This window comes from Henckelia pumila, chromosome 3, assembly GCF_033568475.1.
Source record: "Henckelia pumila isolate YLH828 chromosome 3, ASM3356847v2, whole genome shotgun sequence".
In the NCBI taxonomy this organism is placed as follows: Eukaryota; Viridiplantae; Streptophyta; class Magnoliopsida; order Lamiales; family Gesneriaceae; genus Henckelia; species Henckelia pumila.
The window spans coordinates 202,960,346-203,032,434 of NC_133122.1; the positions used below are offsets into that span (position 1 = coordinate 202,960,346).

Sequence of the window (72,089 nt, forward strand, 5' to 3'; positions counted from 1 at the left end):
CATGTGTGTGTATTTCACTCCTTGGGTTAATTTTGTAGGAAAATATATTGTTGAAGAGTGGATTGCGGACCAGCTTTGTTCAAAAAATCAAATTTAATTTTAAAGAGCTCCAAATCCAATCTCCACCGGTCAGATTAAAGTTCACGATGTTTTGAAGCTGCTGTCCAAATTTCAGCTCAATCCGACGACTAGATCTTGAGATATGAATTTTTGAAAATCGTCGCTCGGTGCAGAAAACTTGTACTGCGCGCGCGCGAGAATCAAGCTCGCGCGCGCGCGAGTTTCGTGATCAGATCTCTGTTTTTAACTTCTGCGCGCGCGAGGCCTATGCCGCGCGCGCGCGCGTGTTCGGGGGTCATATGTGCTCCGAAAATTCCTATTTTGTGGAGGAAATTAACTGGTAGGCGTTCCGGACCATATATATAGAAGATATAACATATTTTTGAGGGGTTCGGAAGCTCCAGAGCGCAGACAACGCAAGAGGAGGCGGCTACAAGGCTTGGGAGAGAAGATTTCTTCTTTCTTTTCTTCTTTTTATTTTTATTTTTGAATTATTGTTTTTAATTATTGAGTAGTTTATTTTCAACCAAGACGGCGTGATTGGGCCAAACAAATTCATGTAGAAAACTTGGATGTTTGTTTGGGATTTTTTAGAGTTGATTTTATTTTATTGATTGTCAGATTTATATTTATCTTGTGAATAGTCTGATCAACTGTTTGCTTGCATGTTAATCAATTCCAAATCGACAGAGAAGGTTTTGATTTTGATCACTCTGATAATTAACATATTGTAAAACCGACTAGAAATAGAATTCGGTTTCAGTGTGCGGTTTAGGTGTAAACTGAATTTTCACAAATATTTAATGCATTCAAATTTGATTAGAATTACGAAAGATTAGTTCATCAATATTTGAATAGGTTTGATTGTTCTAGAAATAGTCCTTTGAACAAATTAGGAGAATTCCCGTGAATTAAGATTAAATCTGAGTCCTGAATCGACTACATGTTACAAAATTTGTTCGGTACCTACGTGTGTCTTGGTTGTCTTTGTCTTGATTATTTTTATCTTCAGTTATTTTTATTCTTATTTCTTAATCAGTTTTTATTTTATATTCTTATTTTATTTAATTTAAAATCCTTCTATTATTTTGTCTAGATTAAGTAAAATAATTAATTCTTGAGAATTGACTGCAGTCCCTGTGGGATCGATATTTGGACTCTCTGTCCACTTTACTATTACTTGACCTGGTACGCTTGCCAGTAGATTTATATCACACCGATTTAGCCGGTCATAGATCCTCCCGATGGAATTGTTCCAATAGGGTGTAAATGGATCTACAAGAGAAAGCTTGGGCCTGATGGTAAGGTATTGACCTACAAGGCACGATTGGTGGCGAAAGGTTATACTCAAAGACAAGGAGTTGACTATGATGAAACCTTTTCACCAGTTGCAATGTTCAAGTCCATAAGAATCCTTATTGCCATAGCTGCTTGGTATGACTATGAGATATGGCAAATGGATGTGAAGACTGCATTTCTTAATGGAAACATTAAGGAAGAGATCTATATGACGCAGCCTGAGGGATACACATCCATGGGAAGCGAGCATAAGGTATGCAAGCTTCAGAGATCGATCTATGGTCTCAAACAAGCATCAAGAAGTTGGAACCAGAAATTTGATGAAACAATAAAGGATTTTGGTTTCATCAAGAACCCGGAGGAACCGTGCGTGTACAAGAAAGTAGTTAAAGATGCTGTGACATTCTTAGTACTTTATGTTGATGACATCTTACTCATTGGGAATGACGTAGGGATGTTGCAGTCAACAAAGATATGGTTATCAGGTAGATTCTCGATGAAGGATTTGTGTGAGGCATCCTATATTCTAGGGATACAGATCTATAGAGATAGATCTAAGAGAATGATTGGACTTACTCAAGCTACTTACATCGAAACCATATTGAAAAGGTTTTCAATGGATGGGTCCAAGAGAGGACATCTACCTATGTGTCATGGAGTTTCTCTATCCGAGTCCATGTGTCCCAAGACTGATGAAGAGATAGATAAAATGACACATGTACCATATGCGTCAGCCATAGGTAGTATCATGTATGGGATGATATCTACCAGATCGGATGTAGCATTTGCTCTGAGTGTCACGAGCAGATATCAAGCTAATCCCGGTCAAATGCATTGGAAAGCCGTGAAGGACATTCTTAAGTACTTACGAAGGACTAAGAATATGTTCATGGTATATGGAGGAAGAGAACTGAAATTGGAAGGCTATACCGACTCTAGCTTCCAAAGTGACGTGGATGACTCGAAGTCAACCTCTGGATTTGTGTTCATGCTCAATGGCGGTGCTGTCTCTTGGAAGAGTTCCAAGCAGGACACCACAGCGGATTCCACCACTGAGGCAGAATACATTGCTGCATCAGCTGCTGCTAAAGAGGCCGTTTGGATGAGGAATTTCGTCCAAGAGTTGGGCGTCATTCCTGAAGTTGTTGGTCCAGTCCCGGTGTACTGTGACAACACGGGTGCCATTGCTCAGGCAAAGGAACCAAGGTCTCATCAAAGATCCAAACACGTACTGAGGAAATACCACATCATCCGGGAGATCGTGGAAAGAGGAGACATCACTGTCGAGAGAGTGGTCTCTGCAGACAATATCGCTGATCCACTTACTAAGCCCTTGTCAGGACCATTATTTGACAAACATCGCGAAGCAATGGGTCTACGTAGTATGACTAGTTGGCTTTAGGGCAAGTGGGAGATTGAAAGAGTGGGTTCCCGGTGAGCCAACTTGTGGCTAAGGGCTTTGATGACTCTATGTATAAACAATCTTTTGTTTAATATAATTTACACTTTGATAATGGCGTCTACTTTATCTTTTATCATATTATTATGTTGTGACATACTATAAGATGTTTAGATGAAGACCTTGAATATACTATAGTGTATGTAAGATGTGGTAGCACATGGGGATTGCTATCATGAAACACATCTTATAGTCACTGTATATTCTAAACAGTTCCTAGTCGATTGAGCCGTCCGTTAATAAGGATAAGGATCGCTCGAGATTGAGACTAGCATTTGCGATGCCGAGTACCACGTTTCATTGGTATGGAACATAGAGATGTTCAAAGCATGCAAATGGATATTCATATGATGAATGATCGAACTACCCTATCCGGACTTTCCAAGTGGTTATCACTTATCGAGTGGATAAAGTCCGCGGTTTTGGTTGTACACCATTAGTCCTTACTACTTGAAACATCATTGAGACTCTATATGCTAGTACTGTACTTTGACTCGTTTACCGACTCTATTGGGGTCATCAGGTGTCAGGATTGGGTACAGTTACGACACATATAGGAGTCGATGCTTTGTTGTCAAGGATTCACCACATACTTGCGAGTGTGGATATCCTATGCAATCTGAGAAGATATTAGTGTGACGAATCTCTGGCCAGAGTACATGATGTGTTTTAGGTTAATGGTTATCCTAGTAACACATGCGATGTCACTATTTGATCTTCAAGATGCATTGCATAGTTATCGAATCTCGAACGACTCTCGATTTACCAATGATTGTTGATTTGATCGGAATATATGGATGAAGGGACCGTACTGTACGCTAACCAAAATCTATTGGTTCTTGCAGGCACTATCAGTGATACCTAGGAAATCATGGGGCGATGTTGCTAGGCGCTCTTACCATGATTCGATGGGCAATTCGGAAATTGTTGTTCCGAGTCACAAGGAGTTGTGAGCCCACGGCTAGCTGTATCCCTGAACCATTGAGGGTCACACAAGTAATGGATTTTTAATGCCCGTTGAGATAGTTAAATTTAAAGAGTTAAATTTAATGAACAAAGAAGTAGGACTTCTTATATCAGAGTAGAGGAGTAAGATTTCCTAAAATGACATAGAGATGGGCATTTTTGGAAACCACTGAATTCGGATTCAGAAAATTTATCTTGACTTTAAAAGATGCAGAAATGGTTTCTGTACACATTGGTGAAATTGGTTTATCAATCTGAGTCACGATGAATTTTATATTAATTTCTGAACATGCGGGCTTTGCTTGTCAGGCTTGAACTTATGACTAATGGGCCCTAAGCTGTTAGCAGCCCACATTATAAATAAGTTATTGCAGTACAGAAATTACATAACAGAGGTCACAAAATTTTTGAAAAACCCTAGCTGTGTTTTTTAAGTGGCCGTCGCCCCCTTCTCCTCTCTCTGCTCGTAAAATTCCAGCCTGTGAATTTTGAATTTGCAGTCTGGTTTAACGGATCAAATTCGTTAATTCTCTTCGTAGAAACTTCTGATAGATTTTCTAGTGCAATCTATCAGAGGGATTAAACTTCTGTTCGTGGACCTGATTGAAGAATTGTTCGTCCATCAGTTCCTGAGATATACAACAAGAGCAGAGTTATCTGTTGGTGTCCATAATCTCGTTTCGAGATTCAAGGTAAAAATTTAATTGTTATTTAATTTTTACACGCACAATTTAATCGTAATGTTTTGATACCCATGATATGGAATCGTTCCATATAAAAATTTTAAACTTCCGCTGCACCGGGTATCAATTCTGATTGATTTGATCACAGTTTTCCAACAATTAACTCAATCAAACATAGGAAAATACAATCACATCACTAACCCTGCAATCTTGCCTTGGTCATCACCTAATCTCCAAATCTCCGGGAGAACTACCAGCAATTGTCCCATCAAATGGGGTTTCCAGACAACATAAAATAACTGGACGTTAGCGAACTACGCTCAGTACAAGAGTATGAGTATACAATATTATATGTGCATGAATGCAAGTGTACGGGTTATCAAGACTCGAGGTCAAGAATCTCTAGTCAAGAACAGACTCGGGCCCTTGGTATGTAGCACTCTGCGTCTTCACACTAGGAGGTGGCTCACATACCCGACAATGTATATAGTTGTCCTGATCACGAATCTACGTGTCCAACCATCCACTAACATGATAGGGTGAAAACCCTTCTACATGATATTACAAGGATGCAAGCTCAATATGATCATGCATGTAGCATAATAACGGGACATAATATATGCAGATAAAATAATGCCATATAAATAATGCAACACATAATACATGCATACTCAGTCAGGTTATCTCAAACAGTACTTTTGTACCTTACTAATGGCATTTCCTAGAAGCTCCCATCTAGGTTCCAAGCCTACCATGCAGCACTACAATTCAAAGTAACCATGCATCATCTATCATGCTCTAAAAGCCTTAATTAAACTATAGCATATTCCCTAAATATTCATAGGGAACTTAGGAATATGGTGACGCTAAGTCGTGTCACGCCCAAATTATCCAACTCAATCAGATAAACAAAATATGCAGTAGTGTGAGTAGGGATCGTTCCCACGAGGAAAGGAAAATTTAATGTGTTCTAAAATAAAATAAAGGGGTTTTGAGTTTGGAATTAACTACTAAAAATTTAAAAACAATATTTAATGAATTTCTATCAACTATCATGCAAGATTAAATTATAACAAAGAAATCAATGAAAACAAGCCTTGGTATCGGTCGACTACACCCTTGAAATTATTCATTCAATCATCGTTTACCTAGAAATAATTAATCCTATCAAATATTCATCATTGAAAATTAAATTCATGTTTCACCTTAATCTTAGTTAATTAGACACAAGCATTCTAAGTTAACCCTTACCAATGAATTAACTCAATACAAGCGATTAGATTTAAATCCACGGTATCATGCAAACTAGTGAAACTGACGAATCTAGACAACACATACACAAGCGGATGTATTTAGCCTAGTCAATTGTTGTTCCTACAATTCAATAAATTCACAAGAGGAAAATATCAATCATATTTGCTTCTCAAATTAGTTGATTCAAATAATTACGGATTTGAATTCTAATTTAGCAGTAGATTGTATAGCAAAATCCTAGGGTGATCAATCCGAAAATCTCACATACAAACATGAAATAAATCTGAACAACTTTTGATACTCAATAATAATCAAACACGGAAAATCAAAATCTCATGAATAAACAAAATCAAGGGTTCGTCTTCCTCAACCAAGTTCTAAGTCTAGCCACAACAATTCATGAAAAACAAAAGAAAAATCAAAAGAGAAGAAGAAATCTTAAAAGAAGATAGAACAAAACCTAGCCGCTAAGGAAAACTTGGTGTTCTAAGCCTTCAAAGTCTGATGATAATCTGAACAAAATGGAATAAAGTCCTAATAAAATGCTAGAGTCCAAAATAAAAGAGTTCCCAAAAATAAAAATTCTTCCCGAACAGACCCGCTTGCTTGATTGGTAAAGATTGACCGATCGAGCGAGCTAAAATTCCAACCCCTAATGTTTTCATTCTTAATATGGCCACTCGATCAGTAGAACATTGCGGATCGAGCGGCCAAAGTTCTGTCCGAATCTTCTTCTTTTTTTCTTCGCATGACCGCTCGATTGGTAGACTTTGGCGGATCGAGCGGTCAAAGTACTTTTCTTCAAAATTCATTGCATCATTTCCCTTGCTCCAAGGTTCTGTCCATAGTCCTCAAAAACGCACAACCTTCACAAAAAAATCGAGAAACAAATCATGTAGACACAAAATATGAAATACGAACAAAATACGTAATTAAAACATATAAATGAATGCAAAACAACTACTGAATGACACTAAAATATGCAACACAAACACAACTATCAAATTCTCCCACACTTAATCTTTGCTCGCCCTCGAGCAAGTCATGCAAAAACAGAATGAAAACACAACAAACACATAAACAAGTACGAATCGTGCATAACATATCCTCAGAGAAGTTTTTCCACACAAAAAAAACAAGTTCATACATACTCTCGATTATCAATGATACACCTTCAGTTGAAGGCAAACGTGCGTGTGTGACATGTTACCCCAGTTACATGCAACTTCAAAAGACAAGTTTCAAGACTGTTTGCCGACCTAAAACAATTCAATTCAAGTTTCACAAGCAAGAACTCTCCTCTCAACAATCCATTAACACAACACAACTCTCTTGAGATATAATTACGCACCGTCGGATTTTTCACCCAAAAATTTTAAAGTCCCAATAATTACCCGCATACTTAGCTATAACTAGATAGGATTCGAGTTTCAATCCCCTCATCTATAGCCCGGATGTAACTACAATCCCATTAGATCTGAAAACTTAGCTATGAAATAGTGAATAGAATTTTATTCACATTCCAAGCCCGGATGAAATTGTTATTTTAAAATTTTTCAAATTTTAACCCCATTTTATCCGCAGACTTAGCCACAAACAAGACAAGTAGGATTTCAATCATCTTGCTCGCAACCCGGATGGAGTCAATTTGTCATCAATTCTTTATAAAAAAAAATTCAAAAAAAATGCGCCCAAGAGTGTATATGCCATATCAAAGAAATCATCGAGATTCAAGAACCTATCAAGTTCCACAAACACATATTATCGTACAATGGTCCAACAGACATCCACGATATCTAATACATAACTACAATTCACCGATAAACATGCGTGCTTGAAATATTCAACAATCAACCTACGGTTTCTCATATCGAATCAAGAGTAAAAATTTTCACGAAAAATCCAATTTTTCCACTTCATCGTCATGAGCTAACCAATTCATCCCCAACTCATGCATTCGAACAAACATGAACAACGACATAACAATTCACAAACTAAATGCAACTACGCCACAAAAACAAATGCAATGGTATGAATGCACCCCCCCCCCCACACACACACACACATACTTAAATGAAGCATTGCCCTCAATGCTGCAAACACAAAACACAAACAAATAACAAAATGACAATGCAATTCAAAATGCAAAACGAAACTCCCTTGGTTTATTGGTTGGCGTCATCCTCCTCTTCAGCCTCAGGAGGGGGAACAGGACTAGCGTACTGAAATGGGAAAGGCGGCGAGTATGGTAGAGCAGCAGGGACAGCAGCCGAATCAAGGCCGAGATGCAAGGAGATATTCCAAAGAAGAGCATCCACAGCTTGAGAGTTATGTCCTGCACAAAGTTCTTGACTCGGTAGATTCTCTGGGCCTCAATTGCAGCTGCATCCATGGGTCGCTTGGGGTGAAACCATTCTTCATCAGAATGAGTGGGAACACCGGCGCGGATACACAGGGCTGTGATAATCATCGGGAAGTAGAGACCCAAGGCGGCGGAAGTAATCGGCCGTCGAATCTCGCTGTGAATCACGCGTCCCACATTTATTGGCCAACCCATATCAAGAGCGTAGAGAAGTAGAGCACGCTCAAGATTGACTTCACTTCTGTGAAATATCAGCATCAGACGCCGAGTTTGAAGATATACCAGGTGGCTGGAACCAAGTGCAAATACCGTTACTTAAAATTCAAGGAAGAAATAGGATCAACCCACGAAGCTCTAGGGTAGGCTAGTTGGCCAATTACCTCATCCAAATACGGGTCGAGTTTGAGGCTTTGATACAGTGAATCATCGACATCCGGTGTCTTAAGCAGCGAATTAAGCTCATTGGGCTCAAATGAAATCAATTTTCCTCTAACAACGGCTTTATTATCTGTCCTCTCCGCTGTGTTCGCGTAGAATTCACGCACAATCGGTACGACAGCGGTTGAGGTTGTTTTCAAAATACTTCCCAACCATGTTCTTGAATGAAACGAAACACCTGACTATCACCAAAATCTAATTCAAAGCCACGCTCGGGAATATAAGAGCGGTTTACCTTTGCGTGATCATATCGATCACGAACCGCTTGATTGACAAATTTTTTGGCAAGGTTATGGGAGGAACGGGACGCTGTTGCACCTTGAGAAGAGGATTCGCCGGTGACACAAATACGCTTCGGCCCCAAGTGTGATAAGAAATAGAGACAGACAAAAATCCGGTGAACTAGGAGTGATGGGAGAACAGGGTCGGTGTGTTTGAGAGCAGCCGGTGGCGGAGCAAAGAATCGAACGATTGGAGAAACAGGGGCGAGGTGGGGATGATGACTTCTGTAACAAGGTGAACCAATGGCGTAATAATTAAGGAATCGGCCGGTGAACAGAGGCACGACGGAACAGATATGGTGATGTGCGATTTTTGCAGGAACGGGATGTGAGCGGTGTCCGGCCGAGAAGATGAATGGAGAATATGACGGGGGGCGGCACAACAGAGAGGATGATTGTCGATTGCGTTCCTGCGATTGAAGATGGAGATAATGTGAGAAATTGAGAGTGTATGGATTTGGGGGTTAGGGATTTCAGAAAAAATAGAAGAGAGAATGAGAGAGGGAAGAGGGAAATCGCGATGTTATTCGTGATATAAGGGGCTCGCGATGTTATTCGTGATATAGGGATTTTAACAGGTTTTGCAATAACTTCCTTTAACTTATCCTCATTCACAAATTTCTTGTGCTCTTGTGACAAGTAATCATTGACATCAATCTGATTAACAACACTTTCACAACCAGGAATTTTCAGGGTATCAAAAATATGAAACTTAACAATCTCCCCATCAAACTCCATAGTGAGAGTGCCATTATATTGTTAACATCTATGATAGATTTCGAAGTTTTCAAAAATGGTCTTCCTAACAAAATTGAACTAATCAAATAATTATTTTTCATATCAAGCACATAAAAATCAGCAGGAAAAACCAAGTTACCAACTTGCACAAAAACATCCTATAACGCACCCCTAGGATGAATAGTAGATCGATCAGCCACCTGGATAACAATTTCAGTTGCATTCAAAGGCCCTAGTTTTAAAGAAGCATAAACAAAATATGGCATGACATTGATTGATGCTCCTAAATCTAACATGGTCGTCTCAAGCTGAACATCTCCTATTTTACAAGGAATCGAAAACATACCTGAATCCTTGCATTTTGTGGGTACCTTTCTTTGAATGACAGCAGAGACTTGTTCTCCCAATTCAACTTTCTGGCACCCCTTCATTTTGTGTTTTCTCTTCACAGTACACAACTCTTTTAGAAATTTAGCATAGCGAGGTACTTGTTTAATAACATCTAACAATGGGATATTTAGCTCACATCTACAAAAAATTTCATACAACCCCTTAATTCCTTCAACCTTCATAGGCTGTTTCAATGCTAAGGGAAAATGGGCTACATGTTTATACTCAAAAAGAGGGGGAAACTTACCTCTCGGTGCCTCTTTGTGATTAAGCTCAGTCTCCCTTACCTTGGATTTCTCCTCATCTTCATTCTGTACTGGCTCTTTTACCACTTCTTCATGAACCTTCAACTCTCTTCCACTCCTCAAGGTGATTGCACTCACATTCTCCTTTGGATTCACCACTGTCTGTGATGGTAAGCTGCTAGAATTTTGCGCCACCAACCTGTTTATTGTTGTTGCCAACTTCCCCACCTGAGTGTTCAAGTGTTGGATGAAAGAGTGGGTGCCCAGTGAGCCAACATGTGGCTAAGGGCTTTGATGACTCTTTGTATAAACAATCTTTTGTTTAATATAATTTACACTTTTATTAATGGCAATGACTTTATCTTTCTTCATATTGTTATATTGTGATATACTATTGTTGTTTTGATAAAGACCTTGAATATACTATAGTGTATGTAAGATGTGGTAGAACATGGGGATGTCTATCATGAAACACATCTTATAGTCACTGTATATTCTAAACTGTTCCTAGTCGATTGAGCCGTCCGATAATAAGGATAAGGATCGCTCGAGTGTGAGACTAGCATTTGCGATGCAGAGTACCACGTTTCATTGGTAGGGAACATAGAGATGTTCGAAGCATGCAAATGGATATTCATATGATGAATGATCGAACTACCCTATCCGGACTTTCCAAGTGGTTATCACTTATCGAGTGGATATAGTCCGCGGTTTTGGTTGTACACCATTAGTCCTTACTACTTGAGACATCATTGAGACTCTATATGCTAGTACTGTGCTTTGACTCGTTTACCGACTCTATTGGGGTCATCAGGTGTCGGGATTGGGTACAGTTACAACACATGTAGGAGTCGATGCTTTGTTGTCAAGGATTCACCACATACTTGCGAGTGTGGATATCCTATGCGATCTGAGGAGATATTAGTGTGACGAATCTCTGGCCAGAGTACATGATGTGATTTAAGAAATGGTTTCTTAGTAGCACATGCGATGTCACTATTTGATCTTCAAGATGCATTGCATAGTTATTGAATCTCGAGCGACTCTCGATATACCAATGGTTGTTGATTCGATCGGGATATATGGATGAAGGGATCGTACTGTACGCTAACCAAAATCTACTGTTTCTTGTAGGCACTATCAGTGATACCTAGGGAATCATGGGGCGATGTTGCTAGGCGCTCATACCATGATTCGATGGGCAAGTCGGAAATTGTTGTTCCGAGTCACAAGGAGTTGTGAGCCCACGGCTAGCTGTATCCCTGAACCATTGAGGGTCACACAGTGTAATGGATTTTTAATCCCCGTTGAGATAGTTAAATTTAAAGAGTTAAATTTAATGAACGAAGAAGTTGGACTTCTTATTTAAGAGTAGAGGAGTGAGATTTCCTAAAATGACATAGTGATGGGCATTTTTGGAAATCACTGAATTCGGATTCAGAAAAATTTATCTTGACTTTAAAGGTGCAGAAATGGTTTCTGTGCACATTGGTAAAATCGGTTTATCAATCGGAGTCACGATGAATTTTATATTAATTTCTGAACATGCGGGCTTTGCTTGTCGGGCCTGAACTTATGACTAATGGGCCCTAAGCTGTTAGTGGCCTACATTATAAATAAGTTATTGCAGTACAGAAATTATACATAACAAGGCACAAAATTTTCGAAAACCCTAAGCTATTTTTCTTAAAGTGGCCGCCCCCTCTCCCTCTCTCTACTCGAGAAAAATTCCAGCCTGTGATTTTGAATTACAGTCTGGTTTAACGGATCAAATTCGTTAACTCTCTTCGTAGAAAACTTCTGATAGATTTTCTAGTGCAATCTATCAGAGGGATTAAATCTCTATTCGTGGACCTGATAGAAGAACTGTTCGTCCATCGGTTCCAGGGAGATACAACAAGAGCAGAGAAATCTGTTGGTGTCCAGAATCTCGATTCGAGATTAAAGGTAAAAATTATATAATCGTTATTTGAATTTTTACACACACAATTTAATCGTAAAGATGTGATACCCAATATGGAATCGTTCCATATAATAAAAAATTTTAAACTTCCGCTGCACCGGGTATCAATCTTGTTTGATCTGAACGCCGCGCAGTCCAACATTGGATACTTGCTCACGTTTTCTGTTGAAAAGTTACAGTATTAGTAGCAAGATCATTAACAAGGTTTTCTAGAAACTCACCAGGCGCAGGAATTTGCGAATGCTACTGTTGTGGATGATATGGTGGCCTATAAGCTTGATTTTGCGGTGGTGCCTAAGGCTCAGGTTGATTCGCCTGAGGATTTCTGTATCTAAGATTGGGATGATCCATTCAAATAGGATTGTATGTGTTGGAATATGGATCATACTTCTGCTGTGGTGGTCCAGGAAATTCGCCAGTAGCATTCACCTGTTCAACTGGTTCTTCTTGGAGTGTGGGACACATTTCAGTAGCATGTCCCACTGCAGCACAAATTTCACATGCCTTTGCATCTTGTCCATTCCCTACAGCCATTTGACGCACAAGAGACGTCAATTCAATCAATTGTTGCTCAAGATAAGAGACATTTACCTCATTGTTTCTCTTTGGTGCATGATCAATTCTGTTGGTGCCAAATTGCTGAGAATTGGTAGCCATGTTCTTGATTAAATTCCTTGCTTGTACTGGAGTTTTATCCACAAAAACTCCTCCACTAGCCACATCTAACATACTCCTGTAATGAGGTAACAAACTTTCATAGGTATATTGAATTAACGAATTTGCATTTATCTGATGTTGCGGACAGCTAGCGCAAAGCTTTTTGAACCGCTCCCAGTATTCATGAAGTGATTCCCCTGTCAATTGCTTGATCTCATAGATCTCATTCCTGATTTTGGCTGCTCTAGAAGCTGGGAAGTACTTCTCCAGAAAAATTCTTTTCATCTCAGTCCAAGTCGTGATGGATCCAGAGGATAAATAATACAGCCAATCCTTTGCAGCACTCTTCAAAGAGAAAGAAAAGGCCCTCAGTTGGATCTGCTCCTCTGTCACTCCATGGGGTTTCATACTTGTGCAAAACACATGGAATTTCATTAAGTGCGTGTTAGGGTCCTCACCTGCAAGACCATGAAAAGAAATCAATTAGTGAATTAATCCAGATTTAAACTTAAAAGTAGCATTATTTTCTAGAGTAGGAAAAGTAATGCATAAAGGTTGTTGGTTTGGATCAGGAGTGCCCAATTGTATAAGGCTCAGATTTGCGTTTTCAGCCATTTTGTGCTCAGGAATTTCAGTACAAATCTCGTCCTCTTCCTGTTTCCTACGAACTTCTGTCCTTCGCATGTGCAAAGTTCATTCAATCTCCGGGTCGTATGGGAATTCTTCTTCAGAAGAGTCACCTGAAAGCATGAACGATGGGAGAAGTACAAGAAACAAAGCAAAGAAAATAAAGTGAGATTAAACAAAAATAAAAAAGAAAAAGAACACAATAAATTAAACACCGTTTCCCCGGCAACGGCGCCAAAATTTGGTGATGCTAAGTCATGTCACGCCCAAATTACTTGATCGAGCAAATACTACCACGAAAAATCAACGTAAATATATCTATCAATTAAGCTCGAATAAATCGCAAGTGCACGAGTCAAGCAATAATATAGTGTACAAAGTACGAGTATCGTCCCACAGAGATTGATTTATGACAAGATTACCTCAAATATGATTCTTTAATTAATTAAAACGAGAGAGAGAATAAATTAATAAACTAAAATAAAAAGATAAATTAAAAGCAAAACAATAAATTAAGTTCAGAAAATAAATAAACGATTGTTAGGATCTCGGTTCACCTACCCCTTTTCTCCTCTAATGATTGAATTTTAATTCTCAAGTCATGCTTTTGACGGAATTCTCTAATCTATCAATATACTCTCTCGAGCTATATTAATCTAATTAACGAATTGTAATAACCAAGTCTCCTTGTGTTATTTAACAACTGCAATTGCATTAACGATTTTTGGAATCCTCTAGCTTTCACCCTGGTGGACTATGACTATCAACATGTATCCAACCTCATATCTCTATGTAAGTTGTAGATCCATGGATTATATTACCCTATCATGTTATAAAATCTCCTCTCGGTATCAATTATAACACATAAAATCAATAAGAAGTTGATCAATCTCCAAAATTGCAATAAACACAATAATATAATCAAGAATCCTTAAAAACTAATTTCAATATTCAAGAAGAAATCAAAACATAAGTTTTGGGGGTAGGATCCCCTAAATCCCAACAAATAAAAGAAAAGGAAAAGAGAAAACTAGTTGTGGTTCTTGAGTTCTTCATGTTCTTCTCCCTCTTTTCGTTCTTCTCCTTAGATGGCCGCCTTTCTCTTACGTTTCTGATGTGAGGAACCCTTAAAACGTCAGATTTTTATCTATTTATAGTGCCCAAGAGTTTTTTCCATGGAAAACACCCAGAAATATCTTTTTTTCAACTTACGCACGGGCGCCCGAGCGGTAGAAAAGTGCAGCTCGCGCGCTGGGGCTTCTGTTCTGAACTTTTTTCTCAAACAGGCATGCGCCCGCGCAGTAATAAATAGCAGCCCGCGCGCCCATTGTTTTTTACAGCGTGCAACAATTTTGTAAAATTTATAACTTGAGTTCTAGCCGTCAGATTGAGCTGAAATTTTGACAGTAGCTTTAAAACATCTTAAACTACAATCTGGATGGTGGAGATTTGATTTGGAGCTTCCTAAAATTAAATTTGAATTTTTTACCAAGGCTGCTCCGTAATTCATTCTTCAAAAACCCATTTCCTACAAAATTAACCCGGAGAGTGAAATGCTCATGCATGAGATTAATTACAAATAAAACATATAAAAATACACAAGAAACCATATGAATGCATGCCAAATAGACATAAAATAATGCACACAAAATGCACTTATCATTACTCAACTCAATCAGATAAACAAAATATGCAGTAGTGTGAGTAGAGATCGTTTTCACGAGGAAAGAGAAATTTAATGTGTTCTAAAATAAAATAAAGGGGTTTGAGTTTGGAATTAACTACTAAAAATTTAAAAACAATATTTATTGAATTTCTATCAACTATCATGCAAGATTAAATTATAACGAAGAAATCAATAAGAAACAAGCCTTGGTATCGGTCGACTACACCCTTGAAATTATTCATTCAATCATCGATTACCTAGAAATAATTAATCCTATCAAATATTCATCATTGAAAATTAAATTCTTGTTTCACCTTAATCTTAGTTAACTAGACACAAGCGTTCTAAGTTAACCCTTACCAATGAATTAACCCAATAAAAGCAATTAGATTTAAATCCACGATAGCATGCAAACTAGTGAAACTGACGAATCTACACAACACATACACAAACGGATGTATTTAGCCTAGTCAATTGTTGTTCCTACAATTCAATAAATTCACAAGTGGAAACTATCAATCGTAGTTGCTTCGCAAATAAGTTGATTCAAACAATTACGAATTTGAATTATAATTTAGCAGTAGATTGTATAGAGAAATCCTAGGGTGATCAATCCGAAAATCTCACATACAAGCATGAAATAAATCAGAACAACTTTTGATACTCAATAATAATCAAACACGGAAAATCAAAATCTCATGAATAAACAAAATCAAGGGTTCGTCTTCATCAACCAAGTTCTAAGTCTATCCACAACGATTCATGAAAAACAAAAAAAAAATCAAAAGAGAAGAAGAAATTTTAAGAGAAGATAGAACAAAACCTAGCCGCCAAGGAAAACTTGGTGTTCTAAGCCTTCAAAGTCTGATGATATTCTCAACAAAACGGAATAAAATCCTAATAAAAGGCTAGAGTCCAAAATAAAAGAGTTCCCAAAAATAAAAATTCTTCCCGAACAGACCCGCTCGCTCGATCTGTAAAGATTGACCGATCGAGCGAGCTAAAATTCCAACCCATACTGTTTTCATTCTTCATACGGCCGCTCGATCGGTAGAACATTGCGGATCGAGCGGCCAAAGTTCTGTCCGAATCTTCTTTTTTTTTTCTTCGCATGACCGCTCGATCGGTAGAGGCAGATCGAGCGATCAAAGTAATTTTATTCAAAATTCCTTGCATCAATTCCCTTGCTCCAAGGTTCTATCCATATATCCTCCAAAACGCACAACCTACGCAACAAAACCAGGAAACAAATCATGTAGACACAAAATATGAAATACGAACAAAATATATAATTAAAACATATAAATGAATGCAAAACAACTACTGAATGGCACTAAAATATGCAACAGAAACACAACTATCAAAATACCTCTGTCTGTCGTCAGCCTGCTGATGTTGAATGCCCCAAAGCTTGGGCACAGCTCCGCTACGACCTCTGGACACCTCTCCAAGGCTCTGCTGCTTGGCTAATATTAGGGACACTGTCCGTTATCTATTAAAATATAACTACCTACTCCAGCTCTTTATAAAAAAGAGTCCCAAAGCCATTAATCAAGCTATTATGGGAGAGGAGAGGTTTCTTAGCATTCCAAATGAGCCATTTCCGCCGTTATTTATAGGCAACATTTGGATCATCCAATCTTGGGTTCGGACGATCCGATCCTGCATAGAAGCCACGTAGCATGCATGCGAGTTCGGACGCTCCGAACTCCTCTTCGGATCGTTCGATCTCTTGCGTACAAGACACTTGTACAAATCCTTTGACACTTGTCCTGATGACACTTTGGATGGTCCGATCCTACACATCGGAGCGTCCGATCGTGCCCTAGTGATTTCAGCCATGACGTCATCTGCCTGATCAGATTTGGACACCTGTCCAGTTGAGTTCGGACCGTCCGATCTCCTGCAGCTTCCGAACTCATACCCTTCTTCCGACTCCACTGGTTCGGATGGTCCGATCTAGAGTTCGGATCATCCGATCTATCCTAACACTTGGTCTTCTTTTAGACTATTTTGGACGTTCTGAATCTGATTTCTTGGTCCGTTTAATCATATATAAAAATCCCTTAATCATGTTTTATTAATTCTAACATGATTAGATAAATTAATCTTATAAAATGGAACCGGGGCTATTACATTCTCCCCCACTTAAGAGATTTCATCCTCGAAATCAAGTCTTAAGTACACTGATTTCAATATTGAACAGAAAATTCCTTATCTGAACAATTTACAAGATACAATTATGATGTTCCGAAAGAACCATTCAAAACAATTCCAGATGCTCTGTTTCTTGCAGCTCTTTGATTCTCAAATAACTCCCTCATTGTCCAGGTGCTGCCACCGAACTAGAACGAGATGAATGATCTTATTCCATTATAACAACATCCACTGTTACCGAAGCTGAATACAGTCTATCTGGCATCACTCTACTGTATTCCAAAAGTTGCTACCAGATCTTATCATTTTCCTATGATAAGAATTACAAACACAGATGGCCAAACCACAAAATTCAATCATTGAATCTTCTAATAGCTTGGCTGAATTCAAATGACAGTCTAACAATCCCAATATCTATCAGATATTAGAGATTGAAGTCATTACTGAATCTCAATAAATCATACAAAAGTTTACATCAAACTAGTAACTGAATTTGTGAATCTCACCGAATATTACTGATAACTCACTAAGTGATTTTCCTGAAATAATAACAAATCTCAAAGAACTGCTGAATATCACAATAGTTGTTATCTTCTATTCGAGATTTCTTTGATATCTAATCCATTCTCAACTAACTATGGTTAAATATTGACCTTTAGAAACATCTTTAGATAAAAATGGTAGTTCTTTAAACTACTCAATATCTATTCCCTCATATTGGGAAAATCACTTTGACTTGCATGAATACTCTCGAGCAATTTATCGTTCTACCAACTACTGATCCCATCAAGTAGATAAACTCGATACAACTCCATTGTATCACTTATCTAGTCCGACACTGAACCTTGTAATCCCTGTTGACAATTCACAATTGACATTATCTTCGAAATATTGGAAAGCTATGCCAAATTAAAATCAATTAATCCTCAGAAGAGAAAATCAAAATTTCTCTTATCATTAAAGGTTAAATCCTTATACCCGAAAGGATATTACGAGAACATAATGGCCAAGTCTTTGCCATTCACCATTATTGTAACAACGACGTTGTCCACAATACTTGTCTTCCAGGAACATTCAGGTTAAAACTTGAAAACCAAATTTCCAACCTGCTAAATAATTAAGTTTGACTAATACCACTCTTGGTACAAATAATCTGAATCAAATAATCACATACGTTTCACCTCTTACAACTTGGAATATTGTTACCAATACACCGATTAATGATACGGATTATCATTTCACTGACAACAATAAATCTCCATCGAATCCTGATTAACTGATTCTGAGAATACAAACCGAGTCACTGGATAATTGCAAAGTCCTAAAAACTCGGCTCGAATCGACTCTATCTTATACAATCATATCAATGATCTAGCGCATCCAAAAGACACCTTAGAAAAATAAGTGACAATATTCCTGCCAGACCCAAAAACCATAGGTCTCAGCTATTGTCCTTTCCCAATGTATAATCACTTGATGTTATCTTGCTAGGTAAAAATCTGATAAAATGTCAGTAAAACTGCAAAGATTCTTAAATTCCATATTTTGTATACCATTCATTGAATCTAACATTCTATGATAACTCATATCAATTACCCAATCTAATCTCAGATTACTGGGTTGACAACCTCTGGTACCAAGCTCGGTACACAATCGAGTCAACCTTTTCTGATAAAGAAATACTCACCTTGTATGATAGCGGTTTCCACTATCTATGTCTTGCAACAGATTTCCTTAGAAACACATTCCGACTGAGTCACATTCATGGATAATTAAAACCAAACTATTTGACCTCAAAATCTCCGACCATACTGATCCGTTCATTTTATTACTGACAATTGCCATACTAAGACAAACTAGGATTAACATTGCCATGTCAACAAGAGTTGAATCTCAACTATTCTCCTTAGGTAGAAGACAATTCTGTAATCTCTAGCATAAACATTCCCAATAGATCCCACAGATCTGGATATCAACAATCCATGTGAATCTAAACATCCTTTTGAAGTAACATTAACTGGTTAATTCCCTAAGCATGACAGACTTACAAAACTATCATATTTACCTCATGATCCACAATATCCCATTACCTAACTACAAATTTATACTCATCGAAATTGATGGTATCATCTCCTGATATTGATCCATTACAGGTCACACTTAGCCTGAAAGGATTAATCAATTTTATAAAATCACTAACCAGTTCCCGATCACTTAGAACTTACACTGATGATAAAAAAACTTCCATTACGAAGATCATTTCACCTATCTCTTACATGGTCAGACAATATCCAATAGTAATCACTGGCACCGATTATGTACCAGTCTGGATTCTATTAAAAATCTCTCGAACTACTAGTGGAGAATATTCAAGGGAATCTTCCTTGGTCAAAGCTAGATGGACCATAGCATCTCATGTGCTCTAACCAATCTTGAGAAGTACCTGGAGTTCAAAAATGGATCGTTCCTTCCAGCTCAATCTTGATGGGATCCACATAAGGCGAGTTTTTGATGCAAATCTTGATGATGATGATCTTGGAAAAGCCCAAGTGTCTTGCTATTCCAACTCCTGATACTGTTATCGTCATCTAATCCAATTCGTAATCTACAAGAATAACCAAAATTTCAATATTATGTTCCAAAAAATCCTATTGCATGCTTTGATACCATAAATGTAGTGACCCGAACCGTGATCATCTACTAATCAAAAAAATATTGCATGCAATTAAACCATAATAAAACCATAATCAGAGTAACTGCGGAAATAATACAAAATCCAGAACCCGCAGAATACAACCAGTAAATAAACCCAAATAAATACAACCCAATCGAAATAACTTAATGCAAGTAAGGAAAAAGTAGTGGCTAACCCTACAATTCTGCATTGGTCACCACCTAATCTCCAAATCTCCAGGAGAACTACCTGCAACTGCCCCATCGAATGAGGTATCCAAACAACAAAAAATAACTGGACGTGAGCGAACTATGCTCAGTAGTATGAGTATACAATATTATATGTGCATGAATGCAAGTGTACGAGTTATCAAGACTCGAGGTCAAGAATCTCTAGTCAAGAACAGACTCGGGCCCTAGGTATGTAGCACTCTACGCCGTCACACCAGGAGGTGGCTCACATACCCGACAGTGGATATAGGTGACCTGATCACGAATCTACGTCTCCAACCATCCACTAATAGGATAGGGTAAAAACCCTACTATAAGATATTACAAGGATGCAAGATCAAGATGATCATGCATGTAACATAATAACGTGACATAATATATGTAGATAAAATCATGACATATAAATAATGCAACACATAATACATTCATACTCAGTCAGGGTATCTCGAACAGTACTTTCGTACCTTACTAATGACATTTTCTAGAAGTTCCCATCTAGGTTCCAAGCCTACCATGCAGCACTACAACTCAAAGTAACCATGCATCATCTATCATACTCTAAAAGCCTTAATTAAACTATAGCATATTCTCTAAATATTCATAGGGAACTTAGGAATGCCCCAGAGCTTGGGCACAGCTCGCTACGACATCTGGCACCTCGCTAAGGCTTCGCTGCTTGGCTACTATTATGGACACTGCCCGTTATCTATAAAAATATAACTACCTACTCCAACTCTTTATAAAAAGAGTCCCAAAGCCCTTAAAATAAGCCATTATGGGATAGGAGAGGTTTCTTAGCATTCCAAATGAGCCATTTCCGCCTCTGTTTATAGGCAACGTTCAGATCGTCAGATCTTTGGTTCGGACGGTCCGATCCTGCATAGAAGCCAAGTCGCATGCATGCGAGTTCGGACGTTTTGAACTCCTCTTTAGATAGTCCGATCTCTTGCGTCCGAGACACTTGTACAAATTTTTTGACACTTGTCCTGATGACACTTCGGATGGTCCGGTCCTACACATCGGAGCGTCCGATCGTGCCCTAGTGACATCAGCCATGACGTCATCTGCCTGATCAGATTTGGACACCTGTCCAATTGAGTTCGGACCGTCCGATCTCTCTCAGCTTTTGAACTCATGCCCTTCATCCGACTCCACTGGTTCGGATGGTCCAATCTATGCTTACACTTGGTATTTTTCCAGACTATTTCGGACATTCTGAATCTGATTTCTTGGTCCGTTTAATCATATATAAAAATCCTTTAATCATGTTTTATTAATTCTAACATGATTAGACAAATTAATCTTATAAAATGGAACGGGGCTACTACACTGTCAACCACTCAGTTTTCAGTTGAGTACCCTTGACTGATTTGAGATAGACATCCAGTTGTGGTTCAGTAAAAGTAATAAATTCAGTTGTCAACTTCAGCCTTCAAATATTATTCTAAAGTTCAGTTGAATGTTCTTTTGGTAAGTTCAGTCGCCTTAGTTCAGTCGTATAAATATCCAATAAGCTTAGGACTGATTCCTGATCACGACTGAACTGTCTAGTTGAGTAACTCCGAAAATTTTTCCATTTGCCTCCAGTTGAGTTACTCTTACTAGTTGTCTAGTTTTGCCTTTGATTAATTGTTAAACACCAAAACTTAACTTTATTCTCCAAAAAAATTTAATGTTCCTCGTTTATATATATTTTTATGTTGATAAATTTTTTTAACTTGATGTAATTTGATTTTAAACACCCTTATTCTGTATTCAAACTTTTAAAAAAATAAAAAAATATTAATTTATTTATGTCTCTCACTTTATTTTTTCAAACTCAATCATATATTTTTGTTGATTTTTTTTTTTCTCTAAAAAATAGTATACAAATTTTATTTTTTAAAATCAATTTCACAATTTTATTTTTTATTTAGTATCCCTATTTTGTGTAGTGTTTAAGTCATTTGGGTTAATAAAGATATAAGGAAAAACCCATAAAAAAATATTATTATATTTAAAGATTTGAAGGTATTTTAGTCCTTTTGGTTAATAAAAAGTCAAAAAAGTATGAACAACTCCATTATAAGCATGCGTTACTATAACTTCTGACGCAAGGGGTTTTTAGCCTTTTTTTTTTTTTTTTTTTTTAAAAAAGATGAAGGAATTCATTGTTAATTTATTTTCTATATGGGATTTTATGCTATATTGGAATTTCACTATGAGGTTGAAAGTTATTATCCCAAATTTATAATATTGGCTGCAACTAGAGTTCTCCTAAAATTTCACTATTAGAATTCTAATAGGATTTTTTGCCAAGACTCCTATGGTTACGTGGCTAATAGGCTCCTGCCGCAAATTTACAAATAGATTACTCCGAAACTCTTACTCTCAACCATCACAGTTAATGCGATATGCCCAAAAGTAGGGGGTCTATGATGAATATGATCCGTAATGCCACACATTTTGTTCTGTGATGCAACTAACAACCTACAAAATCTGAACTTTCTAATAGTAATATGCCACTTGATCTTTACGGACCGCCCAAATTTTTTCCAATCGGGTAACTACAATTTTTGGCTACATCAATACCATTCTCCAAAATATTTTCATTTGTTTCCTACAAAATTTAAACCAAACATTTTATTTATCACATGTTATATTTTCCAAAAAACTCATTTCCAAAAGAATTTTTTTTATAACTTATTAGAACGTAGATGATATTAGAAAATCAATAAAAATGAAAATGTATAAAAGAAAATAAACTAGGCTCCGGTTAGATAAAAATACTTATAAAATATTTTTTATAAATGTGTTTTAATATTTTTTATGAAATATTGTAATATTATTTTAAGAATAAATACACGTTTAACTACTATTCTATAAATATATTTTTACAATTTAAAAATAATATGATTTGATTTCCATCATTATATTTAATTTTAAAAATATAAAAAACGCATTTCGATTATAGTTTTAAAACTATATTTGTAAAATAATTTTTCAAAATTTTTTAAATAAAAAGAAATATGTTCTTTTAAAATTTTCTATTATAAAACACACAATTGTACAAATAAAGTTATAGGTTCCGTTTGGACATGTATTTTAAAAACGTTTTTAGTATTTTATAAGTGAAAAAAACTTAAAGTGTGTGTTTGGATAAACGTTTTTTAAATGTTTTAGAAAACTATTTTTTAAAAAGTGTTCTCTAAGTATAGTTTTTGATACTTGAAGAACACTTGAAAGATGTTTTTAGATGTTTTTAACATTAAACCATGAAAAATAAAGATGATCAACATGACTTTTGAAATGTTAAAATGTTTTTATAGAATAGTTGTCTAAACACATATTTATTCTTTTTTTTTTTTGTAAAAGCCAATACATATTTATTTTTAAAACAACTTTAAAAATAATTTATAAAATTTGTTTATAAAACACTTTTATAAAAACATTTTATAAGTATATGTTCAAACGGAACCCTAATCATTTAAAAAATAATTTTATTTGCGACAAATTTTAAAAATAATAATTTTACCGAACAATAATAATGATGAAATCCGCATTCACTGAACAGAACAAAAAGGCCGCGAAGAAAAGTAGTACATAAAAAGGGTGAGCAAACCTGAAAAGCTCCCCTCGTTGGCCCCTCACACCGCCAGCTCCCCAACATCCAATTTTTAGGGTTTTTTTTCAAATTTAGAGTTCAATTTTCGACCCGCCAAATCAAATACCTGAGCCGGCTTTGCATGATTCGGATCTGTAATCGGAGCTCCATTGCCGGATCGAGAGTAAGGCCGGCTCAGCGCGCAATCCACCGACAATGTCGGCTCCCAAAGCCTCCCCCTCCACCTCCGGATCCTACCCCGCGGTAATGTTTTGTATTGCGACCCCTTGAAGCTGCATTCTACTTGAAAATGTTGTTTGAATATATACGCTCACACGCAACGATTTCCATGAATTATTTTAAGTGCATTACGGTAGTTGGAATTCGAACGATGTTTTTGCTTTCTCTTGGATTTTCTGTGGTGTTGGGAGGGGTGGGGATTCGACAGGGAGAAGTTTGTTTGTTTTTTTCCCTTCTTTTCCTAGAACTATGGTTCTTGGTTTATCCGTCTAAGATTAATGTATTTGAATTTTGGGTTTGATGACGGTATGGCTTGAGTAAAGCCATAACTTTAATGCATTTTTTTAATTCTTAAGATTGGTTTTGTACGTGGTTTTGTTTGGTTATTTTAATATGAAGATACTTTTTAATTTAGGGGAATAAGGAATCGAGAACGGATGCTCGGGACAATATGATCCCTGTTGAGCATGACTTTATGCTTATGTAGTACCTTGGGATAATTTGATATGCGCACTTCCATGATTTGTTGAGGGTGTTTAGCATGAATTTATGCTTAAGTCATCTTAAACTTTCCAAATTGAAGTGATTGTAAGTTCAACTTTGGTGAAGGATTGTGTATTGCTATGAAGAAGTGTAGAACAATTTGTTCATCCATTAGAACAACAAAATCTTATTATATATGCAATTTATGTGGCTCAAGTTGAATTAGGTAATCCTCTACATGGTACTCTGGCATTAGCGACCATTTTATTTAATGCAAAAGCTGCTAATAGCTAATTTTCTGTAGACTGAGCAACCTGCATTAGTGAAATTCTTGTTCCTTGAACACAGTTGACAGTTCTTATGAATTTATTTTATCTGAATAACACACATCACTAGGACTACCTTGATTAAATTATATGTTTTCAACTCTTCATCTCCAAAAAACTTTGTTGATAATTGCATGCTTTGAGCACTAACCGTTGTCAGTTACATATGCGTCTCGACTTTTTTTTGGAGTGATAGGCGTCCCAACTCTTCTTTTTGGAGTGATATGAATCTCAACTCTTGGTTTTTTCTTCTGACTTTGCAACTCTATTCTGTTCACTTAAAAATAAATAAGAGGGTAACTTATGACTTGATTGAACTCATTTTTAACTTTACAGATCACTGGGCAGCAAGAATCAATTCCGCCAGCCCGAGAAGTTTCAGCAGTCATTGCTTCTTTAAGGAATCAAGTTGCTCTAGACCGCTCTTTCTATATAAAGGTCGACTCAAATTGTACATAAGATTTTGACCACCTCATGATAATATTGCTAAACTTTTGGTTCCTTTTATATCAGAAGCGTATGGAGGAAAACACAGAGAAAGTTCTTGATGTTACGAAAGATCTATATAAGCTGGCAATGGAGAGAAGAAATTTAAAAATTATTGGCTCTGATCGAAGTGTGGATTTACTGGCAAAAAGGCAGAAGGATGCAATTGATATGCATAATGGTATTGGCACCAGCAATGGAGATAATGAAAGCAGTAGCTCCCAAGAAGATGGATATGCGTCTTCAGCAATACTTTTAGGATCAAGTATCGCAGTCAAGAATGCCGTTCGTCCAATAAAGCTGCCTGAAGTTAAAAAATTACCACCATATACAGCATGGATCTTTTTGGATAGGTGTGTTAAGATTTCTGAGTGTTTAATTTTATTTATGATTCTTCAAATTTCAGCTCCACTCTGCATCCATTTTGATGATTCCATTCATTAGAAACAACGGAAAATATCACTCTGATATCTGTCAGATAACCAAATTGAAAGTTTAGATGGTAGTTTTAGGATTAGAAATTGATTAATCTCCAACTTTATGTCCTGGTTACTGCTTCTTGGTTTATTTTCTTTCTTTATAATCTTTTATCTTAATATTTTAACAGTCAAATGAAGATTAATTTGGCATTCGTGGCAGTATGCATCTGTTGGTTGTCGATTTAAGTTTTTCAATCATTATTACTTGTGCTGATAATTCGAATCTTTTTGTTTTTGTTTTTTTCTCTTTTTGGTTTTTATTTACAATAGTCGTTTTTGTCTCTTCATTGATAAGTAGTTCATTTGTATTTTACATTGATACGTTTTTTAGATGATTCATACCTTCATAAATTATGTGGCAAATTAATGTTTCATGTGCACAGTTCAGGTATTTCCCCCCTCTTTATGTATTATTTTCCTCCGCCCTTTCTTTGGATCTGAAGGATTGGCTACGGGTCAAATTATATATAAAAAGGATCAGAATAAGTATGCACTGTTTTCATCTGCTCATTTTTGCCAAAGATAATGTCATTAGACAAGGAAAATATGTATTTTTAATTTTTCCATAGTGCAGAAATCAGAGAATGACTGAGGATCAGTCTGTGGTTGGTAGAAGGAGAATCTATTATGACCAGAATGGTGGTGAAGCTCTAATTTGTAGCGACAGTGAAGAAGAAGCAAACGAGGATGAAGATGAAAAGAAAGAGTTTGCTGAATCCGAAGATTATATTCTACGGTTGGTACATGTGGCACATAGCTTATAACCACAATTTATTATTCTCTTCTTTTTGTTCTTGAAATCTTGCGCTTGAAGACATCCACATATTCACCTGCCCCTCTTATTTCCTCTTGCTATTTTTGCATTGTGCTGAGCAACTTTGTATGATGGTTATGATCTTGTTTGTTTGATTGGAAATGGTGGATAGTTACGTCTGCTTTTTTCTGTCTGCCATTCCATCATTATAATTGACTCGTCCCGAAGACATCCACATTCTGCTCCTCTTATTTCCTCTTGCTATTTTTCATTGTGCTTAGAAACTTTGTACGATGATTATGATCTTGTTTGTTTGGTTGGAAATGGTGGATTAGTTATGTCTGCTTTATTCTGTCTGCCATTCCATCATTATAATTGACTCGTCCAAAGAAGGTTTAATAGCCATTACCTCATTGATCTGTGGCATAAAGACTGGTTGGCTGTTCTTTTTTCCTTTATCCCATTTCTATGTGCAACTGAGAATTTATTTTGGAGGTTAAATTGTTGAATTTTAAGTTGCAGTTTTTGGTTTCCATTGTCATGACAATGTCAATATGAAATCGGTTCATAGGATTGGGCAATGAAACTTCTTGATCACGTGCTCTAAGATATATGATCTTTTTGTGTGTTTATAAACAATATGAAGTTTAGTTTCTTAGTTAGAAGTTACAAATACCTTGCTTCTAATTTTCTAAGTGTATCACTAGCAGATTACTGTTCTAGTTTATTTGATACTTAATTCGAATGTTTGACAAGAAGTTATGCTCCGCCTTCTGAATCGCCAAGTCTTAATTTATTTCTATGTTTGTGCAAAAATGTGCTCCACACATTCCATTTAAGAAGAAAAACATTGAATATAGGTTTTTGAAGATCTATGACATGAGTGATTAAAGGGGAAGACTTCCTCCGCATGAAAATATCTAATATCTATATCTATATATACATACATATATATATATATACGCACACACACACACACACATATATAAATATAAATATATATAAAACATGAATAAGATTCTGTATTGTTTATTTACTTTTGTGTCCTTGATATATTTGAGTTCCCGATATCCGATATTACCTGTAAATGATTAGTCTTCCGCCCTTTAGTGTTCCGCTTTTGTGTTCTTGATATATTTGAGTTCCTGATATCCGTCTATCCGATATTACCTAAATGATTGGTCTTCCGCCCTCCAGTGTTCTGGATATTATTCATTGATGATTGGTCTTCTGCTCTTTGGTATTCAGGATATTGTCCATTGATGGAGTAAATCAGAATTTGGACCATCACTTTTCTAGATATTTCTTCTATCAATTAATAATTAATTTAGTCTACTAGAATATTGAAGTAGTTTGAAGGGTCTTTTGGTTGACTACTATAGTCAAAGAGTCATATGGGTTTTTGGTATTTTAATTTAATGAGTATAAGTTTTGTGTTAAGGCGGTCCTATAAATAGGACTTAAAAAAATCAATGAAAATTATTCTTTGTCTTGCCAATTGACTTCTAATTTTTCAATGACATCAAAAGACAAAGAACAGTAGAGGAATGAAATTGAATTATCCGTACTAGCAGGAAAAGACGAAGAATCAACTCACGTTAACAAGAAAGATGGAGAGCTAATGAAGTTGCATAAACAAGAGGCAGTACGATACGTGCTAGTGGAAAAAGATGAAGAATCAACTCACATTAACAAAGAAGAAGAACTAATACAGCTGCATAAACAAGAAACAATACAACTACGTAAAAAGAAATAGAAAACACACTCATGAATTATACATAAATGCAGAAATTATTACGAATGTGTCTCATGTTTTAAGTTTTAACTATTTGTAAAATAGATGAGAAAAGTTTATTATCAAATATTAATTTAAATGTTGGTTTTCCACTCAATAAAAATGTTAAAATTTACAGTAAATACAAAACATAATATTGATAAGGTGAATAAATGGTATAATTTTCAAAATAATGGACGTAGTTTTTATATAAAATTGAACATATGAGAGCAATGAAATCCAGAACTTCTAGCCATTTAAAAAAAATCGTCATACTACAATAACTCAATATGTCTACATAAAAAAATTGCTGATTCCTTGGTTCCAAAATGAAAAATTATTAATCATATATAGGGAGAGAATTTTCCACTATTGTATAGACCAAATATAGACATAATTTGGTAAATCAATATCATTGTGCGTCACGTGGTTGTTACTAGTTTAAAATAAAAAGCATGTAAATATTTTTCAAGTTTACAATACACATCCAACAGTAAATGAGGAACCCATTTTCTTTGTTTCATCTGTTATCTCCTTGTAGATACTGAAATTTTCAATTAGCCTTTGAGATGTAGTAAATCGAGAGGAAATAACACGATCAATCCTTGTGTACTAACTTTTGTTTATCATATGATTTTTTTTCATCTTCATTACTTCACAGAAATACCATCAAAGAAATGGGTTTATCTGATGCCACAATCAATTCGTTGGCCCAATGTCTATCAAGAAAAGCTGGCGAAATTAAGGTATGTCTTTAAACTGCAGATGACCAATGAGATGTGCCTTCTTTCTCTTCCTCGTTTGTCCTTCAATACAATCTGAGAAAGAAAATAGAACTGGTCATAACTTTGGTCTAGCTGTTTCCCATTTGTGTTTTGCTGGCTTTACAGAGATAAACTACCATCAAACATCTTATACAGGGAAGATTTGAAGATCTTATCAAGAGTGAGAATGCTATTTGTCATCTGAGCAATGGAAATGTCGAAGGATTTGTGAATCCATATGTCGATAAAGATCTTGATGCTGCTCTAGATTCATTTGACAATCTGTTTTGTCGACGTTGCCTTGTAATCACGATGCTTTGATTTTTCTCATTTCCTGTGGGAGAAGTCTTTTGTTTGCGTGATTCTGTGGTCTGTGCACATTTTTTGTCTTTCTGAAGTTCTCTATATGATCGCAGGTTTTTGATTGTAAACTACATGGATGTTCACAGGACCTTATCTTTTCTGTAAGTTCATTATCTAAGGAGATATTAGCTAATTTGTTTCCACGTAAACTAATTGCTTATTTTGCAAATTTTTGCTTTAGGCCGAGAAACAGATGTCATGGTTCTGTCCGGATGTTGAGAAGGAACCATGTGGGCCACACTGCCACAGGCTTGTATGTTATCTTCTTCTCCTTTTTCACCGTCTCTTCAAATAGTTGGTACAATGACAACTATGAATTTGTATTGCCCCCTTTTAATATATCTTTCCTGAACTATTCTTGAACTCCTTTTGTCCATGAAACATAAATTTTATTGTGAATTATTTGATGCATTTCCAGAGAATCTTCTCCTTATTCCTTCCTAGCATTCTTTTGAAGGCTGATTTGTAGTTTACTTTTCATCAGGTCCTTAAATCAGAGGGTAATGCTATACTGAGCTCTGGCCAGTCAATTTATGAAGAACAAGCTGACCCTGCACCCAATGCCACTACTATGCAAATGCAAAAGAGGAAGCATGTAGGTCCATCTGAGAGGAAGAAATCAAAGTCTTGCCAAAGTGAAAGTGCTTCTTCCTCGGATATTAAACAAGTTACTGATATCACTTCATCACTGAAGAGTACATCTTCCGGAAAATCTGGGAGTGAAAAAAGGAGTAGCAAGAGAATAGCAGAAAATGTTCTAGTGGCTAAATCAAAAAAGCAGAAGAAAATGGCTGCATCTGATTCTGACTCTGTTGCAGGTTGTGGGCTCAGTTTGAAAAATTTGAATCTTCGGAACAGTTCATGTCAAGAAAACGAAGACGCTCGGTCTTCTCAGAGATTGTTATCCACAAGTTCTAGAAAGTCGAGAAGAATACAGTCCTCAGTACTGGATTCTGACAAGTTTTTGCTGGGGGAGGCTGCCAGTGGGGCATCAAATGAGACCGAGGGTAATCAGCCTCTGACTAGCAGTGGTGACACCTTGAAGAAAGAAGAGTTTGTTGATGACAATATGTATAAACTAGTGGTAATTGATAGTAAGTGCTGGAAACCATTTGAGAAGGCCCTGTATGAAAAGGGCATTGGTATTTTTGGACGCAACAGGTTAGACTGAATATTTTTTTATTTTCTTTACTTGATGACCGCTTCCCATGCTCTATGCACTAAGGGCATTAATATAACATTACTGTTTTCCTGACTCAAATGTGTCATGCAATTTATGTTTTATCTTCTTGGTTATGAACATAATGACTGAGAAATAATAATGTTATTATGGTCTAGATTTTTTTAGGCTCAACTACGTCTGCCTATATGCCACATTTTTCAATCTTATAACCTTAATGGGTTGCTTTAGATGCAATGCTATTCTCTGAAGAACTATATATGCTTAATGCAGCTGTTTGATAGCTAGGAATCTTATGAATGGCCTGAAAAACTGTTCAGAAGTCTTCCAGTACATGCATCATTTAGGGAAGGATATATACTCCCGAGCCAGTAATGGGACAACCCTAACAGATGGCTATCTAAAGGCTGATGGTAATGAAACTGTGGTAAGCTGCTTTGTTCTCTTTGTCCATTTTCATACAAAATGACAACATTGGTCTCATAAAAAAAACAAAATGACAAATTTGTTAAACAGATTTCATATTTTCGTTTTGTGTGAAAATAGTGTAATGGTGCCCGAAGAAGATCGAGATTTTTGCGCAGAAAAGGTAGAGTTCGTCGCCTGAAGTACACATGGAAATCTGCAGGTTACCAATCATTCAGGAAACGGATTTCTGAAAGGAAAGACCAGCCTTGTCGACAGTACAATCCTTGTGGATGCCAATCTGCATGTGGAAAAGAGTGTCCATGTCTTGTTAATGGTACCTGCTGTGAAAAATATTGCGGGTAAGCTGACTTTTGTTCTTATGTATTCAGTGGGCTTTTAAAACTTTGATCGGAGTGTTGTTTTTCAAGTTTTTCTGTTTCTATCTGTTTCTCTCGTCCTTGGTGGTTTAACATCATGCTTTAGTTTTCTTGTACTTTCAGTTAAACATCTGTTCCTTCCTTATTGGTTGAAGTTCTAATGCCGTCTGGGCTCGAACACAGGTTTGAATGTTAAATTCCATATACTTTTGTCTGTTTTAGGTGTCCAAAGAGTTGCAAGAATAGATTTAGAGGTTGTCATTGTGCCAAGAGTCAGTGTCGTAGTCGTCAATGCCCTTGCTTTGCCGCCGACAGAGAGTGTGATCCAGATGTCTGCCGAAATTGTTGGATCAGGTAAGGTGTCACTGACTCTATGGTTTCATGTGGCATGGGGTTTAAACTTAGTTGAAATGGATACCAGGGGATCAATTGTGACAAAGCTTTGTTTTGTTTTTTTCTTTTTGTTTGTCTGTTCTATGTTAGCTGTCATTTGGTTTTTAAATTACTAGTAGAAAGAAAGAGTACAGCTTTTGACCCATGCTTGGTTTTGTTCATGGGGTCTACTTGCTGAGGTTCAGTGATTTTTTTGGAATATGGTACTAAGGTTCCATTTGAATATGTTATTTAAAAACGTTTTTGGTGTTTTATTTGCGAGAAAAAAACTTAAAAGTATGTGTTTGGACAAGATTTTTTATAAAATGTTTTTGAAAAATATTTTTTAAAAAGAGTTATTTAAGTATAGTTTTTTAAGAACACTTGAGAGTTGTTTTTAAATGTTTTTAGAATAGAACTATGGAAGGCAAATATGAACAACATTACTTTTGTGATGTTAAAATGTTTCTATAGAATAATTGTCCAAACGCATATTTATTCTTAAAACAACTTTTAAAACATTTTATAAAAAGTTTTTAAAAATCACTTTTATAAAAACATTTTATAAGCACATGTCCAAATGAAACCTAAATGTTTTACAGGCACTATGTAATGCCAAGTTTACAACTTGCTAATTGCTATGATCTACATTTTATTATTATTTTTTTGGTAGAGTTATGAACAAGAAAATTCCAGTATTTGTTATCACGTTTTTTACACAATTTGGCTATTCCTAAAATGCTATTTTGATGAACTCCATAACATCCGAGCAATCTGATATTCTTTGATTCTGATATATAATAATGGTTAATTTCTGAGAGAGTAGATTTATTCTACTTTTGTGGATTAATTATGCTGTTTGATTTGGTTTGACAGTTGTGGTGACGGCACCCTTGGGGTGCCTTCTCAAAGAGGTGATAATTACGAATGCAGGAATATGAAGCTTCTTCTGAAACAACAACAGAGGGTAATACACTATCCTTTTCAAGCTTCCCACTCGAGGGAATATTTTTCATATTGTTTGTTTCTTTGCTAACTTCAGAGAACTTTGTTATTTGGGTTTTGGGTGGGGGGGTGGGGGGTGGGTGGTGGAGGAGGAGGTATTACTATTACTGAACTGCGTGTAATGACCCGATACTTTTGCTTTGTCCGGTCTGCACTGTCAAGGCTCAAAATGATTTTTTTTCTTTTTCTACTAATATTTTATTTTTTGATCCTGAATGGCAATCAATGTTTAAGCAACTAATTCCCACTCAATTTTGTTAGATTCTAAATTTTTTGTGAGCCTAAAGTCTCAACTCTCAAGCATCTTTCGACATGGAGTAGTTTGAGGTGTAGTTCTGAACTTCCGATGGTATTTTGTGCTTTCAGGTTTTACTGGGGAGATCCGATGTATCAGGTTGGGGAGCATTCTTGAAGGTAAAATTCAGAATATGATGTGTAGAAAATTTGTCTGACAACTCACAAGTAGTCGCACTGCAGAATAGCGTCGGTAAGCATGAATATCTTGGAGAGTACACTGGTGAGCTAATATCACACCGTGAAGCTGACAAGCGTGGCAAGATATATGATCGTGAAAATTCTTCATTTCTCTTTAACCTAAATGACCAGGCATGATATATTGTAACCGCCAAGTATTTCTTATCTATGCTTACAACTCCCCCATGTCCTCCGTAAATCTGTAGAAATTTAAGAAAAAACGATAGTGATGATTTTTTCCTCATTTTCAGTTTGTGCTTGATGCTTATCGGAAGGGCGACAAATTGAAGTTTGCCAATCATGCACCCGATCCAAATTGCTATGCAAAGGTAACTGGTACAACACCATTGATTTATCATGCAATGATCATCCGTACATCACATTCTCTTGTTATACTAAAGTCCTATGCATCACCATTTCAACATAAATCATGACTCTTATCGTCATCATACAAATTAAAGTATGGATTTACAGGTCTTTTCATTAAATAGGCTTGCCTCCCCTGTGTATTTCAATACATTGTGGAGGGTCAAATTAATTTTTTTTTTTGACCACTCCCTTAAATGCTAATCTTCCATGAATTTACTTCGTCTCTTCCAGTATCGGATTTTATCTATTTCAAACTTTTGTCAGGTCATTATGGTAGCAGGAGATCACAGAGTAGGCATATTTGCCAAAGAGCGAATTTGTGCTGGAGAAGAATTGTTTTATGATTATCGTTACGAAGCGGACAGAGCTCCAGCATGGGCAAAGAAGCCTGAGGCATCTGGTACTAAGAGAGAAGAAGGGGCTCCTTCGAATGGCCGTGCCAAGAAACACACTTAATTGGATTCTATTAATTTATCAAGACAGATGTCATTTGTTCCTGACAAAAAAATCAACCTTGAAACACCCTTTCTGGCCGAGGTTCTGATCATTTAGTTGCTGGAGGTAGGGTAACCGTACTCATCTCCGGAGTAAACCTAAACTGATTCTTTTGTTCGTGGGATACTTTATTATCGAGTCTATTCAACAAAACAGGAAACAACAGACAGAGTTGTGCTTTTTTTGTTTTTGTTTTTGTTATTTTTACAATTGAAATTCAGTTGTAAAGCATCTTATTGGTTAACTCTAATTAGCGAAAGGTCATTTTCAAGGCAATTACTTATATGCTGACTATGCAATGTGGTAAATGCTAATCAATTATTCTTCCCTGAGACAGTGAGACCCAGTCCCAAGTTTTTGTACAAGTTTTCTGCTGATGTATGTGCTTGACACTTTACTATTTGGATTAAGGATCAAAGATGGACGTGGGTTGTCCTAAATCAGTTCTAGGCCCAGGAAGCTTGTTGCCTGGTCGGGCTTGAAAGGTTGGCTTGTAAGAGCCTGGTAGGGAGGGTTCAACCAAGCTTAAAACTTAGTCGTGCCAGCCTAAATTTTGGCTTTAATTGGTGTCATCTTCATTACAAAAACGATTTTTGTGTTTACCTAATGGTGGCACTCGAGTAAACTGGGAAATTCCTGCTTATTTCAGCATTTATAAACATCAACGGGTACAATGGGGATGTATACATGGAGTTGCATATTCAGCGAACTCATATTTGAAAAATGATTACCTAAAACAATCATGTATTTGCACGTATATGTGGACACCAGATAACATATACCCACCACATGAAGCCGCAGAAGAAGGATTACCTTAATCAAGTGCTTCACTTTTTAAAGTTAATATGATAACAAATGTGTCACTCCAACATCAAATCAAAACTCATTTACTTACGCTCTTTTTATTTTTATATTTTTTTTAATTTTAATTTCTTCTGATGTATTATTACTAAATTCCACCTAAACTACCCCGAAGGCTGAAACAAGAAATCGTATGCAAAATCCCAAAAGTGCTCTACTACTTGAGAAGGCCGTTGGTGTCCTTTCTCGTTTTCTTTGTTGGATTGATTGGGGACGTTCTGTGGGGTGGTAGTAGAGAGTAAAGGGGTTTTCTTTCTTTTTTTTTTTTATTTATATATATTCAAACACAGACAAATATCTAAATCATCTAAATCATCATTATATTAACTTTTGCTTTCTGTCCTTTTCTATTTTATGCTTGAATGGATTTACTTTTCCTCATTGCCACTGCCATTTTACGACACCCGATGTTGGCATGTTTGGCGGAGCTCCGTGGTATGAAGCCACGCTCAATTTTTCCCATTGGGCGCCATATTTTTCTATTGCAAGTTGTGTTATTTCTTTTCTTCTCACCTCTGTTCATTCCCACCTCCACCGCCTGCTCCAATGGCAATTGTCAGGTATTTCAGCTGATTAACACTTTTCTTTCTGTATTTTTGAGTGGATCCTTACATTTCTTGGCGTCTTGTCCCTTGTAATTGAGCTGAGTCTTTTAAGAGTTTGGGCAGCTTCTGGAATCCTGTGTTTCTGCTATTGACTGTGGGCCTGGTCTGTACTGTGGGAACTGCCCTTCACTTGGCAAGAATCAACCTTATTGCATTAGGGGTCAAGCGACTGCACCAGCTTCTATTGTAATGAATTCTGATCTTAACTCCTCCTTTTGTCTTTGTCTAGTATTCAAGAATTCTCTACTTATTTTCTTGATTTTGAGGTTTGGTAGTAATTACTTTGTGGTTGTGCAACATTCTGAAAATGATAGATTAGTGGGCTGCCCTTCAACAAGTACTCTTGGCTGGTGGCACATAATGCCTTCTCCCGTGTGGATGCACCCTTGTTGACTGGTGCCCAAAGAGTTACTTTTTACAATCAAGAAGACACTGTTACTAATCAATTGATGGTATGCAAATTGTATGCCTTTTTGTTACATTTTTAAGATAAGATAAGAAAAACTGCTTCTATGTTACTCGGCTATTGAGTTTTTTTTTGGGTATTTGGACATGGCATAGAATGGAGTAAGGGGACTTATGCTGGATATGTATGACTTCGAGAACGATATTTGGTTATGCCATTCATTCCGTGGCCAATGCTACAACATCACCGCATTTGTAATTTCTAGCTTCCTTTCTCCAATAAATTTTAGTTTTACCTAGTGCGATATTGGATATACTTTGTTCTAAACTATTTTTGTAATGTGTCTTTAAAAAATGGAAACAAGATAGGAACCTGCAATAAATACACTGAGAGAAGTGGAAGTATTCTTGACTCAAAATCCTTCGGAAATTGTTACTATCATAATTGAGGATTATGTTCATACGCCAAAAGGGCTAACAAGGGTGTTTGCTGATGCTGGTTTGGACAAGTATTGGTATCCGGTTTCGAGGATGCCCAAGAAGGGAGAAGATTGGCCGACTATTAATAACATGGCAAGAAACAATTATCGTCTATTGGTTTTCACTTCTGATTCTTCAAAGGAGGCTACTGAGGGAATTGCATACCAGTGGAAGTACATGGTGGAAAATGAGCGTAAGTATCCGTAGTAGATTATGAATTTGATTCAAGTGTTTTGTACAAAAAAGATCTTGATCCTGTTATGTGTTTCAGCTGGAGATCCTGGAATTATACCTGGTTCATGCCCGAATAGAAAGGAATCAAAGCCACTCAATTCAAGAACTGCCTCTCTATTTCTAATGAACTACTTTCCAACCATGCCAGTTCAAAGTGAAGCTTGCAAAGAGCATTCTTCCCCGTTATCTGATATGGTTGCAACCTGTTATAAATCAGCCAGGAATCTGTTGCCCAACTTTTTAGCTGTGAATTTTTACATGGTATTGACATTTTAAACTTGAAGAAACTTATTGTACGTATAATTTTAGTTGTAAGCATTACCATTAATTTCCATGTGCAGAGAAGTGATGGAGGAGGTGTTTTCAATGTTTTGGATTACATGAATGGCCAGTCATTGTGTGGGTGCAGCACTGTATATGCCTGCCAGGTTTGTCAACTCTCTCCTGAAAATTACATTATTTCAGGAAAACAGTGAGATGCAAATACGAAAATGTAGCTGACATGTGATGATGTGATTATTAAGAGCAATCATGCTATAGCATATGTATTATCAAAATTGGATGTTTCGTTCATCAAGAGCTGTTAGAAATTTATGAATGGATTTGGTTTTATCCAGAGAAAAGTGATTTCCAACTTGCAAGTGTATTATTCTTTTCATCTTTTATTCTTTTCAAATAGAGTTGGGCTCATAAACTGGGAGTAGCTTATTGTTTGTGATAGTTTATTGTCATATGAATGTCGATCCATTTCAAATCTGGTGCTCTATCTGAAATTAGATTTTCTCGGTGGAGATGTTTGTGATTCATTCAACTACTTATAGAATTGTCAGAGTGGAAAAATTGAACTTGCCAAACAAGTGCGAGGCCCAGGCCCCTCTATCTCCTTGATTTCTTTCAGCTTTACAAGTCCTTAAACTTGCTTTTTTGGCACCCTTGGTGTTGTTCACCGGCTCCTGCCCCACTTGTCAGGGGTGGATCTAGGAATTTGGGGAAAGTGAGCAAGAGTAACTAGATAATTTGTTTGGGGGCAAAACTTGTTTTAAAAATCAGGCCATAAAATTTCGAAACAATTTTCTTTTGATAGGCCACTAGTCATATAAAAGAAAATTGAGTAGCTTAATACTAAATGGACTTGTTGCAGGCTGGAGCACCGTTTGGAAGCTGCAAAACTATTTCTGTGTCAAACACAACTCAGCCTGCCTCTGCAACTGATGGGAGCTTTTCGGGTTCTGTTCAGTTAACGAGCTACGCTGCAGTCATCATTGTCCCTCCTCCATCGTTTCTATGCCTGTTACTTTTTCTTGTGTCCATTTCTTTTCTGTGACCATAATTAAAAAATGGATTCGACCATTCAGTCTATAGAAGTTGAAATAGAATGGATTTACTGGATTTTGTCTGAGCCAGATATGTATCCAACAGCGGTATGCAATATGTGGAGTTCATTGTCTTGAAGCAGATTGTGAGAAGTTTCACATAGATTTATCATACGAAGAAGAAAGCCGGCCAAGTGCCAAATACACATCCTGTGTTCTGCATATTTTTCGGTTTTGAATATTTGTTGCTTGTCCGTTGCTTAGAAAGCCTAACCATCGAGACATTTTATGTTCTGATATTAAACAGATGCATATGCTGTGAATATTTGGTCAAGTTAATTGAATATAAGTATTTTATATGATAAAATTGTATTTTGCCACTGGATGATGTTTTCATTTGATCGTGTTTGGCTCTCCTTTAAATCATGGAAATTTACTGAAATCCAAGTTTTGATCCGAGTTGCAAATCTTGAAAGAGTGGGTGCCCGGTTAGCCAACTTGTGGCTAAGGGCTTTTGTGACTCTATGTATAAACAATATTTGTTTAATATAATTTACATTCATTAATGGCATTTTCTTTGTCTTTCTTCATATTGTTATATTGTGATATACTATTGATGTTTTGATAAAGACCTTGAATATACTATAGTGTAAGTAAGATGAGATAGTGAATAAAGAGAGATCACTATTATGAAACACATCTTATAGTCACTGTATATTCTAAACAGTTCCTAGTCAATTGAGCCGCCCGCTAATAAGGATAAGGATCGCTCGAGATTGAGACTAGCATTTGTGATGCCAAGTACCACGTTTCATTGGTAATGGACATGGAGATGTTCAAAGCATGCAAATGGATATTCATATGATAATTGATCGAACTACCCTATTCGGACTTTCCAAGTGGTTCACTTATCGAGTGGATAAAGTCCGCGGTTTTGGTTGTACACCATTAGTCCTTTCTACTTGAAACATCATTGAGACTCTATATGCTAGTACTGTACTTTGACTCGTTTACCGACTCTATTGAGGTCAACATGTGTCGGGATTGGGTACAGTTACGACACATATAGGAGTCGATGCTTTGTTGTCAAGGATTCACTACATACTTGCGAGTGTGGATATCCTATGCGATCTGAGGAGATATTAGTGTGACGAATCTCTGGCCAGAGTACATGATGTGTTTTAGGTTACTCGGTTTTCCTAGTAACACATGCGATGTCACTATTTGATCTCCAAGATGTAATGCATAGTTATCGAATCTCGAACGACTCTCGATACACCAATGGTTGTTGATTCGATCGGGATATATGGATGAAGGGACCGTACTGTACGCTAACCAAAATCTACTGGTTCTTGCAGGCACTATCAGTGATACCTAGGGAAATCATGGGGCGATGTTGCTAGGCGCTCTTACCATGATTCGATGGGTAAGTCGGAAATTGTTGTTCCGAGTCACAAGGAGTTGTGAGCACACGGCTAGTTGTATCCCTGAACCATGAGGGTCACACAAGTAATGGATTACTAAACCCCGTTGAGATAGTTAAATTTAAAGAGTTAAATGTAATGAAAGAGAAGTTGGACTTCTTAACTAAAAGGGAGTGGAATTTCCTAAAATGACATAGGGATGGACATTTTTGGAAATCACTGAATTCGGATTCAGAAAAAATTATCTTGACTTTAAAAGGTGCAGAAATGGTTTCTGTGCACATTGGTGAAATCGGTTTATCAATCGGAGTCATGATGAATTTTATATTAATTTCTATAATAACGGGCTTGGCTTGTTGGGCTTAAGTTATGGATTATGGGCCCTAAGGAGTTAGAGTCCTAACATAATTATAACTTAATCTAGTATAGAAATTATATATATATACATATGTAGGGTTCGAAATTCTCACTAATTCCTCCTTGCAATTTTCGAACACTACATAAAATTTCTGAGGGATTTTTCAAAAATTCCCTTCTCCCTTTTGAGAAAATTCGGTCTGTGATTTTTCCAAAAAATCACTTTCTGAATTAACAGATCAAATCTGTTTATTCTCTTCGATAAACATCTGATTGATTTCTAGTGCAATCAATCAGAGAGTTTTTGTTTTCTATTCGTGGACTTAATTCCGGAGGTTGATTGTGATAGTCATCGGTTTTCGGGATTTACAAGAATAGCAGATTAAATTCTGTTGGAGTCCATAATCAAGCCTTTGCTTGAATAGGTAAAAATATTTAATTGTGTATTTATATTTTTACTTGTAACAATTTTAATCGTTAGGATTTGATACCCACGATATGGAATCGTTCCATATCGAAAAATAAAAAAATTTAAACTTCCGCTGCTCCGGGTATCACATCCGTGTGATCAGAGAACGCATGTTCCAACAGTGGTATCAAAGCCAGGTCGTAATCTTTGATCAAACGATTAAAATTAATCGATTGTACAAAATTTTTAGCCTCGGTTTTTTGAAACAAAACGAAAATTTTTAAAATTAAATTTGAACAGGGCAACGGGGCAGCGATCGTCGCTGCCCAAAAGGGCAGCAATCGTTGCTGCCCAGGGCAGCGATCTCGCTGCCCAGGGCAGCCTAGGGGCATCCCCGGCCCCACGTCTGCCCGCGGAAAATTAAATTTTTTATTTTTTTTTTCAGAATTTTAAATTTTTGAAATTTTAGTTTTTGGTCTGATCGAAAATTGTTTTTGATTGGTCCACAAGGCATCGGATCAAATTGTTTGAGTCCGAAATTTTTAAAATTGATTTTTGGACAAATTTGAATTTTTTGAAAATTTATAAATTTTATCCGTTAAATTAGATTTTATAAAATTAAGGCAAACACTTGTATGAGACTGTTTTATGGGTCATGTTCGTGCAACGGATTCGGGTCGGATTAACCCATTTTTTTAACCCGTGAGATTCAATTCTCAGTCTTGACTCTATTTTCTCCCAATTTTTCGTATTGGCCTTCTTGTTTTTGAGATTCCGCATTCGCCTACTTTCAATCGACAAGATCGCTGCTATTTTCCCAGCTTCTCAATCGCTTTCATCCATCTGAAATCTTTGGCTACATTGAAGAACGAAGATCGCGAAGATTGCTACTATATTGAGGTCTAAATTTCCTGTTTTAAAAAAATCTGAAATCGGCAAGATCCCTGAGAAATTTTATTTATTATCGAGTCTTTGTTGATCTCTTTAGCCATTGTATTTCTTTGTTTGGATTTCAGCCATACAAAGGATCATATCAGTTACTTTGTCGCAGGCAAAGAGGGAGATGATCATGTTGTCTTTAACGGAGACACATTGGTGAGCCAGAAAGTTTCATCTTGGGACTTGTTGCTATAAATTTGACACTTTTTTGCGAATTATTTACCCATGGGAAACTTGAAATTAGATTTTGTGGTATTAGCAGCAAGGCATGATTATTTGGTCTGGAACCGATATGATGAACAAGTTAAGCTAAAACTTCATGGAACACTGGAGCTTTTGCTTTTGTTACCTTGTTATCCCATTGGCTTGAGCAAACTTGTTCACTTTATGTGTTGGGCTTTCTGATAAATCAAATACAATTCTCATTCCTTATCCTTGTTGGGTTTTGTAACTGTGTATCTGGACTAAATATGCAGCTTTGTTGCTTGAGCTCCGGGCTATTTTTCTGTTGTGGCAAAGTGAGAGCTGAATTGATTGATTGCTTCATGCTGCAATTGTATATTTGGAAGTGTCATTTTATTTAAACATAGCCTTCCTTTTCGGGGATTTTTTTTTTTTTTTGGACTTATTGTTGGAGAAGGGTTCTAATGGCATTGACATCAAGGTTCGTGATGTCTTGAGAAGCCAGAATCTTGGAAAGTTTGTCACTTAAATAGTCCACCTCTCTCTCCAGTTTCTTGATGTAATTGCATGTTTTCTTGAGAACTTTTGAGGCTGGCATCTATTATTTCTTACAAGAATATATAATTATACCAAAAAACGATGCATTGAAACTAAAGCAAATTAATTAAAGGAAACAAAAAAATTAAGAAGAAATAGTGAGTACCCTTGATTTGCGTCTTGAGCTCGAATCCGCTGGCAACAATGCTTGTAATTTCGAGATCGTAATTAGCCGCCTCATTTTCCGTAAATCTCGAAACTTTGGCCCTTCTGTTTGGCATAATATATCTTGTATGATTATTACATAAACTAACAACTTCGGGGGTTTTTGGTTATTGCTCTGTAGGCATGTTGGCTATGCTTCATGTTATAGATATGGTCTTGCTTTATTCCGAAGCAAATTTAAGGAGGATATTGTACTTTTCTTGTTAATTGTCCGTTTGGTAGATTTAGTTCACCAAATCAACTAAGCATTTGTTCGCAGTGCTATGTTGTTTTTGTATATACTATGTAGTCATGATGTGTATGTATTTTGGATTTTACGTGCTGCTATGATGCATATAAAATGTTTTAGCTGCTAATTGCAGATCACACGACTGTTTTAGCTGCTATTATTAGCTATTCAATCGGTTTGTTTATAGGATGCTTGAAGTGGAAAACGTTTCTCTTTCGAGAATTTAAGCTCAAAAGATCGAATCAAGCTTGCATGATTTAAATATGTTAGTGCGTTTTTTATGATGTGTGTGTAGATCAAACTCTAATAACTTATACGCGAAGCTTATAGGAACCATCCTTTAGTCATTAAAGCAGATGAGCAGGTTTATAATTGAGTTGTGGGAGGCATGTATTGATGGCTTATTTTAAGAACACTGAATTGCTACCTGAGAGAAGAGGCATTGCTGGTGTGGTCAGTAAGTCTCTGGATCAAAGTGAGCAAAAGTCACGGGCTTATCGTCAAGGGAGGAGGTTTGGTCGGATTTCTGGACAAGGATTCTTGTTTTGGTTGTTGTCCCTTGTGCTCTTTTTCATATATTTGGCTTATCTTGGTTTAAAGATACATTTTCACGGTGAGTGAATGCCTTTAAACTTCACTGATCTCACCAGTTAAAACTTTCTTTTGGATTTGATAATTTTGATGTTTTGTAAAACTGCCATACATGCCCATATGCGAGACCTTTCTTATAGTTAGAGGCATGCTGCTGTGGCTACCTGTTGACGATAATGTGAATCTTTTCTCCTCTTACGTTTAGTTTTTAATTTTTATCAAAGGTTTTTGTAGGTGGTTGAAAACCAAGATGCTTCTCATAATTCGAGATTTCATGTCCCTATCCGACGGGATCCCGAATATTTGGACATAAAAATATTAGTTTTTATGTTATAAGTATTACTTTTTATGTAAAAAAGTATTACTTTTTTAGGACTAAATTATTACTTTTCACGTTTGTTTATTTAACATAGAAATTCTTTTTTTTTTCGTCAAAAGTATTACTCTTTATGTCAAAAGTATTGGATTTTATGTTCAAAGTATTACTTTTAATATACGCTTATTTGACATACAAAAATATTATTAAGTAATATTTTTTATGTCAAAAATATTACTTTTTTGATCAATAAAATTAATTTTTATGTCAAAATTATTATTTCTAAGTTATGTTTATTTGAATTAAAAAGTATTATTTTTTGGTCAAAAGTATAAATTAATATTTTTATGTCAAAGGTATTAATTTTTTAGTTAAACATATTAGTTTTTATGTCAAAAGTATTATTTCTATCGTATCCTTATTTGCATGTGAAGTATTACTTTTTATGTTAAACGTATTAGTTTTATGTCAAAAGTATTGTATTGTAATATATGTTTATTTGACATAAAAAGTATTATTTTTTGGTCAAAAAATATTAGTTTTATATAAAATATTAGTTTTATATATAAAAAAAGTATTACTTTTCTGGGTTTAAAGTATTGGTTTTTGTGCTAAAAGTATTACGTTTTATGTTAAAAATATTACCTTTTAATATTTGCTTATTCGAAATAAAAAATTACTACTGTTTGGGTAAACAAATATTAGTTTTTATGCTAAAAGTATTAGTTTTTGTGTGAAAAATATTACTTCATAATATATGCTTATTTGACATAAAAACAATATTATTTTTTGATCAAAAGTATGAAGTATTACCTCTACTCTAACGTATTATTATTTAACATATAAAGTATTGTTTGTTTGGTCAAAAATATTATATTTTATGTTAAAAGTATTAGTTTTTATATCAAAATTATTAGTTCTAATGTATTCTTAATTATTTGACAAATAAAATATTATTTTTTTGACCAAAAGTATTATTTTTTATTCTTAAGGTATTATTTTTTATGCTGAAAATATTAATTTTAAAGTATGCTTATTACTTATTATGTTAAAAGGATTAGGTCCATTACCATTAAATTACGATGAAGACGAGGATATATATAGACGAATAAAATCATACGAGTAGAAATGACTGTAATAACAAGTATATATTATGCTGCTAGGATGCAATGAACTATACCAAGATGGAAAAATGAAAGCCAAAACATTGGAAATTTGGAATAATGAAGGGACTTTTTTATACTTACATATTTAAGTGTTTGAGGACATGATGTTATATATCATAAAAAGTGCAACACAAACTCAAAAATTAAATGACATCTTTAATCGTCATAAAATAATTACAAGAAATTTGAGAATTCCTTGTTAGAACAGAGCAAATCAACTTCTTGTCCATAACAATAGAGCAAAGATGGTGAGAGCATATTCTATCATAATAACAACTAATTATTAGACCATATTATCTCTGCAGTATTGTCTCTGTCCATTGCGTTTCTCTCCATTGCATGTTGGAAAATATAGATAAAGTAGGGTTCACAGACTGCGAACTCAAAAAAACGGAAACATATTGAATAACATCAGTCATTGGATAACCTGATTCAGTAGAACCATCTTCTTGGTACTAACGACATCCCAAAAGCCATCATTACATCCAATCCATGAATTTTCCGAGTTACAATTGCGCAAAAGAAACACAGAAATCCTTCGAATATATATCATGCAGAGGAATGGTATTCTGACTTGTAGAATCACACATATAATCTATGTTTTGGAAGTTAGATGCAGATATAAGTTGAGTTGGGGGTAAAGCATATTGCCCAAAAATTCTGTTTTCTGAACATCTTAGCCGCCAAATAGAAAACTAATACTTTTGAAGAAAAAAAAAATTAACTTCAAATGAATATGAAAGCAATGAAAAATTGACTTCCTAATCATTATTCAAGCAATTTAATTCAAGAAGAATAAAAGTGGAATTTTCTGAGAAACACTCACCAGATTAAGTTTGTTCTAATGGATAGGCTGGGCAACTTCTGCGGTGCTGAGTTAGAAAGACCACCTTCTAGCAGCACAACTCGATCATCTTACTTATCAATTTTATTTTCCATTTCGAGAAGATTTATATCTCAATGACTGCTGTCATAATAACTCAGTACCATAAGATGAGATATAATTGAAAAGAATTATCTTTTGCCCTTGGATTTCTCAGAGAATCTAAAATTTTTGACTGGAAAAAAGCCACACATTTCAATTGTAAGGCATAATAATGCTTCAGGATATGGAAATATTTGTAGACTGTAATTTAGAAAAGGACAACAGAAAACCGAGAGGAACTTCAATATCGTTATCATTCGAACGATAGCATTACAAATCAATTACGCTACTACGCCAATACAAATAGCATCGAACTAAGTTAAATTCACAAATTCCAAGCAAAATGTACAAATTTCAATTCCAAATCCACTCCTCAAAGATAGCAAGGCATGTAACTGAAAATAAAGATGAATTAGAAAATTACAGGATCGAGATAGATGTTGCCATGGACATTATCGTAGATGTGATTCGAGAACCTTCGATCGATATAGATGTTGCCATGGACAATAGCAATTCATTCAATGAAACATTAATTACCTAATTGGAGTACAAAATAATCCTGGGACCATTTTACTTAGATTTGAACAACAATTCCAACAGAAGAATTGTGTCTCATCAACCATCATATCCATTTTGCATAAACAGGGGAACTTGAGAACCATTTTCAACAAATGTTACACTACAAAGAGACAATTGCTTTCCAGAACAATAGTTGGATTATAATATAATATAATTATTTTGAGTCATCAAGATTTTTTGGCCAACAAATTAATTTCGACTGAGGCAAGTAGAATATAAAATCAAAGCAAAAAAGCGAAGAAGAATCAATAAATCAAAATGAGTATCAAATCATCATACTATCCCTTAAAAAAAATCAACATACCATCGCGCCAATGCATCAACAGGCATTTCATAACCATATCTCAAGCGAACCCCAGCAGCTTCGCTCCTTGCTTGTTGAACCAAAATCCTCGCATCAGCTGGAAGGGGACCAACAAAAAGGATAAAAAAACCAACTTTTGACAATAAAAACGACATGTAACCTAAAATTTCGATTTTGTTCTCAAATTCTGCAGATTGAGTGAAGCGAGAAGATCGACTGAGTGATTGAGTGAAGCGAGAAGGTCGATTGAGAGAAGTGAGTAAAGGTGAGAAGATCCACTGAGCGATTGAGAGAAGAAGGTGAAGAGATTGAGCGACTGAGAGAATATAGGGTAGATCAAGCGGAGAATAGAATACGGGTCAAATACCAATCGGACCGGGTAATTTCTTTTGTTGGGTTGACCCGTTTCTCCGTGAAACAGTCTCACAAGAGTGTTACTCTAAAATTAATTATTTTGGTACAATTGATGATAAGATATGATCTTATGAAAGGATAAGATAAAATTTGATTTTATCTTTTTAATTATGATGTCATTGCATATTATCCAATTATTTAATTATTAAATTAATTATTGGATAAAAGGATGATCGATTGCCATGACCAATTTGGTAGGTGTATGTTGGGTTATTTACATTTGGTTTTATTGTTGTTGGGTTTTATTAATGGGCTTGGTTTATAGCCCAATTTGAATTGTTATTTGTAATAAAAAGTGGGCCTGGTTTATGGCCCGTTCCCACTCTTAAATATGTATCCCCTACTTGTCATCGAAATTTATTGTAAATTTATTAGACTTAGTGGGAGATAAAGATTTGAAGACAAAGGTGAGTCCAGCAGACAATAAAGACCGAAGAAATGTAAATTGGAAGCTCAATGTAATAGGATTGCATTGCATACTTGCATATCACCTAGGATTGGACTTAGACTCGTGATTGGCAACCACGGGTCGATTAGTGATTGGGATCGATCATCCTTTAAATAATATATGATATTATTGTTGTATGCATGTTTAGACTAAATTGTATGAATCCCGCAAGCATACAAACTTTAAAAGATGAGACGAATTTTCAAAATTAAAAATCCCTCATTTTAAATATGATTTAAAATTGATATCAAGATAAACAAAAGGGAATTTAAATATTGTTTAAATGTTCCTACCTTCCATCAACGATCAATGTATGAGATGCTACCCGCGGGCACGGTCCGGCTCATATTATTGGGGGGGGCCCGTTCGTCGGAAAGCTGTACATTGGATCGACACATGTTGTAAGTTGGGTGGAACTCCCATGAGATTGACTCATATTATTGGGGATCCACATGGCGACCGTCCATCATAACTTAATATTGATGGGTAATCTTGACATGTCACAATAAACGACGTCATATTATTGGGCCTTTATTGAACATGAGGTAAAAACATGGGGTTGCTTTGGAAGCAATTGGGCTCTACCTTTTGAAAATTATGGTTGGCTGATATTATTCGGGACTATAGTTTGTCAATTGGACTCCATGTTCCCACTAAGAAAACTAGTTTCCCGTTTTCACTAGAGGGTAGTGAAACCGTTAAAATAGTGAGAGTGAAATTCATAAAATAAATTTCGCCATATTTTATGTCTTAGTAAATTAATTAAGCAATCATCGATTATTGTCTGTTTCATCTCAGTATATCATTATGATGAATCTTCGTAATCCACATATTTCAATTCTTGAACAAAACAAACTTTTTGGCGCAAACTATACGGAATGGTTCCATAAGTTAAGATTGTCCTAAGTTCGGAAAAGATTTTCTAAGTGTTAGAAAAGGATCCTCCGAAAACAGCCCCGGCTGATGTAACTTCGGAAAGGTTGGCCGAGCTAGAGAAATGGTAGGACCATGATCTCAAGGCCAAATGTTACATGCAAATATGGACAAGTCTAAATAAGTTTGCCATCACTGCAAGAAACCCGGTTACTGGAAGCGCAACTGCAAAGAATGTATATCGAGTAGTTACGAACTACAAAAGATATATTTTATAAATGTTTCACTTAATACTATTTCTTGAGTATTGGATACCAGATGTAGATCTCACATTTGCAATGAGTTGCAGATGATGACAAGAAGTTGTAAGCTTAGGATGGGTGAGACCCAGTTAAGGCTCGGGAATGGTTCCAGAGTTGAATCCAAAAGCTATGGGAAACATTTGTTTAATTTTGCAAAAACAATTTTTAGCTATATTTTGAGAGAGATGTTTTTATTTGTACCAAGATTTCATTAAAACATTATTTCTCTTTCTATTCTTGATAGAGAAGATATTTCTTGAAAATTTGCGAATAAGATTTGCAATATTTACAAGAATGAATGTTTGATTTGAAATGAACAATTTAAAAACGATCTATATAACTCAAAATTAAAAGACGTTCCAATTAATTATGTTGATAAACCGGTAACAACAAATAAAAGGAAAAATGATAGTCAAAACCCGGCAAACCTTTGGCATGCTAGGCTAGGTCATATTTCCTCAAGGAGGATGAACAAGCTAGTGGGAGAGGACATGTTTGATATGTCTGATATTAACTCTCCACCTACTTGTGAGTTCTGCCTAAAAGGAAAAATGACTAAATCTCCTTTCAAAGGAAAGCCTGAGCGTAGTCAAAATCTGTTGGATTTGATCCATACAGATGTTTGCGGACCATTTAGTATCGGTACTAAATTTGGTCACACCTACTTCATTACCTTTAATGATGATTATTCTAGGTATGGGTATTTATATTTAATAAAATATAAGTCTGAATCATTTGAAAAGTTCAAAGAATTCAAGGCAGAAGTAGAAAACAAACAAGGTAGAAGTATTAAAGCACTTCGATCGGATCGAGGTGGAGAATACTTAAGTACCGAGTTTTTGAGCTATCTAAAAGAGAATGAGATTCTCTCTCAATGGACTCCTCCTATGACACCTCAGCTGAATAGTGTCTCGGAGCGTCGCAATCGAACTTTGTTGGACATGGTTCGATCTATGATGAGCTTCACTGAGCTCCCACCTTCGTTTTGGGGCTATGCGCTTGAAACGGCGGTATTGTTGTTGAACAATGTCCACACTAAAGCAGTAGATAAAACTCCATACGAGTTATGGAATGGCAAAGCTCCTAAGTATTCGTACTTAAGGATTTGGGGATGTCCTGCTTACGTGAAGCAGACAGTGGGAGATAAGTTGGATAGTCGATCCACCTTATGTTATTTTGTAGGATATCCGAAGAATTCAATCGGATATTATTTCTATCATCATTATGAGACAAAAGTGTTTGTTTCGAGGAATGCCACCTTCATGGAGAAGGAGTTCTTATTAGATAAGAAAGGCAAGATGATGGAACTCGAAGAAATTCGAGAAGAACCCGAGATACAAAATAACGACCACACACCTCAAGAACCTTCAACGGGCACGCCTATATCTAGGAAATCCGAGAGGACTTCTAGACCTCCTATTCGATATGGTCTTCTTCTTGAAGGGGATCAAAGTGAACCCGACATTGGATGTGATCCAAGAAACTTCAAGAAAGCAATTTCTGATGCGGATTCTAATTTATGGCTTGAAGCTATGCAGTCGGAAATAGACTCGATGCATACAAACCAAGTTTGGTCTTTAGTAGATCCTCCCGATGGAATTGTTCCAATAGGGTGTAAATGGATCTACAAGAGAAAACTTGGGCCTGATGGTAAGGTACTTACCTACAAGGCACGATTGGTAGCAAAAGGTTATACTCAAAGACAAGGAGTTGACTATGATGAAACCTTTTCACCAGTCGCAATGTTCAAGTCCATAAGAATCCTTATTGCCATAGCAGCATGGTATGACTATGAGATATGACAAATGGATGTGAAGACTGCATTTCTTAATGGAAACATTAAGGAAGAAATCTATATAATGTAGCCCGAGGGATTCACATCCATGAAAAGCGAGCATAAGGTATGCAAGCTTCAGAGATCAATTTATGGTCTCAAACAAGCATCAAAAAGTTGGAACCAGAAATTTGATGAAACAATAAAGGACTTTGGTTTCATCAAAAACCCGGAGGAACTGTGCGTGTACAAGAAAGTAGTTAAGGATGCGGTGACGTTCTTAGTGCTTTATGTTGATGACATCCTACTCATTGGGAATGACGTAGGGATGTTGCAGTCAACAAAGATATGGTTATCAGGTAGATTCTCGATGAAGGATTTGGGTGAGGCATCCTATATTCTAGGGATACAGATCTATAGAGATAGATCTAAGAGAATGATAGGACTCACTCAAGCAACCTAAATCGACACCGTATTGAAAAGGTTTTCTATGGATGAGTCCAAGAGAGGACATCTACCTATGTGTCATGGAGTTTCTCTATCCAAGTCTATGTGTCCCAAGACTGACGAAGAGATAGAGAAAATGACACACATACCATATGCGTCAGCCATAGGTAATATTATGTATGGGATGATATCTACCAGACCGGATGTAGCCTTTGCTCTGAGTGTCACGAGCAGATATCAGGCCAACCCCGGTCAAATGCATTGGAAAGCCGTGAAGGATATTCTTAAGTACTTGAGAAGGACTAAGAATATATTCATGGTTTATGGAGGAAGAGAATTGAAATTGGAAGGCTATACCGACTCTAGCTTCCAAAGCGACGTGGATGATTCGAAGTCAACTTCTGGATTTGTATTCATGCTCAATGGCGGTGCTGTCTCTTGGAAGAGTTCCAAGCAAGACACCACAGCGGATTCCACCACTGAGCCAGAATACATTGCAGCATCAGCTGCTGCTAAAGAGTCCGTTTGGATGAGGAATTTCGTCCAAAAGTTGGGCGTAATTCCTAAAGCTGTTGGTCCAGTTTCGGTGTACTGCGACAACACTGGTGCCGTTGCTCAGGCAAAGGAACCAAGGTCTCATCAAAGATCCAAACACGTACTGAGAAAATACCACATCATCCGGGAGATTGTGGAAAGAGGAGACATCACTGTCGAGAGAGTGACCTCTACAGACAATATCGCTGATCCACTTACTAAGCCCTTGCCAGGACCATTGTTTGACAAACATCGCGAAGCAATGGGATTGCGTAGTGTGACTAGTTGGCTTTAGGGCAAGTGGGAGATTGAAAGAGTGGGTGCCCGGTTAGCCAACTTGTGGCTAAGGGCTTTTGTGACTCTATGTATAAACAATCTTTGTTTAATATAATTTACATTCATTAATGACATTTTCTTTGTCTTTCTTCATATTGTTATATTGTGATATACTATTGATGTTTAGATAAAGACCTTGAATATACTATAGTGTAAGTAAGATGCGATAGTGAATAAAAAGAGATCACTATTATGAAACACATCTTATAGTCACTGTATATTCTAAACAGTTCCTAGTCAATTGAGCCGTCTGCTAATAAGGATAAGGATCGCTCGAGATTGAGACTAGCATTTGTGATGCCAAGTACCACGTTTCATTGGTAATGGACATGGAGATGTTCAAAGCATGCAAATTGATATTCATATGATGAATGATCGAACTACCCTATTCGGACTTTCCAAGTGGTTATCACTTATCGAGTGGATAAAGTCCGCGGTTTTGGTTGTACACCATTAGTCCTTACTACTTGAAACATCATTGAGACTCTATATGCTAGTACTGTACTTTGACTCGTTTACCGACTTTATTGGGGTCAACAAGTGTCGGGATTGGGTACAGTTACGACACATATAGGAGTCGATGCTTTGTTGTCAAGGATTCACCACATACTTGCGAGTGTGGATATCCTATGCGATCTGAGTAGATATTAGTGTGACGAATTTCTGGCCAGAGTACATGATGTGTTTTAGGTTACTCGGTTTTCCTAGTAACACATGCGATGTCACTATTTGATCTCCAAGATGTAATGCATAGTTATCGAATCTCGAACGACTCTCGATACACCAATGGTTGTTGATTCGATCGGGATATATGGATGAAGGGACCGTACTGTATGCTAACCAAAATCTACTGGTTCTTGCAGGCACTATCAGTGATACCTAGGGAATCATGGGGCGATGTTGCTAGGCGCTCTTACCATGATTCGATGGGTAAGTCAGAAATTGTTGTTCCGAGTCACAAGGAGTTGTGAGCCCATGGCTAGCTGTATCCCTGAACCATTGAGGGTCACACAAGTAATGGATTACTAAACCCCGTTGAGATAGTTAAATTTAAAGAGTTAAATTTAATGAAAGAGAAGTTGGACATCTTAACTAAAAGGGAGTGGAATTTCCTAAAATGACATAGGGATGGACATTTTTGGAAATCACTGAATTCGGATTCAAAAAAAATTATCTTGACTTTAAAAGGTGCAGAAATGATTTCTGTGCACATTGGTGAAATCGGTTTATCAATCGGAGTCATGATGAATTTTATATTAATTTCTATAATAACGGGCTTGGCTTGTTGGGCTTAAGTTATGGATTTTGGGCCCTAAGGAGTTAGAGTTCTAACATAATTATAACTTAATCTAGTCTAAAAATTATATATATATATACATATGTAGGGTTCGAAATTCTCACTAATTCCTCCTTGCAATTTTCGAACACTACATAAAATTTCTAAGGGATTTTTCGAAAATTCCCTTCTCCCTTTTGAGAAAATTCGATCTGTGATTTTTTCGAAAAATCACTTTCTGAATTAACAAATCAAATCTGTTTATTCTCTTCGATAAAGATCTGATTGATTTCTAGTGCAATCAATCAGAGGGTTTTTGTTTTCTATTTGTGGACTTAATTCCGGAGGTTGATCGTGATAGTCATCGGTTTCCGGGATTTACAAGAAGAGCAGATTAAATTCTATTGGAGTCCATAATCAAGCCTTTGCTTGAATAGGTAAAAATATTTAATTGTGTATTTATATTTTTACTTGTAACAATTTTAATCGTTAGGATTTGATACCCACGATATGGAATCGCTCCATATCGAAAAATAAAAATTTTTAAACTTCCGTTGCTCCGGGTATCACATCCGTGTGATCAGAGAACGCATGTTCCAACAAATCTAACATGTATCAGGATACTGGGAAACACATGAGTGCTAAATACTGTTAAAAAGTAAAATCTTGTAAATTCCCCACTTGTATCGAAGAGAACAAATACGGTTGATTCAACAAATACCCATGTGCCAGAATTTTTTTAAAGAATTTCTGAAGAACTCTTCATGTCTTTGGAGATAGCTTAAATGGTACTCTCCGAATAAGTATAAACAAAGATAATCAATGAACCACAGAAGTTTTGGAACTGGCTTTAATCTTACAATGTTATCACAAAACCCGAAACAGATTAACAAAATAACCAGATTATTGATAAATTGAATAATGAACCATCAGTGGTTCTTGAATGCTGGCCTTTTTCTTAGTGAATTTACATATATACCAAGATGATAAACCTGTACACTTTTCAATGAGAAAAAAAGAAGCCTTAATGGACTGCCCGCAGGTGGGATCTTCCCTCGCCTAGCAACATTCCTTTTGGTTGTATTTGAAGAGCGGGACTGATTGTTAGCATACCAATGAAGCAATCCAAAGGTACCCTAATGCCCCATACATTGATGGATTCGAGCTTTCGACATTTATTCACAAGTACTAGAAGTCCATTCTCAGTTACATGGCGACAACCCCACAACACTATACTCTGGAGAAAGGGGAAGATAATAACAATATCAGCTAAAAAGATCTTGTAGCTCTAAAGAGTTTTGCAAATTTTGCTCGTTTCTTAATTGCACTTTTATATTTGATCCGTCGGCTAAACAAAATATTAATTTGATGAAAAATTAAGGAAATTTGCAAATAATAGAGAACCTCAGCTAAAGTCCCAAGCTTTCATTAAAGGTGAACTTTATTTGCATCTATTATTTTTTAAAAAACACACGAGTTTTTTTTTTTTTTTTTCATAAACTGAAGTGTATCTAACATATAATGAAATGCAACTAACACCAATCTTTCCTAATATTTCCAAATTTTTTGTACGAATTTTCACACCACTCGCATTCCAAAGTTTTGCAAACCATACTGGGAAACACAAATTTTCCTCTACTAACATGTACCTTCAAGTGAGGACAGCTCTCCGCGATGGCAATCAAGGAAGAGTCCGTAATAAATGTACCACCAACATTCAGGTGTTGTAGTGAAGTAGCTTTCGAAATCTGGATGAAAAAGAAAAGCCAATCAGATGCTATGCAAATGCTTAAACTTTGGTTCAAGAAAGAAATATGATGAGAAAAAATAGCTCCTGAATTCATACAAGTTGAACAACTCCTTTATCTGTAATTGCTGCCAAACCCCACAAAGAAACTGAAGAAAGATTGCCAATACATTTTGCATTAGACATTTGGTACAATCCATAATCAGTCATCATGCAACCCCAACGGCTTCTTGATCTGTACCACATACCAAAGGTATCAAGATACAGGCAGCTGGATAATCTCCAATGTTCATATCAGATTATGTCATCTTCCAAGAAACAAAGTAAAACAGAACTTAATACATGGTCTGCTTTGATGATATCATATCGTTTACAGCCTTATAACTGAAACACGTTTCATGAATTCTAATCCATAACCACTTTTCTCCAAATATGCAGTTTCCTCCTAAGAACTAGGACCGGGAGAATCTCAATGTATCCATATGTTAGAAGGTTTCCAGTAGCTCCAATTGAAAATGGACATATTACTCAACGAGTCTCCAAGAATACAAGATAACAGGGAAAAATCCAGTTGATGTGAATGGACCATTTTAAACGAAAAAGATCTGAATTTTTTTATTTGCAAGTCTCCAAGCACAAGTCATAGACAAGGCCTATCACGATGAATTTGACTGGTATATGCTTCACATATACGGTTGCATCACAGAAATGATTGCCCATATGGCTTGTAAACCTATAATTCTGAACCTCCAGACAACAAATTAGCTCTGGAACTAGGGACACTCAACTCAAGGAATCAAAACCTTGAATTCAACCACCACAGTTCATCCCAGAATTTCAATGATCAATTAAAAAGAATAATAAATAAAATAGCATACATGTCCAGGTCTTTGAGACCATAAGCTAAAAGAACCAATCTTGTGGTAGATTCATCGTCCATTTTCCACCCAGAAAAACTGAGTATCCTCCTCCGAGCCAAAGATTCCTTCACTCCTTGCCTCCATTTCCGACACACCCTGCTTACCCTATACACATAAATATACAACACAAACATAAATACACAAAATAATTCAACCCAAAAGAAGATTTTCACAAATAAAATCAACCCACTGAGCCAAATCTTTGAAGCAAGTCAAGATGGTAAATATGTGGGCCAATAAATCAAGAGGCAGACGATCAATTACTGCTTCATTCTCTCCTTCCATAGCTACAACCATGATCAAGAATTGGGATATAAATTATAAGTAAGAAACTAAAAGATTATTTTTTTGGGATTCTTTAATCGGGATTTTTTGTGCTTGATACGTTGGGAGAAAAACGAAAGGAAAAGGGTCGCAGTTTTTGGCGCTACCCAACAAAGAAAAATCTGATTGGCTTACTCATAAATACGCATATTTGTACATACACACATATACCTACAGAGAGCTAACCAAAGAAAGGTGATGAACACAGAGTGTGGTCATCTTTTACCATTCTATGTTGGGATTGTGAAATTTTGTAAAATCTAATTGCACACATAAATGTCCTTTGACTTGACATATGAATAATCTCTCTCTCTCTCTCTCTCTCTCTCTCTCTCTCTCTCTCTCTCTCTCTCTCTCTCTCTCTCTCTCTCTCTCTCTCTCTCTCTCAAATTTTTTTTTAAACAACCATATAAAAATTTCCAAAAGAAGAACAGCTTGAAACAAGTAACTATTCGAAATATATCTTTATAAATCTTGTGTATATCTTATGTATCTTTTTATTTATTTATTTTCTTATCTCTATCTCGTGAGATTGTATATAAATATACATTATATCTTTATTTCTGAATATATGAAAAATATATTCTCCAAACATTTCTACATGCTATCAAGAGCTCCCGGCCTACGCCACTAAACCCTAGCCCTACCACGCCGCCGCCCCTCCTCTTCCAATTTTTTTTTTCCGGCGATTAACATGAATACTGCACCCGGTCCGGCTATCACACTTCCGATCTCCTTCAATGTTGCTGCTCATGCGCCTTTGAAGCTGTCACCCACAAACTATCTTTCCTGGCGTCTCCAGTTCATGACCCTCATCACTGATCATGATCTCCTTGGATTTATTGATGGATCTTACCCTTGTCCACCATGGACCATCCTCGTCGCCGCCACGGCCACGGCCGCCGCCGTTCCTGCCACTTCCTCTTTGAATCCTGCGTATATCGCTTGGATCCATCAAGACCAATTGATTCTGAACATCATCATTGGATCCCTCTCTCCTTCCTTGATTCCATTTATTGCTACTGCCACCACTGCCGCCGACGCCTGGACCACTCTTTCCAATACCTATGGCAAGCCCTCTCGTGGTCGCATCACTCAACTCAAGACACAACTTCGGAATCCGGTCAAGGGATCCCAAACCATCACTGAATTCATGCAGTTTATCAAATCAAAGGCTGATGAATTGGCCCTCATGAATGCTCCACTTGACATCGAAGATCTTACAATCAAAGTTCTGCATGGACTTGATGATGATTACAAGGAGCTTGCTCACGCCATTCAAGCCCGTGACACTGCCATCTCGTTTGAGGAGTTCCATGAAAAGCTTCTCAATCATGAGGCTCATCTTGTGGCTCGACAGGGCTCTCTTTCTGCCCTTCCGGAAACAGTCCACTCGACCCAGTGCCCCAACCATCAAGGCCGCTGCCCGCCACCTGCTAATGTTGTCGGCGCCTCCACCGCCCAGCCTCGTCACGACGATTCCTGGAACCCGCGACCTTCGTTCCACCAGCCCACCCAGGCGCAGGGCCAGCGTTTCTTGCACCCGTATCTGGGGCGCTATCATCTTTGCAGTCGTCAGGGTCACGCTGCTCGGCGCTGTCCCGACGTCCAATTTACTCCAGCTCCGTCTTTTGCGCCCCATGGTGGTCAACCACGTGCTGCTCCGGGCTCGCCATTTTCCTCGGTCGCCGCTTATACTGCTGCCTCGCCTGCGTCATCTGACTGGCTCCTAGACTCTGGCGCCACACATCATGTCATCGCCGATTTCTCCAACCTATCTCTCCACACTCCGTATGCTGGCTCTGATGGAGTTGTTGTTGGTGATGGCAGTGGTCTCCCCATCACTCACACAGATTGTCTCCTACCACCCTCTAGTTCCTCTAAGCTTTTATTTCCACACGCCCTATGCGTTCCTTCAATTAACAAAAATCTGTTATCTGTGTCTCAACTTTGTAAAACTAATGATGTCATTGTTGTTTTCTCTTCCTCTGATTTTCAGGTGAAGGATACTCGCACGGGGACTGTTCTCCATCAGGGTCCACTTAAAGGTGGTGTTTACTCATGGTATATGTCTCCGTCTTCTCTGCCACTGACATTCTCTACTTCTGTCGTATCGCTCCCTACCTGGCATAGTCTTTTAGGTCATCCGTCTGCTCGAGTTTTACGTTATTTAGTTGTGTCTAAGTCTGTGTCCTGTTCATCTTCAATTCGTTACTTTCATTGTAATTCGTGTTTATGCAATAATAGTCACAAACTTCCGTTTCATTACTCTTCCCTTACTTCAGTTATATATAGTGTGAGATATACACTTGAGGGCCCTATCGGTTTAAAATAAGGTTTTGGAATAACAAAGGCGTTGTTATAGTCATCCAGAACTAGCGACTCCAAAGGGCTGACCATGGACTAAGGTATGGTCCGGTAATCTATTTAAGTTTTGAAAGTATTTATTAGCTTAGTTAAGGCTTATAGAATTTGTGTAGTGATACGGTGAACTTTTGAATATAGGCTTGGAACCTAGTACTAAGACTTGAACTAGCCTAGAGGTACGCACACATTGACTGAGATTGCCAGCAAGTATACATGTTTATATGTTGCATTTTCTTGGCATTATTATGTGGCATGATATATTTTTTACTGCTTTCCATATTCATATGTCATGTGCACATACACGTTGAGCGTGTACCTTGTTATAACCTGATTATAGAGCCACTCAGCTCTATATTTGTATATTGTCTATCACTGGGAGTACCGTGACGGTGGGGACATGTATGTCTGATTACTCCGGTATACTAGACGAGTGTGGTTGTACCCAGAGGTTGATCCGCGAGGTTGCAGCAATCATGCGACGCCTGTACTGAGCATTACTTATTAGATGACCCGTTACCAGTCATCATGGTTGCATGCATCATATACTTATGTTTACTCATGTTTACGTACTGGGCATTAGCCGCTCACGTCCTAGTTGTTATCTTGGACACCCCATTTCACGGGGCAGGTCGCAGGATGGACGGAGCTGGGAGTTCGAGGCAGGGCTAGAGAGCAGGAGCCTTGAGGAGTTATTTATACAGCAGGATTCGATATAGCTGTATAATGTGTACTTTCTAGTTTTTTCAATATGGTTGTATCACTACAATATTAAGCCTTGAACTTTTGTACTCAGTTTGTTTTGTAATATTTTGGGTTATGTTCCCGCACGTTTTACTCTGTTAAGTACTGATGCTTTAATTAATTTTAATGCATGATATAGTTTTCAGTTAGTAGGTGATTCAATGCAGGGTCACTACACTATCTAAGAGCTCCTAGACTCAATTTCAAGAACTCAGTCCTCGACTGATTTTTGTTACAACAGTAGTGTTTTACAGTTCACTAAACTGATCTATTACAAGATTTAAACTCGATAAGACTTGCACAAAATGATCTTACACTTGATCAAATATATCGATATGTGTGTTCTTGATTAGTTTACTTCAGTTGAGACTTATTGAATGAAGATGTTTGCTGTGTGATTTTTTATTTTGTGTGTTTCACTTGTATCACACATATGTATCTTAATTTCTTTCCCGTCTCTCTCATGTTACTGATCTTCATCTCCTTTATATAGGGATGGATTGCAACGACTCTTTAATTCAAATTGCATCCATACTGCGATAGTACAATATCGTTATGAGGGTACTCTTTTGTGGCGTCAGCTTGTGTATGAGAAACTTTATTCGTAAGAGATGGACTAATATCGATAATTCAGTCTTGGTCATTCAGTTTTGGATAGTTCAGTCTTGCAACTGTCCGGTCTTGATAATTCAGTTTGGCTCTCTGGAATAGTTTGGATTACTGGAATACTGATTCAATTTAGCTCCCTAAACTGAATGCAGTTTACTATATAAACTTAGTTTGGTTGTCTTGACCGATTGATGACTTTAGTTTGGCTTTGATCAAAGTCAACTTAGTTTAGGCACTTCAGTTTGGCTCGGAATCTTGTCCAGTATACGTCTTCAGTTCAGCTCATGGATAGAAACAGTTTAACTCAATATTTTGCCCATATTATTTTGTCAATGCTGAAACTGTGCAATATTCCAACAATTTCTCCCTTTTTTGTGTTGATAAAATCTTTAGCATGTAGCTTCATCTTCTGGCAATCCTTGATCTTTAAATCTTTAAAACTTGAATCATTTGAAGCTAGATTGATCTTTAGTTGACGCTTGGCTTTTGTTTTTCAGCTGTTAATAGTTTCATTATTCAATAATTTCTTATTTTGATAGTGTAATGTTCCCCCTGAATGGGAAAAATCTTTATTGATCTAGATGAGAGATTTTCTAGGCCTCGACTGATCTTTTTGTCAGAGTTGTGTCTGCTACGTTTTTATGCTTCACTCGGTGTTCCAAGACTGACTTTATTAGTTGGATTTTTGCATAACGTCTTTGTTTCTCTTAACTGATGTATGATTTAGGAATACTGGTATTTTCCTTGATGTCACTTGTTGAAGTGTAGCCGCCGATATTATTTGTAATAAATTGTGTCGACTCTTCGTATTCTTAAAAGTACCCGAAATGTTAATGGGATACAATGAGCACTTGTGCGGCTCTTCGTATATATTTAATATGTCCATAAGAGGGATAAAAATTCCCTAAATTTGATCATAGAATCAATAATGGAGAATGTACGATCTACTCAAATCAAAGACTCAGGGGCCAGTTTAGAAGCACAAATGAAGAAATACAAGAACATTGTTTCTATGAAGACATAGTCTATCAAGACTAAGGTTGAGAAATTGTAGTAACTCATGACTGCTCCTCTACCGCAAGTTGAAGATAGAAGACTAAAAAAGTACAAACTGTGGCTTGGTACTACTCAGTTTGAAGATATCTTCACATCTGAAGAAGTTTTCATTTTGATGATTATGAAAGAGCTTCGAACTCTAGAAGAAATATCCTCTTCTCCAGAATTTCTGAAGACATCTGCAGGTGAACTGAGCACCTGGATGAGCTACTAGATGATTCCAGTAGAGTGGGAGATCCAAATTGTAAAATATCAATTATGAATGAAATCTATCTTGGTTAAATCTTACCGTTTATTTTACTACATGCGAAGCATTACTTGAAAACGATCAAAATTGAAACTGCATATACGTATCAACAATCGTGAAGAAAATTGAAATAATAAAGTCAATTAATGCTATAAATGAAAGATAAGGATGAAAAATCTTAGTAAAGGATCAATATATGTTATTCAGTTGTTGTCTTTGAGATTTGAAGAAACATTCGGCCTGATCAGAAACCCTTTGTATAAATTTGCAAAACTGATGTTCCCCCTCACTTCAGTTTCCCTTTCAAACTTTTGTCCATATGCGTTGAACTTGTGAGGATTGAGTTGGTAGACTGATGAATCATAATAATCTTTCTAGAAGAATTATCTTCAGTTCAGGGTGAGGTATCAGTTTGGCTCCATAGTTGATTAATTTACATATACCAAACTGATTTCTTGAATTTTTCAATTTCTATCACCTATAAGCACAAAATCAAACTAGACTATGGTACCCAAGTCTTTGTGGGTCCTCGATGAGTTAGTCCCTTAGGAATCCATACTTGGATCTGTTGAAGAAATCTTGATAATATATAGTCAACAACATTCACTGAACAACACGATCAGATATATATCATACCAACAAGATTCCAGCTCCTTCAATATATCATGAACACGATTCGAAAAACAAGACAATCGGCAATCGAATAACATGCAATCAAAAGAAAATTGACACGCTGATTTATAGTGGTTCGGATATGAATTATCCTACATCCACTTTGGCCCAAAGCTATTCCACTTTAATCAATCACAAAGTACATCAAAGCATTACAATGAATCAACTTTTCTTGTCCATGCTTTGCTAACCAAGAACATGAAGAGAAAATCAAGAATACAATCACAAATATTGATACAATCACACTCTATACTCTCGAAGACTTCAAACCCTTCAAAAAGAATTAATCCAAATCAGAGAAAGAAGAGAATTCTGCAGCTTTCTTTTTGTATATGTGTATCAACTGCTTCGATCTTCTTTCTTTTTATGCAAGCCTCTTTGAATCGGTTAGTTAGTTGGAGGAGTTGAGATTGGTACTGATCTCCTGCATCTTCATCTTGCATGATATTTGTGCACCTCCTTGATCCTTCATTCCCATTGGTCATAATAGCTGGATAAGAAAGCCAACATTACAAAAATCCACCTTGGATTTCTTATAAGCTTTGGACCATCATCACAGCAGCTAAGGACCAGGATCTATTTCTCCAACATTGATTGACTTGATACAATGTTTGGATTTCACATTAGGAATAACTTTGGTCAGCATATCAGCTAGATTTCTTCAGTGGCTATCTTCTCCATTTGAACTTTTCCATGCTCCACCAAATCTCTAACAAAATGCAATCTTATATCAATGTGCTTTGTTATCTCATGGTGCATCGGGTTCTTAGTTAAGTGCAGAGCAGTTTGACTATCAGAGAAGAGTTTGACATCCACCTTGTGTCCAGTTAGCTAAGCTAATATACCCTTTAACCAAATTCCTTCCTTTGCAGCCTCTGTGATTGCAACATATTCTGCTTCCGTGTAGATAGAGCCACTATAGGTTGCAAGTTTGCCTTCCAACTAATGGTATTTCCATTATATGTGAAAACACATCCAGTGGTTGATCTTCGTTTATCAAGATCACTAGCATAATCGGCATCCATATATCCAGTCAATCCTTCTTCCTTTCCTTGGAATCTACCATAGACCAAACCTATTTTCAAAGTGGAGTTAAGATATCTCAAAACCCACTTCACTGCCTCCCAGTGCTCTTTACCTGGTCTACTCATGAATCTACTCACCAGGCTTGTAGCATATGCCAAATCAGGTCTTGTACATACCATGGCATACATTAGGCTACCAGTGGCATTAGCATAAGACACATTATTCATAACAGACTCTTCATATGGTGTGGCAGGGCACTGATCTATGGATAACTTGAAATGAGCAGCCAAAGGTGTTGTTATAATCTTGGAATTCATCATTCCAAATTTGGATACAACCTTATTAAGATAATCTTCCTGGTTTATGAATAAGATGTCTTTAGCTCTATCTCTTGTAATCTGCATTCCAAGTATCTTTTGTGTAGGGCCAAGATATTTCATTTCAAACTCCCCTTTGAGTTTTTCTTTCAATTCCAGAATTGCATCCATGCTCTTACATGCCATGAGCATATCATCAACATGGAGCAAAAAATAGATGGTACATCCCTCTGAAGTCTTCTTATGATAAACACAACTGTCATAATTACTTTTCTTGAACAAATGAGAGCTCATAAAACTATCAAAGCGTCTATACCATTGCCTTGATGACTGCTTCAAACCATACAAGGATTTTTTGAGCAGACAAACCTTTGATTCATGCCCTGGAACTTCATAACCTTTTGGTTGTCTCATATAAATGGTCTTATCCAGGCCACCATGTAAGAAGGCTGTTCTTACATCCATTTGTTCCAGTTCCAAATCTTGGTCTGCTGTCAAAGCCAATAAAATCCTTATTGATGCATGTTTTACCACTGGAGAGAATAATTCATTAAAATCAATGCCCTCCCTTTGAGTGAAGCCTTTTGCCACCAATCTTGCCTTGAACCTCTGTGGTTCAACTCCTGGAATCCCTTCCTTTATCTTGTAAATCCATTTACTTCCGATTATTTTTCTGCCCTTTGGAAGCTCTACCAATTCCCAGGTATTATTCTTTTCAAGGGAATGTATTTCTTCAAGCATAGCTTCTTTCCATTTCAATTTATGCTTGCTGTTTATAGCTTCTTTATATGAATTTTGTTCTTCAGAGCTGAAGGTTTCAGAAACACTCAAAGCATATGCTATTAGATCAGCATATCCATATTTAGCAGGAGGTTTAACTTCCCTTCTGACCCTGTCTCTTGCTAGATGATACTCTGTCAAGTCATCACCTTGTACTGGAGGAGTGATTTCTTGTATTTCAGGATGTGTATCCTTTTGTGAATCCACCACAATGTGATCATCATTGTAGCATTCCTTATCATTGTTATACACATTCTCAGATGATGTTTACCTGAGCACACTATCCTCTTCAAAAGTAATGTCCCTGCTTATCACAACTTTTCCAATTCCATTTTAAGAGAGCCAAACTCTATACCTTTAACTCCCTCTTGATATCCAAGAAAAATGGACTTCTTAGCTCTTGGTTGCAGCTTTCCATCATTAGTGTGTATATAAGCAATACATCCAAATACTCTTAGTGTTTCATAATTTCCTTGCTTACCAGACCAAACTTTGATTGGTGTTTTGAAGTTTAGAGCTACAGATGGACATCTGTTAATAAGGTAGCATGTTGTGGCTGCTGCCTCACCCCAGAAACTAACAGGTAGTTTAGCATTTGAGAGCATGCATCTAACTCTTTCTAGCAAGGTTCGATTCATTCTCTCAGCAAGTCCATTTTGCTGAGGAGTATGTCTAACTGTCAAATGCCTTGCTATACCATTCTTATTACACAGTTCATCAAACTCATTATTCAAATACTCCAATCCATTGTCTGTTCTCAATCTTTTTATCTTCCTTCCTGTCTGGTTTTCGATCAGTGATTTCCAATCAATGAATTTCTTCAGGGCTTCATTTTTATGCTTCATTGTATACAACCATACTCTCCTTGAGTAGTCATCAATGAAGGTGATAAAATACCTAGATTCTACATGTGTATGATTCCTTGCTGGCCCCCATACATCAGAGTGTATATAGTCAAGAGTATTCTTGGTTGTATGTTCAGCTCTTTTAAATTTGACTATTGTTTGCTTTCCCACAACACAATGCTCACAAAAATCCATTTTCCTGATTTGATCCTTACCAAAAGAACCTTGTTTGTGAAGTTCAATAAGCCCCCTTTCACTTATATGTCCCATCCTAGCATGCCATAACTTGGTTTTATCCAAGCTAATATGGGCATTCAAAACAGTAGGATCATTGTGTGATCCTCCTTGCAAGATATATAAACCATTGCGTTTTATTCCTTTCATCACAACCATTTCTCCTTTAGTTACAGTAAGGACACCATCCTTAGCTTTAAACTCATAGCCCGATTGATCTAGCATTCCAAGTGATATCAAGTTCCTTTTCAATCCTGGAACAAATCTAACTTCTGACAGAGTTCTTGTTTTTCCATTATTCATTTTGAGCTTGATGGATCCAATGCCTTCAATCTTGCAAGCTACATTGTTTCCCATGAGGACATTTCCTTCATCAACCTTATCGAAATCACTGATCAGCTTAGTGGTACCAGAATTGAGTTGAATTTGGATATATGCCTGGTGGTCCAAGTTCGAATCCTGGGGAGGGCAAAAACTCTCCTTTCCATGTGGAGAGAAGATCATGAGTATGGTTGCGGGCCCCCAGAGCAGAAGGCTAGATGGGCCAAAAGCAGAGGGACGCACCCGGTCAATTACAAAACCCTTCAAAAAGAATTAATACATATTAGAGAAAGAAGAGAATTCTGCAGCTTTCTTTTTGTATGTGTGTATCAACTGCTTCGGTCTTCTTTCTTTTTATGCAATCCTCTTTGAATCAGTTAGTTAGTTGGAGGAGTTGAGATTGGTACTGATCTCCTACGTCTTCATCTTGCATGATATTTGTGCACCTCCTTGATCCTTCATTCCCATTGGTCATAATAGCTGGATAAGAAAGCCAACATTACAGGATCAACCTAAGTGGTCGACCACTAGCAGTTTTCCAGAGTTTTCTTATTTTTTTAATCACTGATTCGTTTTTGTCTTGAAGTTTATGCAAAGAAATCACATCCTTGATTCTCTACTTTTTGATCCTGAGATCGAAAGAACCAAAAGATAATTAAGAAAGAAAATGAGAGGAAATCAAGGAAATGGCGGAGAACAACAAAGATGAACAACCGACACCCTTAGTGCCAAATAGTGATCACTTCAAACCAGTGATCCATGGCCATTTATTCTAGCATTGCTCGAGGGACTATCGATGCAAATAATTTCGAGCTGAAACCTGCACTGATCAACAAGGTTCAGTAGAACCAGTTTAATGGAAGTGCCACTATAGATCCTCATCTGCATCTAAGGACATTCCTGGAGATCACGGATATCGTAAAAATAATGGTGTTTCTGAAGATATTAATAAATTGTATTTGTTTCTATTTTTCTCTCAGGGATCATGCAAGATGTTGGCTTCAATCACTATCGTTAGGGAGCATAATTACTTGGGAGGACATGGCAGTAAAGTTTCTGGCAAAATATTTTCCTCCTGCAAAGTCCACCCAATTGAAGATTGAGATCAGCACATTTAGACAGGATGATTCGGAACAGCTGTACGAGGAATGAGAGTGGTACAAGGACTTACTGAGAAGGTGTACGAACCACAACTACAAGGACTGGGTGCAAATCGAATTGTTTTACAATGGATTGAATGCACCCAGTGTATTCAGCTGCTGGAGGCACTATATTTTCAAAGGACCCTTCTCAGGCATATGAAATACTGGAACAGATGACGATCAAGAGCATTCAATGTCCTACTAAACGAGATGGAGCCAAGAAATCAGCCAGGATCTATGCCGTGGATCCTATAACATCTCTTTCTGCTCAAGTCTCGGCATTGATTACACAAATAACGACGATGAACAAGGTGAGTATAACAAATTCTGAAGGTGTGTTGATCACCAGTGAAGAGTCACACACTCCTGACGAGGCCCAATACATCAACACCAGAGGCTATGGAGTATATCGAGGTAACCCTGTTCCAAATTCTTATCGTCTTGGTTTACGTAATCATGAAAATTTCTCTTATGCGAATAACAAGAATGTATTGAATCTCTCTCAGGGATTTAATACAAACAAAGGAGAAGGGAAACCATATTTTGAAGAATTAGTAGGGACTTTTGTTTCTGAACCAGGACAAAGGATGTCGAAAATTGAATCTCGTCTCGATAGCTTGGAGATGAATATGAGCAATATGAATGCTACGATGAAATATTTGGAGACACATATTGGGCAATTGGAAAATGCATTGAAAGATCAAAACATATGTCAGTTTTGGAGTAACATTGAGGTGAATCCAATAGAGCATTGAAAATCCATTGCGTTGAGAAGCGGAAAAGAAGTTGGGGCCGATGAACCTAAAGCTGAAGTTGAGAAGGAGAAGAAAGTTGAATAGGATGAAGTCGGAGATTTTAAGAATAGAGACAACAAGAATACGGAATTGGTTGAGCATAAACAATTGTGTGTGAATGATTTCTCTGTGTTTATGGATGATAATATGCATTAGGTTGTGGGTGATGTGTATTATATCTACCATGTTGTTTCACCCTCCTCACATCATAATTTTTCCTATATCTTCTTTGAACAAGCCTTTTGTAGGGTCTATGGTTGTGTTTTTCAGCCACTAATATATGTGTGGCTTGACTGGATTTCCAGTCTTGCCTTGCACAAGATATCTGTGGCATATATCCAATTCCAAAATTCTGGCAATTGTTCAAAGTTTCAACAGGTTTGTCATTTTGTGGGGCAGAATTACTCTGTTCATGTACCAAACTGGATTTAACAAAGTTAATATACTTTCCTTTGCACATATTCAGTTTTAGTTTAGTACTTGACTCAACAATGCAGTCATTGTTAACAAAGCCGAGACTAGTATTGTGTACAACATGATTTTGTGACTCATGCATCTCACTTAGCAAAACTGAGGACTTATTCCAAGTTTGGATCAGTTCAGTTAGCCTCAGATTTTTTGATTTTAATTGCTGACCTTCAAATTTTAGATTTTCAGTCTCGAGCTTAGAAATCTCTGCCTCTAGACTGATTTTCTCAACTGATTGTTCCCAATTGGGCTCATTTGAGCTGTTTGGAATATCATTTTGCGTTGCTTTGACTTTCTCAAATGCTAAGCACATTCTCTGGTATTCATCATCCATTTCGTGTCGTGCATTGACTAACTCTTCTTGTGTAAATTCATTTGAGTTAAAGTCAAATACCTGTCCACTAGTAGATGACTGGTTGGATGTTTGCTCATTGATGGAAGATTGATCATCATGGGACACAAAGCAACTAACTTTATCTACATCAGTGAAGCTCGTAGATATATCTGAGCAACAGGGTTCTTCAATTGGTTCTTCAATGAGTTCAATCAATGAACTTCTGCTCTCTTCAGTCTCTGTCACTTTATCGCTTAGGTTGATAAACTGCTGCTTGAGACTCTTAGCCGTAGAACATGTCTCAACAGTCTTAGCAGTGCACTTGTCCACAGTGGTGTACCAGAAGCTCTTGGCGATCTCACTCAAAGTAACCATTTGAAATTAGTTTAGAGACAAGAAATGATCTCGCTCTGATACCACTTGATGAGGATCGAGTGACCACTTGATGGGGATTAGTTTGAGTTAATGCGTGAACTTCCAAAATTGAATGCGTTGTAACAGTTGACTTCTCAAAATGATAGACCGAGTTCAGTTGAGGTTGGTCAACTGAACTGCTTCTTTCTCGTATGTCGATATTAATTGGCGAAAAAATATTATGTGCGAAATGATGCCTACTTACATATTAGAACTATTATCAAACGAATAGACTGAATTTGTGGGTGAGTGAGTGTGCCAGACTGAAATGTGAGTAAAACTGTAAGGAAAGAACACAAGTGTTTGTTTATGGATGTTCGGAGCTAAATCTCCTACGTCACCTCTTCTTACATCTCAAAAGGATTTACTCTGGAAGAATTTGACTATTACAACACTTTGCAACAACCCGATCCAAGACTAGGGCTTACCCAACTGCCTATCTCAGAACTCCTAGACTCAATCTCAAGAACTCAGCCCTCGAATGATTGTTGTTACAACAGTAATGTTTTACAGTTCACTAATCTAATATATTACAAGATTTAAAACTCGATAAGCCTTGCACAAAATGATCCCACACTTGATCAAATATACCGATATGCGTGTGCTTGATCAGTTCACTTCAGTTGAGAATTCTAGAATGCAGATTGTTGTGTGATTTTTTCTTTTGTGTGTCTCACTTGTATCACGCGTATGTATCTTAATTTCTTGCCCCTCTCTCGTGTTATTGATATTCATCTCCTTTATATAGGGATGGATTGCAACGGTTCTTTAATTCAAATTGCATCTGTACTGCGATAGTACATTATCGTTATGAGGGTACTCTGTCCCTCTGCAACTTTTGCGTCATCATCTTGTGTACGAGAAACTTTATCCGTAAGAGATGGACTGATATCTATAATTCAGTCTTGGTCATGCAGTCTCAAATAGTTTAGTCTTGCAACTGTCTAATCTTGATAATTCAGTTTGGCTTACTCGAATACCGATTTATTTTAGCTCCCTAAACTGAATGTAATTTAATATATAAACTTAGTTTGGTTGTATTGACCGATTGATGACTTCAGTTTGACTCTGGTCAAAGTCAACTCAGTTTAGACACTTAAGTTTGGCTCGAAATTTTGTCCAGTATATGTCTTCAGTTCAGCTCGTGGACAAAAATAATTTAACTCGATATTTTGCACATATTGTTTTGTAAACACCGAAACTATGCAATATTCCAACACATTTCAAATTATTCTCTTTCACAAGTCTTAGATATGAATAACGCACATTCAAAAAAGGATGTATTTTAATGCTTTTTCAATCTAAACCAAAGATGAGTATCTTTCCAAATATGCTTAATTACTGGGCAAAATATTAGACAATGGCTAGTAGATGCATATTGTACCTTACCTAGAGAACATATCCCATCGGTCGGCACATGGTGATTTGATAAGTTGACTGCTGTAAGGATGAAATCTCTTGATGCATGCCATAGAAATATCCGGATTTTTGGTGGAATATTCAGCTTCCATAAAATTTTTCCACCAAGAGTAATTCGGTTGCATCGATTGAAACGATGGAGGATCCATACGTTTTGTTTCCATAAGAAAGTCGTGCTTGATAAAATATTCCATGTTCTTGCTGCCATTCCAATATCTCACATTAGCACATCTCCTCCTATTTAGTGGAATGTCTAAGATTACTTCTGCTTCATGAATTAGAAACATATGTCGTACACGCCCCTCATTCCAAACTCTCGGCCTCAACATTAAACTCTCAACCTTAATTCATATCATCTTCAATTAAATTGTTTTAGAAACATATGTGAGAAGGTAGGCTGGGTATCTGACCGAATTTTTTGGTTATGACTAGCAAGTGCACTAGGTCAAGTAATAGTAAATGGATGACAATTCCAAGTATCGATTCCTCAGAGACTGTAGTTAATGCTCAAGATTTAATTATTTTACTTAATCTAGACAAAATAATAAAAAAGAGTTTGATTTGTTTAATTAAACTGACAATAAATAAATTGAAAACAAGCACGGCTAGAACTTTGAATTATAAATTCAATTAAAAGAGACAACCAAGACACACGAAGGTATCGAGCTAATTTATGCATCCACGTGGCACAGACTGAAAATTATGTTTATTTAAATCACGGTGAATTTTCCTATCTTATTCAACAATCTATTTCTAGAATTTCTAAACCTATTAAAGTTGGACAAATTAATTATTTCTAATTAATTTTAATCAAACTCAAACGCATTCAATATTTATGAAAATCCAATTTTCACCTAAAACCGCATACTGAAACCGATTATTATTATTTCGATTGGGTTGTATTATTTGTATTTATTTATCGGTTGTATTTTGTCGGTTCAGGATTTTGTATTAATTCCACAGTTACTCTGATTATGATTATTTATTGTTTAATTGCATGCCTAAGTTTTTGAAGCCGGGTCACTACACTAGATCTATCCATCTAGTGAAATTCCAATAACACATGAAAAACCTATCTGTTTCAGAACGATCACTCATCGAGGAATATCTTTTCGAATACTATTCTGACAACAGAAATTCTTAGTCCGTATCTCTGACGAAGTCAGACGATAACTAATTTCCTTTGATACTAAATATGACATCAAACTATATCTCTATGAGAGAATCCAAGTGTCTAATAGTTATACCCCTTATGTGACTGTTGCAAAACCACCAGACTGAGGTAGCCTCCCCTGTACACCCATCCTCTTGAAGAACGAAAGGCTTTCAGAGTAATACTAGCATAGGGTTGCGCCTCTTCTCCATCTAATCATAAATTCTCACAGTCCATAGTACTTGGTATAATCCATCATCGTGCCCTGATGAAACCCATCATCACTTGGCAACAACCTAGCAAAGTCCAAAATAAATTAAATGGTCTAGGAAAACTGCCCAGGTCAAATCATACAAACTTGTATGAATGATTCCCCTGATGAAACACATAATCCCTGGCACAACCTCAAGGTCAATAACTTATCCAACATTTTAGGGATCATGTCTAGAACTAATCATGTCAAGTGCTTACAATCAGAATACTCAATCAATCTAATAGTCAAAATAGTTGAATACCCATCAACCAAACACAAGAAAATAAATCAAAATTCTTGAACCACATACCCAAGTTCTGTACAATTCTTATTATAGTTCCAAAAAACCAAAATAGAAAAAACCAAATACTACTAGATATACCCATACAGACTCAACCGTCGAAATCACCTTTGATGTCATCATCCATCCTAGACTGCGTCTGAGCTCCCTAAAATGCATACATCTGACCCTACATCCGACAGTGCTGACCGCCTCCACGATGCATGCCCTGGGTCCTCTGCTGTACTGACGCCTCAAACGGTCTACTAACCTGAGATCTCATCCTAGATGCTTTACCACTCTGTACACCGCTCTTGGGGCAATCTTTCTTTAAGTGATCTACACATCCACATATGAAACAAGCTCCAGATGCTGCTCTATAGTTCTCAGTGAGATTATCTCTCCCACAATGATCACACTGCAACTTCTTCTTGACCGACTGACAGGTCTCACTAATCCTGCAAATGAAAAAGATCCAGACTTCTTGAACGACTGACCTCTCAGTGCCAACACACTCGGAGTCCCACCAATCTGTAAAGACCTCCGTCTCAAGATGCTGATCTCTGTTTTTCGACACCGATTTACCAAGCTCTCATAAGAAGTAGGACAAACAGATACTCGATAAAAAATCCCCTGATTCAACCCTTGCAGAAAGTGATCATACCTTGATGTGGAACTCTCACTGATGTGGGGACAAAAAGGCAACAAGTCAATGAACTTTTGCTGGTATTCATCGATCGACATATCCCCTTGCTCCAGCTCAACAATTCCATCGCTCTACCCAATATTCGGAAACCTCTAGGGTTTCACTGCCAACCAGTGGGTTAGGTCCTATATGGATAAAAAATGCAAATAAAACCTACGATGATCGTGCTGATGACGATGATCTCGGGGATGCCTATGTGCCTCGTCGCCCCAACGCTCGTCGCTATTATCGTCGTCGAATCTAGCCATCACTCTACAAAGATAACCCAAGTTATCCCAAAAATACCATAACTATTTCCCAAAGATAACTATTGCTTACTAATGTAGTGACCCTGTGGGGCCTCGGTTTGCCAA

At 36.7% G+C, this 72,089-nt stretch overlaps 4 protein-coding genes across 8 annotated transcripts; 2 read left to right on the forward strand and 2 right to left on the reverse strand.

Annotated features, from left to right (window-relative positions):
* Positions 1–9,698: 9,698 nt before the first annotated feature.
* LOC140890371 (uncharacterized) lies at positions 9,699–13,479 on the reverse strand. Its single transcript, XM_073298126.1, has 7 exons — positions 13,374–13,479; positions 12,965–13,253; positions 12,730–12,871; positions 12,568–12,662; positions 10,178–10,374; positions 9,887–10,126; positions 9,699–9,772 (listed from the first exon to the last, which is right to left on the reverse strand). The coding sequence occupies exons 1-7, from the start codon at positions 13,477–13,479 to the stop codon at positions 9,699–9,701; spliced, it is 1,143 nt and encodes a 380-aa protein (XP_073154227.1).
* Positions 13,480–23,725: 10,246 nt separating this feature from the next.
* On the forward strand, positions 23,726–34,380 carry LOC140886359 (histone-lysine N-methyltransferase EZ1). Of its 4 annotated transcripts, XM_073292899.1 has the most exons (17): positions 23,726–23,996; positions 25,118–25,219; positions 25,295–25,620; positions 26,321–26,482; positions 28,936–29,020; positions 29,195–29,341; positions 29,455–29,502; positions 29,583–29,654; positions 29,886–30,562; positions 30,855–31,008; positions 31,128–31,348; positions 31,589–31,720; positions 32,615–32,705; positions 33,110–33,157; positions 33,221–33,349; positions 33,469–33,546; positions 33,851–34,380. In XM_073292899.1, the coding sequence occupies exons 1-17, from the start codon at positions 23,949–23,951 to the stop codon at positions 34,040–34,042; spliced, it is 2,712 nt and encodes a 903-aa protein (XP_073149000.1). In that variant the 5' UTR covers positions 23,726–23,948; the 3' UTR covers positions 34,043–34,380. The 4 variants fall into 4 exon arrangements, with proteins under 4 accessions (XP_073149000.1, XP_073149003.1, XP_073149001.1 ...); XM_073292902.1 differs by lacking the exons at positions 23,726–23,996; positions 25,118–25,219 and adding an exon at positions 26,130–26,232 and having other exon boundaries at positions 25,482–25,620; positions 26,316–26,482; XM_073292900.1 differs by lacking the exons at positions 23,726–23,996; positions 25,118–25,219 and adding an exon at positions 26,130–26,232 and having other exon boundaries at positions 25,482–25,620.
* Positions 34,381–35,041: 661 nt separating this feature from the next.
* LOC140890605 (PI-PLC X domain-containing protein At5g67130) lies at positions 35,042–38,450 on the forward strand. 2 transcript variants are annotated; one of them, XM_073298518.1, is made up of 8 exons: positions 35,042–35,502; positions 35,600–35,733; positions 35,862–35,999; positions 36,109–36,207; positions 36,322–36,625; positions 36,704–36,927; positions 37,008–37,094; positions 37,808–38,450. In XM_073298518.1, the coding sequence occupies exons 1-8, from the start codon at positions 35,358–35,360 to the stop codon at positions 37,988–37,990; spliced, it is 1,314 nt and encodes a 437-aa protein (XP_073154619.1). In that variant the 5' UTR covers positions 35,042–35,357; the 3' UTR covers positions 37,991–38,450. The 2 variants fall into 2 exon arrangements, with proteins under 2 accessions (XP_073154619.1, XP_073154618.1); XM_073298517.1 differs by having other exon boundaries at positions 35,046–35,502; positions 35,611–35,733.
* Positions 38,451–53,355: 14,905 nt separating this feature from the next.
* Positions 53,356–55,856, reverse strand: LOC140892233 (F-box protein At5g67140). Its single transcript, XM_073301050.1, has 5 exons — positions 55,425–55,856; positions 55,193–55,339; positions 54,414–54,549; positions 54,217–54,315; positions 53,356–53,804 (listed from the first exon to the last, which is right to left on the reverse strand). The coding sequence occupies exons 1-5, from the start codon at positions 55,529–55,531 to the stop codon at positions 53,592–53,594; spliced, it is 702 nt and encodes a 233-aa protein (XP_073157151.1). The 5' UTR covers positions 55,532–55,856; the 3' UTR covers positions 53,356–53,591.
* Positions 55,857–72,089: the final 16,233 nt, after the last annotated feature.

Coding starts and splice junctions, on each gene's coding strand:
- LOC140890371 (XM_073298126.1), bottom strand. CDS start 13,479: ATGCGAAGGACAGAAGTTCGTAGGAAACAGGAAGAGGACGAGATTTGT. Junction 13,254..13,373: donor TCTGAGCCTTATACAATTGG/GCACTCCTGATC, acceptor ATGGTCTTGCAG/GTGAGGACCCTAACACGCAC. Junction 12,872..12,964: donor CTTCATGAATACTGGGAGCG/GTTCAAAAAGCT, acceptor ACCTCATTACAG/GAGTATGTTAGATGTGGCTA.
- LOC140886359 (XM_073292899.1), top strand. CDS start 23,949: ATGTCGGCTCCCAAAGCCTCCCCCTCCACCTCCGGATCCTACCCCGCG. Junction 33,158..33,220: donor GTTGGGGAGCATTCTTGAAG/GTAAAATTCAGA, acceptor GTCGCACTGCAG/AATAGCGTCGGTAAGCATGA. Junction 33,350..33,468: donor TCTTTAACCTAAATGACCAG/GCATGATATATT, acceptor CCTCATTTTCAG/TTTGTGCTTGATGCTTATCG.
- LOC140890605 (XM_073298517.1), top strand. CDS start 35,305: ATGGATTTACTTTTCCTCATTGCCACTGCCATTTTACGACACCCGATG. Junction 36,000..36,108: donor CTGTTACTAATCAATTGATG/GTATGCAAATTG, acceptor GACATGGCATAG/AATGGAGTAAGGGGACTTAT. Junction 37,095..37,807: donor GCACTGTATATGCCTGCCAG/GTTTGTCAACTC, acceptor GACTTGTTGCAG/GCTGGAGCACCGTTTGGAAG.
- LOC140892233 (XM_073301050.1), bottom strand. CDS start 55,531: ATGGTTGTAGCTATGGAAGGAGAGAATGAAGCAGTAATTGATCGTCTG. Junction 54,550..55,192: donor GGTCTCAAAGACCTGGACAT/GTATGCTATTTT, acceptor TATGTGGTACAG/ATCAAGAAGCCGTTGGGGTT. Junction 54,316..54,413: donor ATAAAGGAGTTGTTCAACTT/GTATGAATTCAG, acceptor TTTTTCATCCAG/ATTTCGAAAGCTACTTCACT.